The sequence below is a fragment of the Sapajus apella genome, unplaced genomic scaffold (genome assembly GCF_009761245.1).
Source record: "Sapajus apella isolate SASKATOON/1434 unplaced genomic scaffold, GSC_monkey_1.0 scaffold55, whole genome shotgun sequence".
Classification (NCBI taxonomy): Eukaryota; Metazoa; Chordata; class Mammalia; order Primates; family Cebidae; genus Sapajus; species Sapajus apella.
This window is the reverse complement of record NW_022436995.1, coordinates 13,609,668-13,681,756: the sequence shown is the minus strand read 5'-3', so window position 1 is coordinate 13,681,756 and position 72,089 is coordinate 13,609,668.

Genomic DNA, 72,089 nt, shown 5'->3' with positions numbered 1-72,089 from the left:
AATGACTCCCATGATATCTGCCAGTCAACAATATTGGGGCTGCATTACAGCTACTCTTTGATCTTTCTGCTTTTTCCTTGTCTATAAGCTCCTTCAGTTGAAAGAGCACTCAGTTTTCAGGAACATTAGTGTCAGAAGAGCTGTCTAGTGCTAAAGGTGTCATGGAAACTTGTCCAGCAGAGATAGTAGCAGAGCTATATTTGATTTCCACTCATCTTTGACATCACTGAGAAGGCTTTCTAGGCTTTGCCAACATAATAAACACTCTTGGGCTCAAAAGATCCTCCTGCCTCAGCTTCAAGAGTTTATTTTGTAGAAATGGGGTCTTGCTGTGTTGCCCAGGCTGGTCTAATACTCCTGGCCTGAAGCGATCATTGTGCCTCAGTTTCCCAAAGTACTGGGATTACAGGCATGAACCACTGTACCCAGTCTGATTACTTATTTTGTATATCTGATTACTAATAAGGCTAAACATATTTTTATATAACTATTGGTCATTTATATTCTCTTGTGAATTGCCTGTTAATGTCCTTTGCCGGTATTCATATTTCGGTGCTCACCTTTCCTTATCAATTCATAGAACTCTTAATATATTAAGGATATTAGTTCTTTATCATATGTGTTGTAAACACATATTTGTCTTTTAACTTTGATTATGGAATGCTTTCCCCTTTCTAAAAATTTTAAATTTTAATAATCTACCCTAGCAGTCTTTTATTTATGGTTTTTGTCTTTGGTGGCAAGTTTCAAAAAGAACTTCCTCATCTTTTATTCAGATATTTTTATGGTTCAAGTTTTTGCATTCTTAATTTGTAATCTCTCAGGAATTTACTTTAATATCAATGAGTACAATATGGGTCTAGCCTTTTTTTCCCCCCTGAAAATAATCATCAAGCCAGGCATAGTGGCAGCTGCCTGTAATCCCAGCTCTCTGGAAGCTGAGGCAGCAGAATCACTTGAACCTGGGAGGCAGGGCGTGCAGCGCCACTGCACTGCGCTGTCATCTGATTTCCATTAATTTGAATTCTATTCCTTTCATCTGTCTTTCTTTATGCCAGTACAATGCTATTTTTCTTTTTTTTTTTTTAAGACAAGTTCTCGCTCTTTTGCCCAGGCTCAGGTGCAGTGGTGCAATCACAGCTCACTGCAGCCTCCACCTCCTGGGTTCAAGTGATCCTCTCACCTCAGCCGCCTGAGTAGCTGGGACTACAGGCATGTGCCATCACACCCAGCTGTTTGTATTTTTTTGTAGAGACAGAGTTTCGCCATGTTGCCCAGGCTGGTCTTGAACTTCTGAGCCCAAGTGATTCCTGCCTCAGCCTCTCAAAGTGCTGGGATTACAGGCATGAGCCACCACGTCTGGCCTAATGTTTTTATTGTTTTAATGTCTATAGCTTTATAAAATGTTTTAATACCTCTTAGAATAAGTTTCTGTCATCAGCAAGATAGTATGGTTCCATTAGACAAGTGTTTTCCGACACACCCTAAGTAAAGTTTTTGTTTTCTTCACAGAAATTAAGTGTATAAATTTATTTATGTCGGCCAGGCATGGTGGCTCATGCCTGCAATCCTAGCACTTTGGGAGACCGGGGAGAGTGGACCACTTGAAGCCAGGAGTTCAAGACCAGCTTGGCCAACATGGTGAAATCCCATCTCTATTAAAAATACAAAAATTAGCCAGTGTAGTGATGTGCACCTGTAATCCCAACTACTCTGGAGGCTGAGGCAGGAGAATCGCTTGAACCGAGGAGGCAGAGGCTGCAGTGAGCCGAGATCACGCTGAGCACTCCATCTTGTGCAACAGTGACTCTGCCTCAAAAAAAATTATTTATGTCTTTTGTGAAAGAGATTGTCTTTATTGACTTATTTTATATTTTCTTCTTTTTGTATTGTCTAGCTGTTTCCTTTGTTTTCTACATTTCACTCTATATTTTGTATTGTGTTAAAATAATGTTTTATTTGCTTGAATTTTCTGTGGGAATTTAGAATTCAGAAATTCTATTTTCAGTTACTCTACTACTGCCTTTAGGCTTAGAAAATTATCTTTAAATCTTTGTTTCTTTTCTTTTCTTTTCTTTTTTTTTTTTTTGAGACAGAGTTTCAATCTTGTTACCCAGGCTGGAGTGCAATGGTGCAATCTCAGCTCACCATAACCTCTGCCTCCTGGGTTCAAGCAATTCTCCTGCCTCAGCCTCCTAAGTAGCAAGGATTACAGGCACGCGTCACCACACTCCGCTAATTTTGTATTTTTAGTAGCGATGGGGTTTCTCCACGTTGGTCAGGCTGCTCTGAAACACCAACCTCAGGTGATCTGCCCACCTCAGCCTCCCAAAGTGTTGAGATTACAGGCATGAGTGACTGCACTTGGCCTCTTTTTTTTTTTTCTTTTTGAGATGGAGTCTCACTCTGTAACCCAGGCTGGAGTGCAGTGGCATGATCTTGGCTCACTGCAACCTCTGCCTGGTTGAAGCGATTCTCCTACCTCAGCCTCCTGGGTTGCTGGGATTACAGGTGTGCATCACCATGCCCAGCTAATTTTTTCTACTTTTAGTAGAGTAGGGGTTTCACCATGTTGGCCAGGCTGGTCTCGAACTCCTGACCTCAGGTGATCCACTGTTTATTAATGCCAAGAACATAAACCTTTTTATAAACCTCACTTTAAACAAATGTTTAGTCGTCTATGAATGAAGTAAATAAATCCAGACTCAGGGTTTGCCAACAAAGTATGTGGTGCTTTCCTGGCCCTTTCAACCCCCAAAGATTGGGCAGATAAAGGAGCCCCTAGAAGGCATTTGTTGTATCTCTGCAAGCCCCGGAGATGCATTCCAATCAACCTGCAACCCATTCCAGCATGTACCTTTCCTAACCAAGAAAGTCAGATGCAGCGGGCAGTTTCCTTTAAACAATGTCTAACAGCCGAGTGCTGTCACTCACACCTGTAATCCCAGCACTTTGGGAGGCCGAGGGGAGTGGATCACCTGAGGTTGGGAGTTTGAGACCAGCCTGACCAACATGCAGAAACCCCATCTCTGCTAAAAATACAAAATTAACCGGTCGTGATGGCGTATGCCTGTAATCCCAGCTACTTGGGAGGTTGAGGCAGGAAAATCACTTGAACCCAGGAGGGGGAGGTTGCGGTGAGCCGAGAGCATGCCACTGCACTCCAGCCTGGGCAACAGGAGCAGAACTCTGTCTCAAAACAAAAAAAGAAAACAACAAACAAACAAAAAAAAACAGTGTCTGACGTGAAGCCACACACCTCCAGCACAATTCTTTCCACCCTGCTCTCCAGGGAGAGGGGACCCCCTATGCAGGCTGGGGGGCTTCGCTGCTCCTGCTGCGTCCTGTTCCATATGCTGGGAGTTAACCATCTCCAGATAAATGTGGAGCGATGCTGATGCGGTGATAGAGGGCTGAGCCCAGCCCATGCAGAACATGACTCCTGCAGTTAGGAAATGGCAATTTGTTTTTCTAGATTGTTGGGTCTGCACCTGAATTACATATAGACACTGATGGCAGAATCTAAGTAATTCCTTCCTTCTCTACGGCCATCTGCCAGGTTCTCCTTCAAAAGGTAGAGCATGTAGGAAGCAAATCAAACAGCCTGCTTCATCTTCCTTCTTCTTGGTCTGCCCCACTGCAGGCCGACAGCACTGTCTTATTTACAGTTTGCAGTGCTGTCTCCAGTTTTGCCTTTTGGTCTGTCCTCACGCATTTTAATGGGAAGGCAGGAGGAGCTGTACCAAGAACAGTCTTCTGCTGCCATGCTAACCCAGAAGCCATCTCTATATTTTTTTCAAAGTATATGATGTAACTTAAAACCTCCCCATGTCAGGAAATGCAAAATTTGCAGTTCTTGGGGGAATATTATATCACCGTCTTTGCATTCTCTTAAGGTATTTCACTTAAGAGGCAAAGTAGTAATCTAAGATACTTCCTATTTTACATGTATTAATGCAATAGCCATAGGTTAATATTTCATTAGGGTTGAATTAAGTATTTACAGATGTGCATAGGGAGGGTGAGTAACCTAACCAGTTGGGGGAGGGAACAAATCCATCCATTTCAAAATGATTCGTGCTAACCGTAATGGTGTCTCATTTTGAGAAAGTGTAGGATTGTAATTGTATGCCTCTCCTAGTTGGGCACTGGTATCTACTTTTTAAAAGACTCTTGCATAGTGCTTACAAATGTGAAGGATTTTTTTTTTCCTTTGGAGACAGAGTCTTGCTCCGTGGCCAGGCGCCAGGCTGGAGTGCAGTGGCGCGATCTCGGCTCACTGCAACCTCCGCTTCCCGGGTTCAAGCAATTCTCCTGCCACAGCCTCCCAAGTAGCTGGGACTACAGGCGCGCGCCACCACGCCCAGCTCAATTTTGTATTTTTTAGTAGAGACGGGATTTCACCATGTTGGTCAGGATGGTCTCAATCTCCTGACCTTGTCATCCGCCGGCCTCGGCCTCCCAAAGTGCTGGGATTACAGGCGTGAGCCACCGCGCCCGGCCGTGAAGGATGTTATAAAGCCGATGCAGCAGGTAAGATATTGAGATGATAAAGAGAAAACAAAAGGATTAAACAAAATCTTGGGTTTTTTCCGGGGGCTTTTTTTCTTTTTGAACTATTGTTTCTTTGCTATGGAGTGCAGTAGCTCTATGCTTTGCTATTTTAGCACTTGTTTTTAATGACGCTGACTCTACTAACTGGACGAGCCTGGGCAAGTCCCGCGTCTGAGTTCCATCAGCTGAGGCAGGGATCTGCAGGGGGAAAGGAAGTGGATTGCATGACAACGTCCATTTCCAATCTTTTCTTGGCAGGTGTAGCTAAGGGCTCAAGCTGGAAGTTTCAGAGAACCACTTGGTCTTGGGAATAGGGAGTGTGGAGCAAACGTATATTAATCTCTGTTAACAGACTCTGGCATCAGAAATCTGTGATCCAGATCCTGCTAGACTGAGTGCTAGGGGACCACAACTGGGGGATGGTGCTCACATCCACACAGCTCTTTTGTTTTTCCTTTTTGAGACAGGGTCTTGCTCTGTCTCCCTGGTTGGAGCGTAGTGGCACAATCACAGCTCACTGCAGCCTCCACGCCTCCCCCGAAGCTTAACCTCCCGAGTAGCTGGGACTACAGGCTCAGGCTACCACACGCATAGGCAGAGAAACACTACAGGAGAGAATGGAATGTGCCTGGGAAGGAGTATCCAGGTGGCAGAAATTAATAAGAGAGAAAGACACATAGACCGTGAATTGGAAAAGAAGAGACTGAGGAAGAGGCAGACTATTGTAAGATATTAAATCGGAGAAAGAAGTTACAGTTTGCCTTTATAGCTCCAGGGGGCAGGACCAGAAACCAGGTCTGGAAGCGGGAGGTGGAGGAATTGACTCAATGTAAGGAGGGATTTTCTCACAACAGAGATTGTTTAGCTATGAGAGGATGCCTGCTGAGTCGTTGCATTTCCTTAGTATAGTACTTAGTTTATGTAGGAAGTCAGAGAGACAGACAGATACAAATCAGGGTTCCTATTTGGAGGGAACAAATAATTAGAGGAGCCCTAATGTTCCTTCTAAGATTTATCTTCCAGTTTCCTATTCGTGTATGAGACTTACAACTGAAATATTATAATATTCAAATCCCTGTACTACTTTTATGTCCAATCAGACCATGCTGCAATTGAAATGGGTATCATGGAGTCATCAGAATCACACAGTAGTTCCTCAAAAGGCTTACTCTTTGCTCCAGAATTTCAGGGCTAAGGTTTTTGTTTTTGATTTTGTTTTTCCCTATCTTTTGATAGCTTAAAAAAAAATCATAGTTCTTTTTCAATGTATAACAGTATTTTCAAAATACTCTCAACTGAGGTTAATTTATTGCTAAGCCTCTCTATCCTTCCCTTACCCATCCCATTTGCTGTTCAGGCTTAGCCATGGGGCTGAGTAAAGAAGGAGGAGGAAGTGGACAGAGGAAGGGGGTAGCTCAACACCTGCGTCTTCGAGTCCAGGTTACTTACAGTAAGTCCTGGGCAGGGGGGAAAGGGAGGCAAAGGAAACACTCTGTGTTCTGGACTAGAAGCAACTATTACTAAAAGAAGGGAGAGCATGCTGATTAATTTTATGTGTCGACTTGACTGGATGGAGGGATGCCTGGATGGCTGCTGAAACATTATTTCTAGGTGTCAGGTCTGCGAAGGTGTTTCTGTTGGAAATTGGAGTGCGAGTCGGTGGACTGAATGGGGAAGAGCCACCCTCAATGTGGGCAGGCACTATCCAATCTGCTGGGGGCCCAGATAGAACAAAAAGGCAGAAGAAGGGTGAATAGTTCTCTCTCCCCAACTTCATCCCCTGCTACCCCTCTCCGTCTCCCCTTCTCCTCCTCCCCTTCTCCCCCAGCCCCTCTCATTGTGGAGTAGGATGCCCTTCTTCTCCTAACCTTGGGCGTCAGAACTCCAGGTTCTTTAGAACTTTGAACTCTGGGACTTGCACCTGGCCTTCCTGGGCTCTCAGGCCTTTGGTCTTAGATTAAGAGTTATACCAATCGGCCTCCTTGGTTCTCAGGGCTTCCAACTTGGACTGAGACATGCTCACGGTTCTCCAACTTGCAGACAGCCTATCATGGGACCTTTCGGCCTCCATAATTGTGTGAGCCAAGTCCTCTAATAAATCTCTTCTCATCTATCCATATCGATCCACCTAGCCTATTGGTTCTGTCTCTCTGGAGAACCCTGACTAATACAGAGAGGAAAGCAGGAGAATATGACAGTGTGCCCGGAGCTCTTCCTTGAGGCCTCAGCTCAGGGGCAGGGAGGAATGTTAGGCAGGTTATGGGCAGTTCTAGTGGGGGGCAGATGTTTGCTTCACATTTGGGACTCTGGAAGGAGCTCACCTTAAAGGCTGGGCTGCCCTCGCCTGTGAGGCCACATCAGAGTAGCTCCGTGGGGCAGCAGGATTTGCCAAGGGAGAACTAGAGTTGGTTGTTCTGAGTAGCTGTTGGTATTGATGTGGCATGGGTAGGACCCAGAAAACCCCACAAGCCCCTGAGTAGGTGAGTGTTCAGGAAGAAGCTGAATCAAGAGCTGATGGGCATGTGATGGGCCTGTGATGGTGAGGGGCAAAGAGTTAGACTGGTCCAGGGAGAGGGCAGAAGACAAGGCAGAGCTCAGAGGGGTCTGTGTTGCCCACAGGAGTTGAGGGGCCAGTCAGCCAGGGAGCTGTGGCTTCATCAGGCTGAGAGACCAGACCACAGACAATGGCAGAGAAGACTCACAGAGCAAATGGAGATGAGTCACATAAAAGACCATTGCCACAGAGGCCGCTGAGGACTCAGAGAGCTGCATGGGAGCACAGACAAGACCTTCTTTCCTCCAGCCAAGGTCACTGAGCCACACCCCTTCCCCATACACCTCGGCACCATCTTGCAGAGGATATCAGAGAGGCGGGCATTTTTACCTAAAGGGATTGAGTCTTTTCTTAAGGAGACTGTTTAAATGATTCTACCATACCAGGTTTTAAGTCTAGGCCAGGTGTGGTGACTTACGCCTGCAATCCCAGCACTTTGGGAGGCTGAGGCGGGCGGGGACACGAGGTCAGGAGATCAAGACCATCCTGACTAACAAGGTAAAACCCCGTCTCTACTAAAAATCCAAAAAATTAGCCAGGAGTGGTGGCACACCCCTGTAGTCCCAGCTACTCAGGAGGCTGGGGGAGGAGAATCCCTTGAACCCAGGAGGTGGAGGTTGCAGTGAACCAAGATCGTGCCACTGCACTCCAGCCTGTGCAACAAGGCGAGACTCCATCTCAAAAAAAAAAAAAAAAAAAAAAAAGAAAAAGAAAAAAAAGACTAGACTAAAATTTAGGAGTTTTTTCTGGCATCCTTTTTGGGGGGGGGTCTCATGAAGATCTGTTGTTGTGGACCACCTAAAGAAGGGACATTGTGTGTCACATCTGAGTTTGAGTATGAATAACTTTTTAAATTGCATTGCAAATGCCAATAGCATAAAAACTGTGACATTAACCTTGTGGACAGACAGTTGAATGTCCAGGGCCGAGGGTGGTGGCTAGGACAAAGAAGGTGCCAAATAATTATTTGTTAAGTTAATTAATAGCAATTTTCAGCAATAGGATAGAAGAACATTTTTACAAACTCAGATATGTTATTGTAGAAATATCAGTCACTTCCTTGGTTCGATGCAGGCTCTCTGGGGAATCTATACAATTCAGTCGCCATCTGAAATAGGACCAGCAAGATAAGGTATCTCATCAGGGAGAAATTGAAAAGATGAAATGGAGTAGGGGGGACTAGCATCGGAAAGGACCATGTAATAAAGGTCACTGAGAGGAGATGAAAGAAAAAATCAATGAAGAGCTGCAAAAGACAGAAAAAAAATTTGTAATAGCTGAAGTTAATTTAAAGCAATGATAAGTGGAGTTGGTTTGGATTATGTGTATGAGGCCTGGTATAGTTCATTTTATTTTTATGCAGTATCCTTAAAACTCCATGTCATAAAGCACTTAACATAAAACACTCAATAAGAGAATCAATTATAGACTGAAAAAGACATAATAATTTAAAATTTTTTTCACATTGCATTTTCATGCCAATTAATTTCAAAATGCGTTGCTGGTTTGTTGATTTGCATTTTTGCTATCGAGCAGAACTCCCTTTGCATCAGCACAGCCTGCTGATACATTCACGGCATACAATCAAAGCCCCTGGAAATAACGCTTTCATAGTACACGCTATGATAGAATTTCTGCAAGGCTAAAGATGTTCCACTCATCCTAAACACCCTTTTCTTTCTCATCCACCTTTTCTGATTCTTTTTATTTTACCAATGCAATATATCTCATATTTGCCCTAGCTTGAACTCTCAACACCTCTTGCCTAAAGCAGGGTTAGAAGATACAGGTACCTCCCCCAAGACCAGACGTCTCCACTGAATGCCAAGCTACCTACTCAACATCTTCACTGGACACCTAATAGGCATCTCAACCTTAGAGTTTCAAAACCCAGTTCCTCATTTGTCCCCAGACCTGTTCCTCAGGGAGCCTCCCCTGATCTCAGTAAATGGCAATTCCATTTTTTTCTGATTGTTCAAGCCAAAAACCTTGGAGTTTTCTTTGACTCTGCATTCTTTCACACTTCATGCCCATTCCTTCATCAGATTCTGAAGGCTCTACCTTCAAAACACAGCCCAAATCTGATCGCTTTGTGTCACCTCACCAGCTCCCACCCTGGGCAATGTCACCATCATCTTTCATCTGGATTATTTCAATACCAGACGACTAGTCTCTCCTGGCCTCCCTAGAACAGCCAGGAAGCGCTCTTCAGATTGTGTCACTCCTCTGCTCAGAGCCCTTCGATAGCCCTCCGTTTGCTCAGAACAGAAGCCAGAGTCCTCCCTGTGGCCCGCAAGGCCCTCTGTAATCTGGCCCTCCCTCACTTCACTCACTTGATCTCCTCCACTCTCCCCATCTCACTTTGTTCCAGACACACTGATCCCCCTGCTGCTCAGAAAAGCAGCTAGGCATGCCCTTGCCTTTGGGCCTCTGCCCTAACTGTTCCTCTGGCAGAAACATTCTTGCCCAGAGAGAAGCATATCTCTCCCCCTCACTTTCTTTGGGTTTCTGCACAGGAGGCACTTCCTCAAGGGAGGCCTTTCCTGGTCACCCTCATTAAAATAGCACTTCCCTCATTCTCCTTTCCTGCTTCCTTCCCGTCTCCCCTGACCTGCTCCGTTTTTCCGCATAACCCTTATTTCCATCTGACCTACTATGTTACTTTTTATCACTGCTTGTCTGAAATCCCTGAAGCTCCTCCTTCCCTCACAGACTGTAATGTTCATGACTTCCACCTGGGATTTGTTTGTTGCTTTATCCTCACATTCTAAAACAGTATCTAGCATAGGGTAGATGATGAATAGATATTTGTGGAATGGATCAAACAACTATGCCAGTGACTTGGCCACCCTTCGCTATCCCTTGGAACACACCTTTGTCCCAGGAAGGGTCCGTGAAGGTAAGAGACAGGTCAAGGTGGTTGGCCAAGCTGCCCTGGATGAACCTCTCTAGGAGGGACCCTGGACATTGTGGGTCCACGCCTTGTGTTCACCACTTCTATGGTTGTCTTTCTTGGCCTTTCTAGATTTCACTTTTCCTCCTTTTCTCTCCCTACCATCATCCTCACAGTGGTCAAAAAGTCTTTATGCAGGTTTTATGAAGCAGTTCCTAGTTCTAGGGCATTGTACAAGCAGCTGCAGGGCTTCAGGGCGTGGGCTGCCTGATATTTTTAGGTAAAGAGAATGTTCAGCAATGAGATCACCCACATGAATTGGAACGGAGTGGGATCGAACCACCTGCCCCTGTTACTGCCGTTTGACTGGTGCCTCCAGACCGGATCCCACGCTTGATCCAATTCATCTTTGTAATTGAAGGCCATGTGCAATTAGCTCTGGGTTAAGAGTATGGACTTTGACGGACCTGAGTTCAAGCTCCGCCACTTGGTAACTCTGGGACCTAGGGAAAGCCACCTAAATGTATCAAGGTTTCAAGCTCCTCATTCTGGAAATGGAAATAATAATAGTACTTGCTTCAGACAGCTGCTGTTGGTTATTAAATAAAAACTCAAGCCAAATGCATGGCACCATGTTTGGTCCACAGCAAGGACTTAACTAGTACTAGATGCTGTCGTTATGTGGCTATTCCCACCCAAATTGAATAACAGACCACCGTGAGAGACTCCTGAGAAGAGGAAAGCCGCTTAACTCTAATCCTGCCCTCAAATGTTTAATGTGGATCATTTGGACTCTGACATTTCAGTGACTCTGTTGTGTCCTTGAAGTTGCTGAGTGGTTAAAACTGGGGAAGAGTCCATGAGACAGAGCCTGAGGGATTAAGAAACAGAGTAAATGTTTACCTGCATTTTATGTGCTCGGTCTGTTAAATAGCTCTGTTTTCATTGACTTGGTCCAAATTGATCAGTGATTCACAGGAGACCTTAACTATGCACTTCTATATATAAAGTTGAGGTAGTTGGCTTTTTTTTTTTTTTTTTGAGGCGGAGTCTCGCTCTGTCACCTAGGCTGGAGTGCAGTGGTACAATCTCAGCCCACTGCAACCTCTGCTTCCTGGGTTCAAGCGATTCTCCTGCCTCAGCCTCCCCAGCAGCTAGGTCTACAGGCACGCACCACTACACCTAGCTAATTTTTGTATTTTTAGTAGAGATGGAGTTTCACCATTTTGGCCAGGCTGGTCTCGAATTCCTGACCTCCCGATCCCCTGCCTTGGCCTCCCAAAGTGCTGGGATTACAGGCATGAGCCACTGTGCCCAGCCTATAGCTGAGGTTTTTTAAAACCACTTTTGTATTTTTGTATGTTTAGAGTATACTCTATCATTATCAACTGAAAAGCAATGTGCTCGGCCTACATATGGATTTCCAATCATGAGGCCATTACTGAAGGAAATGTGGACCGATACGTGTTGAGAATATCATGGTCTAGCTTCTCTTTGGTTTAATGTATGTCTGTGTAGTTTTTGTAAATAAGTTAAACTGGAAACCCTTTGAGATAAAATCTGGGATATCGTGGCTGGGCGTGGTAGTGCGCACTTTGGAAAGCCAAGGTGGGCGGATCACCTGAGGTCAGGAGTTTGGGACCAGCCTGGCCAACGTGGTGAAACCCTGTCTCTACTAAAAATACAAAGGTATCCAGGCATGGTAATGAGCACCTGTAATCCCAGCTACTCGGGAGGCTGAGGCAGGAGAATCGCTTGAACCTGGGAGGCAGAGGTTGCAGTGAGCTGAGGTGGCACCACTGCACTCCAGCCTGAGTGACAGAGTGAGACTCCATCTCAAAAAAAAAAAAAATTGTTTTAGGGATGACGTCTCACTGTGGTGTCCAGGCTGGAGTGCAGTGGTTATTCACAGGTGCCATCATAATGCTTAATAGCCTCAAACTCCTGCTCTCAAGTGATCCTCCTGCCTTGGCCTCCCAAACAGCCAGGACTGCAGGTGCATGCTACCATCCTGGTGTATTTGGAATCAAATTACCTGGAATAAAATAATCTAGGTAATTTGATTCCAAACCCTATGTTCTTAATCACCATTTGATATATCTCCAGGGTTGTATGAAACAGAATAGGCAATCCAGAAATAGACTGAAATATACGTGAGTGTAATATATATCTTATAAAGGACATATCTTAAATCAGTGCAAGTAAAGATGGATTTACAAATAAATGTGTTCAGACAAGTGTACAGCCCTCTGGGAAAAGGTAAAGTTGGATCCCTACCTCATACTGTATACTAGAACAAAGTCCACATGGAACAAGTATCTGTTTTAATAGAAACATAAAATCATACAAATGCTAGATGAAAATATGGATGAACATAGCATTGGAGCAACCACTATAACACTGGAGTAGGAAAAACCTTTCTGATGACTCAAACCCCAAAAGTTCACAAATAAAAACTATGATAAATTAATTTATATAAAAAAGTCAAAAGACAAATGACAAAAATAGACCTCATCAGAAAAAGGACTAATCTTTCTTTATACAAAGAGGCCTAAAAATTGATAAAATAAAGATCAATGATTTAATAGAAAATTGGCAAAGGATGTGGGCTATTCAGAGAAGAAAATGGCAAATGATCCTTAAATATATGAAAAGATCTCATCCTAACACATAAAAGTAATGTAATGAGATGCCATTTGAAATGATGCCGAGGTATCAGTTTTTACACATCTGATTGGCAAAAGTCCAAACATTTGACAGTATACTCTGTTCGTGAGGCTACAGGAAGACAGGCATTCCCCTACACATATATGCTGGGGGGAGTCCATCATGCCACAACTCTGTGGACAGCAATTTGATAATATCTATTAAAACACAAGGCATTGCTTTCCTACCCCATCAGCCTACTTCTGGTAATTTATCCTACAGGTCTACCCACACATGTACAAAATGACAGCTGCCTAAGTTATTGCTGCACTGTTTATCTTGGCAAAGATTGAAAACAACTCAAGTGTCTGTTGTTTGGGATCTGATTGAATCAGTAAATACACACTATGGAATATTATGCATTTGTAAAATGCAAGGAAAATTACGTAAGGACCTCTCTCTGTATTTTATTTGTTAAAATATACAGGTGTATCGCTAACTAGAAAAAGCGAAGGTGCAGAACAAGGTAGATGCCTTGTTACCTTTGAGGCAAGAAAGGGAGAAAAGAGAAATATATATTTACATGGGCATAAAGAAAAGTGGAGGGAAATGTGAAATAGTAAAATAGGGATTGTGTCTTGGGGGAAAGAAATAGAGAACAAGATGGATGGTGGATGGGAGAGAAAACTTTCGCTGTAACTTTTTATATATTTTTAAAATATTTTTAACCATGAGAACACATTCTTTAATTAAAAAAAGAAAAAAAAAACTCAAAGAACTTAATTGTCTTTATGTTTGTCGGTTGCTTTTCTCAACCCCATGTGCTCATTTTAACCTTGGTTAAGAGGCTGACCTAGTTTTGGTCTATCTTCAAAACAGTGAAAAGATTCCAGAGTTACCGGCTGCACAAATTAGAACAAGGTCAGCTGTATTTGGTCCAAGAGTGTCAGCATCGGAGGCTGAGCAGGACAATTTCTTAAAGATTTTGGAAGAACCTTATGACTAAGCATATTGGGCACAAGAATGACATTAATCCAAGTTAAAACTATGAGGGGCCTGCCCCAAGAGCAATGAAGTCCTCGAGACTATTCTAGAAGGGAGATTCAGATCAAAGCCAACACGGGGTTTCACTGTCAGCTCTGCAGTGTTTGGGAGCACTCTGCATGTCTAGCCTATGTGACAATGAGGAGGGAGTAGGTCTCAGAGCTCTGAGTTCTTGGAGGCAAGAACAAGGACAAGGGGGGTTGAAACATACCTTTAGCCTCCACCATTCTTTGAAAGACAGTAGAGGGAGTTGAAATTGAGGAAAAGCGTAACTGGACAAAAAGGGTAAAAGACCTGAATCAAAAGGTTAAATAGGGGATAAAATGAAGGAGGAAGGAGCGAACGTGTTTTGAGTGCCCATTTGTCAGCATTTTACTGTTAAATTCTCCCAGCAGCCCGGTGAAGTAGGTTTTATTATTGACATTTTTAAAGACAAGGAAACTGAGGCTCAAATGGGGTAACTAAGCCAAGCACGGGAAGGTAGGAAGCAGTGAAGTCAGATCTCTCTGTGTCACGGTCTGTGCTTTCTGTACTGTAACTTTCAAGTTCAGATTTAGCAACAGGTGCTTCTAGAAGTCATCAGTCCCCCTTTTCCAAATAGCCCTGGGGTTCACCTGGTGCCCCCAGCCCCAGCTTCCACCAATAGGGGGAGACTTGCAGCCTTCCCGGAACTGTCCTTGGCTCTCCAGAGCTTCCGGTGACCCACATTATCTTGCATTTTTCCTGCTAGGCATGATCTCTCCGTGCCCTGGCCCAGGCCCCACATCTAGTTAGTGTTAAATTCTTGTAGATGCCTCTGTAAAGGACGGCCATGCTCTCTCAGGGTTTTGTTTGTTTTCAGAGCTTTTTCGCCTAAGGAACCTGCTCTAGAACTGGTTCCTTCCCAGTTCAAGTGGCACCATCTATGTCAAAATCCAAGTTGTCCTTTCCTGCCTAGCATCCCAGGTATTAGAAGTCCAGGCAACTGCATTTCCCCAACTGCTGACGTGTCTCTCGCTGACTGCTTCAGGAGACCCTGTGATGTGTCAGGAGGAAGCCTGTGCCTTCCCTGTGATCTGAGAGGCTGTATTTTGGAGGAGAGGGTCTTTCTGACATCATCTCCCTCTTTTCTGAATTACGGGTCTTTCTGCCGCCCTTGCGGCGGCAGATTGTACATCCAGATTTGCCTTCACATGCTTGGAATTGCCAAATTCAGGCAAGCCAGCAGCCGTATTTCATCTGCTTCTCGTATGTGGGTGGTGGCTAATTCAAGGATTACTCTCCACGCCCAGCACTTCCCAGTCACCCACAGAGTCAGTACATCCTTCAGACTCCTTTCTGCTTGCCCAGTCTCTTTTCATATGCTGCCTCTTCTAGAATCAATAAAATTTCAAATACACTTAATCACTTAAATACCAGTTTTGTGGTGCTCTGCATCTGATGGAGGTATGTACATACATGTATATACACGCAGAAGACACGTGGTATGCTGGTGTTTACCCAAGTCAATACGCTGCCATCCTGAGGCATTTTGCACCATTTTTTTTCCTCACCGAGTCTCTCAGTGACAGCCCAGTGACCCTTTGTCTGAAAAAAGGCCATATCTGCGAAGTTAACTTCCATGGCTGCACACATTTCAGCTTGTGAGCCATAAAGGGACATCCACAAGTCCTGACTCTTTATAGGTAAATTTAACACATACGTATGTATCATCCCTGGGTGCCTCAGATTAGGCCTTTGAAAGAACACAGTGTTCATTTATATTCTTCCCATTGCTGGAAGCCACATTAAGCAGTTACTTTTTTATTGATGAGCCTAGAGCCCTCAGGCCTGAGTTCTGTCTCCTGCTGGTCACTCCTCCGGCCAGCCTCTTCCGGGTATGAAAGCTATTTCCCAACCTGGAAGAGCTGGGAGCCCCAGGTACGAAGCATCTCAAAGAGATGCCACTGGTAGTTGCAGCCCATGCTTGAACTCTGGGAAACAAACCGCCCACTTTCCACACTGTTGCAATTTACTACAAGTCTTAGCACGAACAGTCCCTGTTTCAGCCTGGCACCCAAATGTCTGGGGTTTGGAAATTTATAATTGGAACTTGAAAGAGCCACCAGTACTGTCTTGGGAAAAAAAAAAAAAAAAGAGGTTGAAAGACTTTCTTGCAAACATTGTTACTTACACATGCCAGGTAATTTATAACATTAGTTCTCATGCCTCTGTTGCCTGGGTAAGAGTGAGTGGTGTTTCTGGGGAGGACATCTGTGCCTCTTCTCAGCCTGATGTCACAGCCAGCTTTTTCATGGCTTTGATTCTCTCTGCTCTGAAAATGGCAGAGGTGTAACTGGAGATTCAGGTGGGAATGTTCAGCAGGTACAAATGAATTCTGCCAACCACAGCTCACATTTCTGTTTGCATACAAATATCCCCTAAGATTTAAAAATGTCGAAGTGAGAAGTGTAAGTCAACCTATTTCCTACCTTCTTCATTAAGGTTTAGTGCCAGAAACTGACAGGAGAAAGCTCTCAGCTCAAGCAGATGACCCAAAGCATGTTTAATAATACGCTCATATCTTTATTTTACAATTCTAAACTTTTAATTTTAAATATTAAATAAACTTACGTTTTATATTATGAAAATGATAAGATATGGCTGTAAAATGTTTAAAAAGCCTGAAGTAAAAAGAAGAGGGAAAAATACGCATCATCCCCCCACCATCCAAAATCCAGTGTTATAATATTTTGGCGTTTTTTCTTCCAGGCTTTTTAAAGCTGTGGCGTTTAAGATTTCGCTTTTTTCTTAAAAACAAAACAAAAACCAAATCGATTCTTTTGCTGATATTTGCATCACCAAATACAAAGCAGACCGTCTAAGACCACTCAAAGGAGTGTGTCAAAGGAAAATGCATTTTTCTTCATTACCACTGGACTGTGTAGACAGGCCTGGGAGCCTCTTTCTCTCCCAGAACCCTTTTTAGAGAAAGGGCTAAGCCTCCTCACAACTCAGGAAGTCACCTTCCCCTCTCTCCTTCCAGAATCTAAAAATTAAGGTTTTAGAGAGTGAACGCTGGCTTCTCCTTATGTAATTCTCTGGTGTTTTGGCAAACAAGCTCCATCTCCCCTCCCCTGGGACATGGCTTATCAATCATTCCCCCTGGAAGTGTTAGTTACACTTCAAGGAAGGAGTTGTAGAAATGCCACCTCAAAGTACGCCACTTTGGTGTGCTGATTCCTTTGAACTGAGAGCACTTGGGGAACAGCAAACGCAGGTAGAGGCTTTCCCTGAGATCCCTTATCTACCTAAAGACGGATACACAAAAAAAAAAAAAAAAAAAAAAAAAAAAAAAAAAAAATTCTTTGTTTTAAAAATCTTCCCCCGAAAACTTTTTTTAACAAGGGAAGAATAACTCCAATCACAGGAGAGGAGACTGGACACGCACCGAGACAGATAGTCACCTCTTCTCCTGAGAACTGCTCCAGACAACTTTTTGTTTGTTTTGTTTTATTTTTTTGAGACAGAGTCTCACTGTGTTGCCCAGGCTGGAGTGCAGTGGCAACCTTGGCCAGGGAAACAAAGGGCCCATTTTCCACACTGTTGCAAGTTACTGCAAGTAAATTGCACTTGTAGTAAATTACATTGCAACCTCCACCTCCCAGGTTCAAGCAATTCTCCTGCCTCAGCCTCCCCAGTAGCTCAGATTACAGGTGTGCACCACCATACCTGGCTAATTTTTGTATTTTTAGTAGAGGTGGGGTTTCGCCATGTTGGCCAGGCTGGTCTCGAACGCCTGACCTCAAGTGACTCACCTGCCTTGGCCTCCCAAAGTGTTGGATTACAGGAGTGAGACACCATTCCCGGCTCTGATAACTTTTACTAAGGGAGAGACTTTGTATCTGCCTAACAAGAGAATGTTTATTCACCACACAATTCTTCCCTCAGCCTGCCATAACTTGGGTCACCACCACCCCCAAAAGCCCCAAGCCCCTATTTCCTTCTGTAGCTCAGGCTGCTATATAGGCTTCAGTCACCTCACCCTTCTTTGAGTCTCATATTTTGTGGGACTCCCATGTGTACACAATTAAATACAGCTCTCCTCCTGTTAATCTGTCTTACGTCAATTTAAATCATAGCTCAGCCAAGGAACCTAGAAGGGTGTGGGGGAAGTCATTTTTCACCCTTCTGCACACTCTTGGTGTGTCTTCTAAACACAATCCCTGGGAATTAGCAGCTTCCCTCCAAGGGAGACAGATTCTCCTTTAGCAGCCCCCTCCGTAGGCAGGATACCCTGAGAAAGGGGACAGGCCTGAACAGCCCACTGCCAGGAAATTTTGGGGGTCAGTTCTATTTCAGAAGAGCTGGGCCGAAACTTGACAAGATTAATGGGCATGTTAAAGAAATCTAAACATAGGCTGGAGGAGTGCCACAAAAGTCATTAGCACATGAACACACACACAATCTCCGCTCTTTCCTCTCTCGCTCTGTGCCATCAGATTCTGGATGAACTTCCATTCGTTTTTACTCGAAGTTGGATGAGAATGCCACAGAAAAATAGGTCCCGGGGTACATGCAGAAATAGCTACGTAACTTGTGGGGCCCAGTACAAAATGAAAATGCAGAATCCCTTGTTCAAAATTATTACGAATATCAAGGCGGTGACGGGAGGACATAAACCAAGCACAGGGTCCTTCTGAGCATGGGATCCTGTGCGACTGTGCACAGAGCCAACGTGCATGATTCATACGTGTATTCATGCATACGTGTATTCATGCACCAGTTCTGGTTTAGGGATCTGCTTTGCATGTAGAATACTTAACTTTCTTTTTTTTTTTTTTGAGATGGAGTCTCGCGTTTTCACCAGGCTGGATTGCAGTGGCGTGATCTCGGCTCACTGCAAACTCCGACTCCCTGGTTCAAGCGACTCTCCTGCCTCAGCCTCCCAAGTAGCTGTGATTACAGGCATGCACCATCACGCCCAGCTAATTTTTGTATTTTTAGTAGAGATGGGGTTTCACCATGTTGGCCAGGATGGTCTCCATCTTTTGACTTCGTGATCCTCCCGCCTTGACCTCCCAAAGTGCCGGGATTACAGATGTGAGCCACTGCACCTGGCCTCAACTTTCTTGAAAACAGAGCAGTAGAGATGGCCAATAGTGGAAGAAACCTAATAGTATACTCATGGACCCCTGCCTCTAATAAACTCAGCTATTAATGATCAATTCAGGGTCAAGAATTAAACTAGCAAAAGACGACAAGAAAGAAAATATTGACGACTGGTATTTGTTGGTTAAGAAAAGATGAGCAGCTTCATATCTTCCCATTATGTTCTGGTTACACTCTCTTCCCATAACTTATCATACATTTTATATAAAGAGACACTTACTCTGGGTAATCGTTGGGAGCAGGGTCTATTTAGGTTTTACTTCTAATTCCTCCAAGGTACTTCGCACCATGCTTGGCACTCAACGGATGCTGTTGAATTAAACAATTCAGAAATTGCCAGAATGTCAGGCTTGGGAGAATGAAGAGACAAATGGATACCTAATACCTCTATTTCTTAAAAATAATAATAATAATAAAGTTGAAAATACAGGAAATGTTTCTTTGCTGTGCTCAGGCAGAAAGACGCAACTGAACCACGTTTCGGTGAAGAAGGGTAAACAAGGGAGAGATTACACATAATTATCGCTAATCATGTTTCAGGGGATGAACAGCAATCAAAGGCAAGGAGGTGCCGAAGCCTGGCTCCTTTCCAGCCACAGCCCAGGAACCAGCAGGGAAAGCAGGCCCTGGGCAGGAAACACTCCCCAGAGAACTGTTTTCACTTCGTTAGGAACGGGCTGTTAGACTGTTCTGTGTTGTTGTGATTTTACTTTTTCTGCCCAGGGGTGGGGTGGGCAGTTCTGGAGTTTTTTTGGCTGTTCCTTTTGCACTTTGGAGCTGATATTTTTCCTTTGGTAGTGCCTGAGGCCAACCTCCAGCCCCCAAAACAAAACAAAACAAAAAACAACAAAAAAATCAGCTCTCCAAAGGAACACTGAAGCCAAAGCCAAATCATTTGAAATGCTTGGCTAGTACAGAGGAAAAAAAGAATTTCTGAACCAAAGTCTCTCCATTCGTTTAATACATCATAGCGTAGCACATTAAAATGTATTCTCTGCAAAAACAAACACATACTTACCCAGTTTCTGCCCGACTCAAAAAACTAAACCAATGAGATTTTGACACCTCAGACCTTAAAAACATATTTCAGGGAAAAATTATATTTGCACATTCTGTGGTCAAATTACCCAAATAATTACACCTCAATCTCTGCTGGTTATTAACCTAACCACTGAACTAGCTTTTTTTCTGCGTTTAGGCAAACTGGTGGCATTAATGCTTCAGTGGATCCTATCAAGACGGACTTGGGGATCGGGGAAGCCCAAATCTTAAACACTCTACCGGCCAGAGGGCTATGGCGTAGGCCTAGGAGGAAACAGCTCCAAGCTCTACCCAGAATCTGCTCTGCACACCCTAAGGCCCCTGAGAGTCATCAGGGTAATCTTTTCCCCTGTGCCTAAATTAAATGTGTATTTCACACATAATTATAGGGTTCTATGGGACATCCAAGATGGTATCCACCTGAATTAATCCTGTTAGGCTTCTACACAGGTAATTAACCAGGTAGAAATAGCCTGGGGCGTCGAAATAACCAAAACTGCCTCAGCGTTGGGACATTGAAATATCCTCAGAGGCCTAACAAGGCTGAGGTGCCATTAGCATCACCTGGGAAACTTGCTAAACACACACAGTCTGCCACTCCACCTTCTGAGAGTCTGATAAGGTGGCTTAGGGAGGGGTCAGCAAATCTGCACACTATAAAGCCACATGGTTTTGATGAAGGTGCTCACAGGCTCATGCTTAGAGAAGCACGCTGTCCAAACTTAAGCTAGCATTCACAGCACTGGGAGATTAAAACACAGATGCTGGGTCCCCCTCCCTGAGTTTCTGATTCAGAAGGTCTGGGATCAGTCCGGAGAACTGAAGTTTTAACAAGCACCCAAGTGACATTGCTGTTGCTGGTCCAGACAACACACTTTGAGACCCACTGTTACAGACCCTTAATATTCAAAGAACCAAACCTAGGCCAGCAGCGTTGACGTCCTGTGGAAGCTTATTAGAGATGCAGGATCTGAAGCCCCGTGCTGCATGTTATGAACCAGGATCTGCTGTTTACTGAGATCCCCAAGTGATTCACATCACATGAACTTCTGAGATGGGTTGATTTAGATAAGCAGTTTGCCACGTTGAATATACATTGAAATCACCTGGGAAGCTCTGGGCAGGGACTGATGCCTGAGACCTGGTTTCATTGCTCTGCCCAGGTATGGGAAGTTTTAAGAGCTTCCCAGATGATTTTAATATACAGCCAAGGTAGAAAACCACCACCTTAAGAGATGTTGGATAAGTACTTGTTGGGTGCCTGTTGATGGAAATTTCCAGCAATGCTGAAGCGATGGCTTCACTTCAGCTCTGGTATTCACCCTGCCAAGCGGCCTCTGCGTGTGGGGCTCTGCCACGCTGACAGCACAGGCCAGCAGAGGGGAGACGTCTCAGAATGTGAGTACTCTGAGCACACACACAAAATAATACAGACAAAAAAACTTCTAAGAAATCCTCTGATTAGTATTCTCAGTGAAATTTGAGAGGACGTGGCCGAGATAAAAAAGTGAGAAAAAAAAAAAAAAAAAAAAAAACTCATGAAAAAGAGCAGTCCAAGAACAACGAAGAGTTCTTAGAGATGAAACACACTGTTAAAATTCTCAAGAGAGCAGGAAGTAGCAGGATGGATATCACAGGACGAGGAATTACTGAGTTATAAAAGCCGCTTCCCCAAGTGCCAAACTAGCTGAATTAAAGTCACCAATCATCCAGACCACCGTATTAAAAAGAGTCTCTGGGTCCTATGGCTTGTAGAATCAGAATCCTCAGGTGGTGGCTAAGGACCCACAGCTTTAACAAATGCCTGGAGGTGATTTTGAGGGTTACCCAGATTTGGAACCCCTCAATTAGAAGACAGGCCTAAGGCATTCTCCCGACCCCCTAAGAAAGAGACAGGGAAGTTGTGAGAAAGGACAGACAATGAAGGGCTCAGAAAGAGCTGTGGTGTGAGGCAAAACTCCACTGGGGCCAGGAGTGGGGCCGGAGCGGGTTGCTGGAACATCTTTTTTACCACATGTGAATAGTGACTTCCAGGTTGGCTTTGAATGGAGGACAGATCTTGGAAATATGTTTATGTAACAAGTTCTAGAAGTAGATACAGGAGCAGGTACAGATGAAGCTATCAAATAATAGAAGATCCTCTGCAGATCAAAAGGTATATTAAATAAGAGGCTAGGTTTATTTTTTGAGCAACTTTGTTAAGATATAACTTATGTAATTCACACACGTAAACTGTAAAATTCCATGGTTTTAGTATATTCAGAGTTGTACAACTATTCCCAAGATCTAATTATAGAATACTTTCGTCATTCCAAAAAGAAACCCTATTCCTTTTTTTTTTTTTTTTGAGATGGCGTCTCACTCTGTCACCCAGGCTGGAGTGCAGTGGTGTGATTTCAGCTCACTGCAACCTCCACCTCCTGGGATCAAGCGATTCTCTTGCCTCAGCCTCCTGAGTAGCTGGGATTATAGGTGCATGCTACCAAGCCCAGCTAAATTTTGTATTTTTAGTAGAGAGGGGGTTTCGCCATCTTCGCCAGGCTGGTCTCGAATTCCTGACCCTCAAATGATCCTCCCGCCTCAGCCTTCCAAAGTGCTGGCATTACAGGTGTGAGTCACTGCACCCGACCCTCTTTTACTCATTAGAAATCATTTTCTATTCTCCACCTCCTATCCTGCCCCCGTGCCCTAGACAACCACTAATCTTTCTATCTCTATTTGCCTGTTCTGGACATTTAATACAAATGTAACAACACAATATTGGTTTTTTTGACTGGCTTCTTTCATTTAGCATAATATTTTCAAAGTTCATTCATGCTGTGCCATCTATCAGTGCTTCATTTCTGTGTGTGGCTGAATAACATTCCATTTTACAGTTACATCACATTTTCTTTATCTGTTTGATATTTGGTAGACATTTCAGTTGCTTTCACTTTTTCTGTCTATTATGAATAACGCTACTGTAAACATTTGCATACAAGTTTGGGCATATGTTTTCATATTTTTTTAGTTTTTTAAAAATTTTTATATGTTTTCATTTCTCTTGGGCATATACCTAGTTGTGGAATTGCTGGGTCATACGGTAACTCTACGTCTAGCATTGGGAGGAAGTGCAAAACTGTTTTTCAAAGTAGCTGCATCATTTTACAACCCCAACAACAATATATGAATGTTTCAATTTCTCCACATCCTCACCAACACTTGCTACTGACTGCCTTTTTATTTTAACCACCTTAATGGTTGTGAAGTGATAGCTCATGGTTTTGATTTGCATTTCCTTGATGACTAAGGATGTTCGGCCTCTTTCCGTGTGCTTATTGGCCACTCATATATCTTCTTTGGAGAAATATTTAAGTCCTTTGCCCATTTTTTAATGGAGTTGTCTTTTTCAGTTGTAAAATCTCCTTGTGTATGTATTCTGAATACTAACTAGACCCTTCTCAGATATATGATTTGCAAGTATTTTCTCCCATTCTGTAGTTGTCTTTAAACCTCCGTAATAATTGTCATTTGGAGCATAAAAGTTTTAACCTTGAAGTCCAATTTATTTAGTTTTCCTTTTGTCATCTGTGCTTTTAGAGTCATAACTAAGAAGGCTTTGTCTAACCCCTGGTCACAAAGATTTATGTTTTCTTCAAAGAGTTGTATAGTTTTAGCTCTTTTATTTAGGTCTGTTTTTCACTTAGACTAAATAATTGTGTATCTGGTGTGAGGTAGGAATCTCTAACTTTATTGTATCGTTTGTGGATACCCTACCTGCAAGTGAGTCTCAGAAATTGAATTTTTACCTGGGCACACTGATTCCCTATATAAAACTGGGGTTCTAGCAGGATACTGGGTAAGCTAATAGCAATCTCTGCCACAGATTATTAAACCTACAGAAAGTGATTCTAGAGCATCTGGTAGCCATTTCGCAGAGCATATGGGGAGAGCCTACCATGGGCTGGAGAGACAGGAGTCTGACATCCTTTGATTCCCTGTTTCAGCTGTGCCTTAGCCTCCCAGTTACTAAAGCTAATATATTTCTTTGTTTCTTTTAGTTAGTTTTAAGGTAAGTTTTTGTCATTTGCAAAAGAAAGAGTTCTAACTAATGCAAGGATCATCAGAAAAGGATTGGTTAAATTATGGTACATCTAAATAAATAAATCTAAGGTAAACCCTTAAAATGTATACAGTATTACAACTAAATGTATACATCTATGTACAGTAGTTCCCTCCCTTATCCTTAAGGCATACATTCCAAGACCCCCAGTGAATACCTGAAACCATGGATTGTACCAAACCCTATATATGTATGTGTGTGCATGTGTGAATATATACTATGCTTATTTTTGTACATACATGCGTATGAGAAAGTTTAATTTATAAATTAGCTACAGCAAGAAACTAATAAAATAGTTATACTGTGATGAAAGTTATATGAATGTGATCTGTCTCAAAATATCTTATTGCATTGTATTTACCTATTTTCAGACCATGACCATGGGCGATTGAAATTGTGGAAAGTGAAAGCACAAATGAGGGGGTGCTGCTGCAGATATATTTATTCCCATCTATATGTCTCAAACTTCCAAGATACACCAAAATGTTAATGGTGATTTCTCTCTGAGTGATGGGGCTTCCCATCACATTTACTTTTTTCTACCTTTCTGAGTGCCGCATAGTGAACATGCATTCTTTGTTTCTTTTGTCTTATTTTTTTTCTCTAAAAACACTTTAAATCTTTCTCAGCTCTCTTATTAGAAAATGTTTGGGCACAGCAGAATTTTCTACCATGCTGCCTGGGTAGAGACAATCTAAGCATGTGGAATTGTTAGGGATTGTTAGCTGCTGCTAGCTAACTGCTCCTTCCATAAAGGCTGTTGTCCTGGATCTAACAACGTTAAGAACTCTGTTGCTGGAGCTCATCAAGATAGTATAGTTGCAAAACAAAAACCCAGAAGATGTCTGATCCAACTGAGTGCATGGGTTATGTAAGGTTGACTGTTGACTGGATTAGATTCAACTTCCTTTTTTCAGAATTAAATAGTGGTAAGCTGTATCTTTAGACAGAGCATTAAATTCCCCCTCCCCCTGTCCCACACTACTGCAGCATGCTAGAGAAGACATGCATCCCTAATCATGGTTTCCATGTGTTTAGGTTAAAAAACCAAATCTTATACATTTCTCAGCAAAATAAAAGAAAGAAAAAAATGTTAAAGAAATGATGCTGGGTGGGGCGCTGTTGCTTGAGCTTGTAATCTCAGCACTTTGGGATGTGGGCAGACCACCTGAGGTCAGGAGTTTGAGACCAGCCTGGCCAACATGGCGAAACCCAATCTCTACTAAAAATACAAAAATTAGCTGGACATGGTGGCAGGTGCCTGTAATCCCAGCTACTCAGAGGCTGAGGCAGGAGAATTGCTTGAACTTGGGGCGTGGAGGTTGCAGTGAGCTGAGATCATGCCACTGCACTCCAGCCTGGGGAACAGAGTGAGACTCTGTCTCAAAAGAAAAAAACGAAAGATGCTAAGGCACAGCTTTCTGTGACACCATTCAAATTTAGGATTGCACCTGCCTGTATTCAGTTGCCAGGGCTGTCATGAAACACCACAGGCTGGGTGGTTCAAACAACAGAAATTTATTTTCTCCCAGTTCTGGAGGCTAGAGGCCAGAGGTCAAGATGTTGGCAGGCTTGTTTCTTCTCCACAGCCTCCCTCTGTCCCCGTCGTTTTTAAGGTATAATTGACAAATAAAAACAGAATATATTTAAGGTATACAACATGGTGTTTTGATATATGCGTACATTGTGGAGTGATTAAATCAAGCTAATTAACATGTCCATTACCCCACATGCTTCTATTTTGTGGTGAGAGCACTTAAGAGCTACTCCATTAGCAATATTCAAGTATAAACTACATTGTTATTAACTACAGCCACCATGCTGTACAATAGTTCTCTAGAACTCATCCTGTCTGACCGAAACTTTGTACCTTTCACCAATGTCTCCTTACTTCTCTGCCACCCCCCCGCCCCGCCCCAGTCCCTGGCAACCATCATTCTTCTCTCAGCTTCTATGAGTTCAACTTCTTTAGATTCCATGTGTAAGTCAGATCACGCAAGGTTTGTTTTTTTGTGCCTGACTTGTTTCACTTATAATATTCTCCAGATTTATCCAGGTTGTCCCAAAGGACAGGATATCCTCCTTTTTAAAGGCTAAGTAGTATTTTATGATGCGTGTATACATACCACATTTTCTTTATCCATTCATCTGTCAATGAACAATTAGATGTATTCCATGTCTTAGGTATTGTAAAAAATGCTGCAATGAACATGGGAATGCAAATATATCTTCAACATAATGATTTTGTTTCCTTTGGATATGTACCCAGAAGAGGAATTGTTGAATTATATATTAGTTTTGTTTTTAATTTTTTGAGGTACCTTCATAATGTTTTCCATGATGGCTGTCCCAATTTACCTTCCATCACCAGTATACAAGATTCCCGTTCTCCACATCCTCACCAATGCTTGTCATCCGTTGTCTTTTTTGGTAACAGTCATCCTAACAGGTGTGAGATAGCTCATTGTTTAAATTTACATATCTCTGACGGTCGGTGATATTGAGCATTTTGCCATGTACCTATTGGCCACTGCCATCTTCTTCTGAGAATGTTTATTCAGGTCCTTTGCTTATTTAATCAGATTATTCATTTTATTGTTATTGAGTTATTTGAGTTCCTTATATATTTTGGATATCAACCCCTTATCAGATGTAGGGCTGGCCAATATTTCCCCCATTCCATTGGTTGTCTCTTCACTCTGTTTATTGTTCCTTTTGCTGTGTAGAAGCTTCTCAGTTTGTGGCAATTCCATTTGTCTATTTTTGTTTTTGTTGCCTGTGCTTTTAGAGTCATATCCAAAAGATTATTGCTTAGAGCATTGTCAAGAAGGTTTTCCACTATGCAGTCTTCTAGTAGTCTTACAGGTTTAGTTCTTATGCTTAAGTCCTTACAAAAAAATTTTTTTATTATATTCTAAGGTCTGGGGTACATGTGCAGAACGTGCAGGTTTGTTAAATAGGTATACACATGCCGTGGTGGTTTGCTGCACCCATCAACCCATCATCTACATTAGGTATTTCTCCTAATGCTATCCCTCCCCTAATCCCCCACCCTCTGACAGGCCCGGGTGTGTGATGTTCTTGTCCCTGTGTCTATGTGTTCTCATTGTTCAACTCCCACTTATGAGTGAGAACATGCGGTGTTTGGTTTTCTGTTCTTGTGTTACTTTGCTGAGAATGATGGTTTCCAGCTTCATCCATGTCCCTACAAAGGACATGAACTCATCCTTTTTTATGGCTGCATAGTATCTCATGGTGTCTATCTGCCATATTTTCTTTATCCAGTTGTCTTTGATGGGCATCTGGATTGCTTCCAAGTCTTTGCTATTGTGAAGAGTGCTGCAGTAAACATACATGTGCATGTGTCTTTATACGAGAACGATTTATAATCCTTTGGATATATACCCAGTAATGGGATTGCTGGGTCATATGGTATTTCTAGTTCTAGATCTTTGAGAAATCACCACACTGTCTTACACAATGATTCAACTAATTTACACTCTCACCAACAGTGTAAAAGCATTCCTATTTCTTCATATCCTCTCCAGCATCATTTCCTGACTTTTTAATAACCACCATTAGATACCATCTAAGTGAGATGGTATCTCACTCTAGTTTTTGATTTGCATTTCTCTAATAACCTCTTTAATCCACTTTGAGTTGATTTTTGTATATGGTGTGAGTTCAGGGTCTACCTTCCACCATGATGGTAAGCTTCCTGAGGCCTTCCCAGCCATCCTGAACGGTGAGTCAACTAAACCACTTTCTTTTATAAATTACCTAGTGTTGGGCAGTTCTTTGTAGCAGTATGAAAATGGACTAATACAAGCGTGTATTTGTATTTGCATAGAATAAAGTCCAAAAGGATGTTCACAGAGGTTAGCAGTAGTATCTCTGGGTGGTAGGTCTCCTGACAGTTTTTATTTTATTATTTTATATTTCTAGATTGTCTGACTTTTAACCATCTATTTGCTCTGTGTAATGGAAAGTTTTATCTGTCAACTTGCCTAGGCTATAGTTCCCAGTTATCCAATCAACCACGAATCTGGGTGTTGCTGTGAAGGTGTTTTGTATATGTGATTAGTATCTATAATCATTTGTCTTTTAAGTGAAAGAGATTATTCTTGATAGTTTGGGTGGGCCTGATTCAATCAGTTAAAAGGCCTTAAAGGGAAAACTGAGGGTTCCCTAATGAAGAATAAATTCTACCTGTAGACTGAAGCTTCAGCTTGTGCACAAGAATTCCAGACTGCCCTTCCTGATGGCCTGCCCTGTGGATTTCAGACTTGCCTAGTCAGTTCCCACAATTACGTAAGCTATTTCCTTGCACTAAATGTGTGTGTGTGTATGTGCGTGTGCGTGTGTGTGTGTGTGTGTGTGTGTGTGCATGCATGTGTTTTACTGGTTATATGTCTCTGGTGCGTCCCTGACTGATTCACAATTTGGTACCTAGAAATGCGGTGCTGCTGTAACAAATATTTAAAAATATGAAAGTGGCATTGCAATTGGATACTGGTTAGAGTCTGATAGAATTTGAGGCACATGATAGAAAAAAAACTGAGATTGCCTTGAACAGGCTGCGAGTTGAAATATGGCTGTTAAAGACCGTCAGTGAGGGTTGAAGAGGAAGTGAGAAGCATGGTGTAGAGAACGCCTGTATCGTCTTATAGTATACACATATCATAAATAGAATGTTGGTAGAAATATGAATGTTAAAGGTGCTACTGGCAAGGGCTCAGAGGGAAATGAGGAACATGTTGTTGAAAACCGGAGGAAAGGAGATCCTTGTTATATAGTGGCAGAAAGCCCAGCTGAATTATTTCTACACTTGGTAGAAGGCAGAACTTATGAGCAATAAACTTGGCTAGTTAACTGAGGAGATTTCCAAGCAAAGTGTTGAAGGTACTGCCTGGTTTCTTACTGCTTGTGTAAATCTTAGAGGAAAGACACAAATTAAGGAAAGAACTGTTAAGCAAAAAGGAACTAGAACTTAACTTGGAAAATTCTCAGTTATACACAATGCAAAAAAAATGCTAACATTAAGAGATTCAGTATTAGGAAACTATGCCCTGGAAAGAGGGTCAAGGGTGTGGTTGGACCACCTTTTGCTAGAACTGAAGAGGTTAAAGTTATGACTCATGGACCCACTCAATCATCTCAACAGAAAGTAGGAATTGATGTGGTGTTATCCAAGAATATCTTGGAGGCGACTTTTGTCTAATGGGTTTTATCTCTGTGAAATATGTGGGAGACCAACAAGGTTTTTGAGGCTGCTAGTCCAACAGAAACACTGGCAATTTGTACTGAAAGGGACAGAGAGAAGATAAAATGAAGGGAAGCTTTCAGGCTTCCAAAATTCTACAGGTAGGGAGGAGGCTAATAAAGCATCTCAGTTGCAAACATGCATTGTCTTTTATGAAAAAGGAAAGATAGTTCAGAGGGCAGAGCCTTGAGCCTAACGGGTGGAGCTGTGGAAGCAGAGGCAGAAGCCAGAGCTGTAGGCTCGGAGAGTAGAATCTTAACCCACAAAGGAACTTGAAATATAATGAGATTTGCACTGCTAGATTTTAAAATCTCTTAGAATCAGTGACCCCTTTATTCCTTCCATTTTTCTCCCATTTGGAATGGGATTGTCTATAACTATTGTACTATGCCTGTTTCATCAATGTATTTTGGGAACAGATGACTTGTTTTCCAGTTTCATAGGTGCGTGGATAGAGAGGAATTTTGCCCCGACATGGATTATACACAGAGTCCCACTCACACGTGATTTAGAGGATGAGACTTTGGATTTTTGAGCTGATGAGATTTTGGACTTGAGTTGTTGTTGTAATAAGTTGAAACTTTGGGGATGTTGGGAAGGAATGAATGTATTTTTCAGGTTAGATGAACGTGAATATTTGGGGATTAAAGGGTAGACTATGGTAGACTGAAAAATATATCCCCCAAAAGATATTCATATCCTAATAAGTTATGTTACTTTATATGGCAAAACATATTTGTAAATGTGATTGAATTAGTGATCTTGAGATGGGTAGATTATTTCAGATTATTCAGTTGGACCCGAAATGCAATCACATGTGTCCTTACGCAAGAGAAGCAAAGGGAGGGAGATTTATCACAAAGAGAAAAGGCAATGTGATGACCTCAGTAAAGAGAGTTATTTGAAGATGTCTTTGGCTTTGAAGATGGAGAAAAGGGGCCATGAGCCAAGGAATACAGATGGAAAGTAGGAGCTAAAAAAGGCAAGGAATGCAGTTGTAGAAATTGGAAAAGGCGGGGAAATATACTCTCCCTTAGAGTCTTCAGAAGTGTATCGCTACTGACACCTTGGTTTTTTTCCCCAGTATAACTAATTTTATTTCTGGCCCCCCAAACTGTAAGATAAAAAACATTTGTATGTTTTTAAGCTACCAAGTTCGTGGTAGTTGGTTATAGCAGAAATAGAAAACTAATACACTACATAATCAGAAGCATAATAAAGCAATATTAATTTGATACATATAAATATACCAATAGTTGAGTTCTAATATTTTATTTGGAAAGTTCATGTCTGTATTTCTAAGAGGGTTAGTCTGTACTTTCTTTTTTATACTATCTTTGTTGAGTTTTGCTGTCAGGAATGTGCTAGTTTTCCAAAAAGAAATAAGATGCTTTTCTTCTTTGTCTGGATTCTAAAGAAGCTTAAATAGCAACGGAAGCAGTAAAATTGTTTACTTCCCATGTTCTGATGAGGGATAGCTCTTTGATCACATGCCTTATTGCTTCCGTGGTCTTTAAAGATTTTAAAATTCACACTAGTTCATCAGAAAAGCTGTTTACATGTATCTATTTAAATCCCCACAATATTTCTATGAGGTAGTTTTTTTTTTCTTGTTTGTGCCATTTTACAGGTAAGGAAACTTGCCTGTAAATGAGGGTGAAAGAAGTTAATTAGTTTGATAAGATTACACAGTTACCAAGAGGAAGAGCTCATACCTGAACTAAATGAGGAGTGTCTGGTACAAAAATCCATACTTTATTTTTATTTTTTAGATGGCATCTTGCTCTGTTTCCCAGGCTGGAGTGCAGTGGCACTATCGCAGCTCACTGCAGTCTTGAACACTGGGCTCAAGCGATCCTCCCACCTCAGCCTCCCAAGTAGCTGGGACCACAGGCACATGCTACCATGCCTGTATAATTTTTTTTTTCATTGTTTGTAGAGATGTGGTCTCACTATGTTGCTCAGCTGGTCTCAAACTCCTGGGCTCAAGTAATTCTTCTGCGTGGGTCTCCCAAACTGTTGGGATTACAAGTGTGAGCCACTACGTCCGGCCAAAAATCCATACTTTTAACCTCTGCTTAAATAATGTCTCCTGACTTTATACTTTTTGTATACTTTTAGTAATTTATATTTTCTTAGAAAGTTCCTCATTTAATCTAGATTATCCAATGTATATGCATAATATAAAAAATATTAATTTATAATTCTTCAAAATGTGTGTATGTAGCTGCATCTCCTTTCTTTTCTAAATTTTACATAGTTATGCTCTTTCTTCTTGAATTGACTACTTAGCAGATAATCTATTTTATTATTGCCCCCCCTTCCTATTCAACTGTCTTAATTTTTTTTGTTTTCAAACTTAGCAACATTTTAAAATATTTTTCTTTATTCTATTTTCCTTAAATTTGTTTTATTGTCTTTCTCTAGTTGCTTTACTCACTAAATGTTTATTGATTGCTTAATGCGTGCCAGACAGATTCAATTGATTACTCAATTCATTGCTCATTTTCATCTTTTCTTATTTGATAATTGAGGTGTTTAAGTCTATACACTTCCTTCCAAGTACAACTTTGGCTCCATCTTATAATTCTCAAATGTAGTATTCACAGTATTGAAATTCACTGAACATTCTGTAATTGCAGTTTTTAATTCCAAGCAGTTATAAGTTTTTGGTTACCCTCCCATTCTCTATTTATAGTAGAATTGAATTCTAATCAGAGAATGTAATTTATTCTATTTGTACATTTTAGAATATCTCATAGACTAAAATATCATTTTTTGTAAATAGTCCATAGACATGAAAAGAATGCATTCTCTAGGTACTGGATATAGAAATCAATATATTAATATTAAGCAATCATCTTTATTTTTAAAATTATTTGGCTCCTTTGGATTTCTCTATATTTTTGCTTATTTAACTGTTGGTGACTGAAAAAAGATATGCTAAATACAGATGAATTTTCATTCAATAGGACGCATTGTATACATGTCAGTTTAACAGTGATGGCATAGGCTGTCAGCCAGGATATAAAAAGGGTTCAGCAGTATCATGATACTGGCATACCCTGCTGAATGTCTCTTTGGTTTGCTTTTTCCTGGTAGAATCCCTCTGGGTTTTAATACCCAAGCTTTATTAAACGTACGTATTTGTCAATATATTTTTGGCTGATGTGTTTACATAGGAAAAAATGATATTTACATACCCCAACCTCAGTTCAACATTTTGACAAAACAACATGCAGAAAAGTCTTCACTTCCTTTCTAAATCCAAATGCTAGAATGTCAGAATCACATGTGGATGTTTTCAAAAGCTTGCTGAGCCTCCTCAAGGGTCAAGAGCTGCACAGGCTGTGACACCAAAGCAGCCGGTTTTGTTTGTTTTGTAGCTGTTGCTTATGAAGATGTAATTTAAATTCAGTAAAGTTTGCCCTTTAAAATAAAGCATAAAGTTTTGACGACCATGTAATCGCCACACCATGGTCAAGATGTAGATGATTTCTGCCACTTTAAAAATTCCTGTGTCCCTCTGTAGTCATCTCTTCCCCATACTCTCACCCCCCGCCGGCTGTTTCTGTTTTGTGTTTTGATTTTTTTTCTGCCCCTATAGTTTTACTTTTTCAGGATGATACACCCATGGAAACAGATAGTAGGAAGCCTTTTTGGATCTGGGTTCTTTCACTCAGCACAACACACTTGACAATCATTCATGTTGATTTGTCTCTCATAGTTTGTCCCTTTTTATAGCCTATAACATTCTAATATACAGATAGGCCACGGTCTGTTTATCCATTCCCCAGCTTAGGAACATTTGAGTTTATTCCAGACTTTGATTCTTATGAATAAAGCCACTATAAATATTTATATACAGGTTTTTCTGTGAACATAAATTTTCACTCCTTTTGGATAACTAGGAGAGAATTGCTGGATCATGTGATTATTGTCTGTTTAATGAGACCGCCAAACTGCCTTCCAAAGTGGCTGTGCCGTTTTACATTCCCACAGGCAATGAACGAGAATTCCTGTTGCTCCGTATCCCCATCAGCACTTGGTATTATCAGCTTAAAAAAAAGTTAGCTATTCTAATCCATGTAAAGGGCATCTCCCCGGTGACTAACGATGATGACGATGACCGTCTTTTTATACGCTTATTTGTCATGCATATGTCTTCTTTGATCAAGTCTGTTTAACTCTTTTGCCTATTTTCATTGGATTTTTTTTAATATTGAATTTTGAAAGTTCTCTGTATACTGCTGATTCATGTCCTTTATCAGATATGTAATTTGCAAATATTTTCTTCCAGTTTATGGTTTTTCATTCTCTTGACAGTATCTTTGGAAGAGATGAAGTTTTAATTTTTTTTTTTTTTTTTTTTTTTTTTTTTTTGAGGCAGAGTCTTGCTCTGTCTCCAGGTTGGAGTGCAGTGGCGCATTCTTGGCTCACTGCAACCTCCGACTCCCAGGTTTAAGCAATTCTCCTGCCTCAGCCTCCGAAGTAGCTGGGACTACAGAGGCATGGCACCCCGCCCAGGTAATTTTTGTATTTTTAGTAGAGACGGGGTTTCACCACGTTGGCCAAAATAGTCTCGATCTCTTGACCTCGTGATCTACACACCTCAAATTCCAAAGTGCTGGGATTGCAGGCATTAGCCATCACGCCCTGCCCAAGTTTTAAATTTTGATGAAATCCAATTTAGCAATTTTTTTCTTTTATAGTTTGAATTTTTTGGGTATTATCTCTAAGAAATTGTTCCTTAAGCCAAAGTCACAATTATTTTTTTCTGTGTTTTCTTCTAGAAGTTTTATAAGTTTAAACTTTTCATTTACATGTTAGATCCATTTTGCTTTAAACTTTCTCTGATTAAAGAGTACTTTAAGCATTTCATATGGGAACCAGATAGTTGATACATATATAGGCGTTTTGCTATGTTTCAATTATGTTTTGGAAAATTATCTTAGAGTTTTGGGTCATTGTGAAATGCATCGTTCCCCCTTAAAGTAATAATCAGTGTTTAGGGGTGGAACTTCCGTTTTTCAGGAACAAATTATGGACGTTAGGTAAAATATGTTTATTTTTGTTAAAATGGGATTTTACCTCTTATCAAATTTGTTTGTTTGTTTTTTTTTTCCAGACAGGGTCTCACTCCATCTCTTAGGCTGGAGTGCAGTGACATGATCTTAGCTCACTGCAGATTGGACCTCCCAGGCTCAGGTGATCCTCCTACCTCAGTCTCCCAGGTAGACAGGACTACAGGCGTGCGCTACCATGCCTGGCTAATTTTTGCATTTTCTGTAGAGACGGGGTGTTGCCATGTTGCCCAGGCTGGTCTCAAACTCCTGAACTGAAATGACCTGCCCACCTTGACCTCCTAAAGTGCTGGGTCTACAAGTGTGAGCCACCACGCCTGGCCCCAAAATACTGTTTAATGGTAGCACAAACTGTAACTCTTTTCATAGTTAATATTCAGTGGCAGAGCTGGAATAAATATGAATGAATCAAACTATATTTGAGTCACAAAGATATGAGATTGTATGCTTCATTCTAGTCCACTGAACATCCTTGCTTACAAAATCATGCAACTTTTCTAACAAATGAGTGAAATTTGAATAAGCTGGAGGAAGCAGGTGCCCAGGGGAGGACAGATCTGTTGCACTGTCAGAAACCTCCCTCTGCAAGCACACACACAAAGAAAACATGCACGGCAGAAGGAATCAAAAGAATCAGCCAACTAAGGAGAATCATACAGATTGTGTCTGCACCTGACAAAGCTGTGAGTGGGCAAAGCACTATGTATTTTTTTTGTATCGCTTGCTATTTTCTTTGAATTTTTTGCTGTATCTAACTCAGTTTGGTGCATTTCTTGCTGGAGATTTTCAACAAATCATCCAGAGCCACATACATTATCAGATAATTCCTCATGGCATTCATTCATTCATTCATTCTTCTATTTACCTGATATTTACTGGTGTCTACTATGTGCTTGACCTGGAATAAGGAAGACACACAGTGCATTGGTTCAAGAACTCTAACGATTTGAGAGTGATGGGCAATGGACAGAAGATTCAAACATGGAGGATAATGAAGAATCTCTACCACAATCACTCCAGGAATCGGGCTAGTGGTAGGCCACATTGTCAGGGTGCCGTTGTTGAGGGTTCTAGGGGCTCTACTAAGCACATGTTGTGCTCTGGCAAGTTTGGTTGATGGTCACATGGTCTCCTGAAAACCTTCAGTAACAGGGTCAGGTTTTCTCTTGTGTGTCAGTTTCCTATTGTTGCTGTAACAATTTACTAGAAATTTAAAAGCTTAGAAACAACACAGATCATTATCTTACAGTTCTGGAGGTCAGACGTCTGAAATGGGTCTCACTGGGCTGAAACCTAGGCGTTGGCAGGGCTGTGTTTTTTTTTTTTGTTTTGTTTTTTTTTTGAGAGCTCTAAGGGAGAATCTGTTTCCTTGGCTTTTCCAGTTTCTAGAAGCCACCTGCATTCCTTGGCACATAGCCCCTTTTCTCCATCTTCAAAGCCAGCAGCATAGCATTTTTCAACTCTTTTCTCTGACTCTGACATTCCGGCTTCCCTCTTTCACCCAAATCCAGGATAATCTCCCCATCTTAAGAGTCTTATTCACATCTGTAAAGACCTTGCTGCCACATCTGGTAACACATTCACAGATCCTGGGGATCAGGACATGGACGTCTTTGGTGGGAAGGAGGGCATTATTTTGCCTACCATACCTTGGGCTTCCTAGAGCTGTCATTGACCGTGGTTCATGCTCTAAGGGCATGAAGGGCATCATGAAGGGTGCAAGGCTTCAGAAGTATCTGGAGATCTATGGATGTGTCGTTAAAGTGGATAATTGCTCCAGATCCAAGAGATCATACAGGAGCTTATGTCAGACCCTGGAACTTCAAGAAGGCCATATAGTTTCAAGGTCATCCTAAACAGCTCCTTTGCCCCAAGCATGTCTGATATGCTGTACCAGTTAGTTTGGCTGGGTTATGTTGTGGTAGCAAATGATCCCCAGATCCTGGTAGCTTATAACAAACTAGGTTTATCTGATAATGCTACTCATCCAGCAGGGTCAGCAGGGCTCAGCTCTGTGCTCTTTACTCTGAGACCCAGGCTGACAGAGCAGCAGCCATTTCAAACATTACCAGTTGTCATGTCAATGGGACAGAGAGAGATCATGATCAGCAGAGGAGTGTCTTGCCTAGTAATTAAATACTTGGGCTTAGGAAAATCACATCTGTCACTTCTACTCACAATTCATTGGTCAAAGCTAGCAGATGGCTCCACCCAAACCCAATGGGATCAGGAAAAGCAATTTTACCATCAGCCTGGAGAACCAAGAGTATTTAGTGAATAGCACTGAAACTCACTGCACTTACTCTTTTCTACTAATTCCTGAAATGAATGAGGCTGTGTGCCCACCAGGGCCACTTTTGTGTATCTAGGAATGATCTGAGCTGATCCAAATGCCAGTGTCAGTTAGAAGCACATGGCAGCCCTGCATCATCACCACGTTGGCCCATGACAGGCCTGGTTCATCCTGAGCTGCTCACTGCAAAAAAAAAAGTCCCCAGAAAATGGCAAGGATCTGATATGTCTTTGAGCTCCTGCAAACCTGGGTATGAGCCTCTGGAAGTCAGTCTTATACTTGGCAAGATCTGTTCCAGCACAGCTCAAAGGTTGCAAATTTGCTTGGTTCCTATCCAGGTGGGCTATTGAGGGTATTTGCATGGTCTGTTGATACCAAGACACTGAAGTGAAGCTGGCAGGGCCATGGGACTCATGCCAGCTACATCTAATTATCAGCAGGAAATAAAAACATGAACATAAGGTGAGCAACAATACCAAGCTCTCATGTGTGCCTCCCTTCCAACCGTTGCCACCCGCCTCAAACTCCACAGGTAAGACACCAATCATCCTATAGGTGAAAGGTTCCACCAGCACTTCCCATTACCCTGCTGCTGTTGTGGGTGCTTGGCAGATACAACCACTTGGACTAAAATCAGTTTGGAGCAGGTGGTTTATGGACCTATTGAACCATAGTCTGTCTCACAAATTTGGAACAGGATGGATTTTAACCCAAATCTCCTTGCATTTTGGTGAGAGCCCAGAAACACTCTCTAGCTCAGAGAGGAAATTGAGGTGGTAGGCAAAAGGGTCTAGTAGAGCTGGTTAATTCCTCTGTGTTTCATATAGGTGGACACAAGGCCCACCTGATTGGGTCCCCATGAGCCATGTTTCATGATGGCATTCAAAGGTGGGTTGTACCCATCTCTATACCCCTCCTTGCATTCTCTCTGCAGCTGCCTGCTTGGGTTGAAAAGCAAAGAAGCAGCTATACTCCTGCCACTGCTTCTCCACATGCCCCTGGTGAGGCAACCCTGGTCCCAGCTGGGGCAAGATAGCAGATACAGCCAATAGCCAGCAATGCTTTTGCGCATGTGGCTGCAGTACAGGTCAGTTTACTGTGGCTCACTCGTCAGATCCTTTCGGTGCAAGTGGCTGACCTGTCCCTGTCCCAGTGCCCTAGGTGCTTGATATTACCTGCTTGGGTGGGTCTCCCTCATTCCTGACAACTCTTGAGTAACTACTGACAGCTCGTATGAAAAGACCCACCTCTGTACTCCCCCATCGGGAGTGGGCAAGCAAGTTGTAAAACCACCCGGCTTGTAGCCTACAATTCTCCACAGTTGCAAGGAAGCCTGGGTAGCAGGACTGTCATTCCAGGGCACGTGTGAGTAGCAGGGACGCTGTGACTAGAGCCATCAGGTCAGTGGGCAAGGCTGGTGGCACAAGGTGAGCAGCTGCTCTGGCCTCACCGCTGTCCTTAGCTGGTGAAGACCTTTCTGCATGGAGGATTCTCTGCTTTCTTCCTCCTCAGGATCAAGACTGAGTACCTTCAAAAGTGAGGATAGATCTTCCTTATCATGCAGCCAATAGGACAGCCCTGGAAGTGTGGGTTTCTACCTACATGGCTTGGGCATCATGTAGACAGGCCACACTGCACCCGGTGTGAGGTGCAGATCTGACCTTTGCAGGGGTGGCTTCTAAAACAACTGAATGGAAATGTTTTCTGAGTTCTTCCAATTTATCTAGATTTCCCTTTGGTAAATGCTAAACCTATATTGCATTGAAGCAGGGCCAATATCTTGGCTGGCAAATAGATTTAAAATATCTTTGAAGAAATGAACTCTGGGAGTGTTGAGGGGAAATTCCTCCTGTGGAATCTACCTTGAGGTCTGAGGGACACCAGCCACAAAGCCCTTTCATATTCTGACTGTGTGGCCTAAGATTTCCTGGGAATAAGTGACGTAAGAGTGACCAATTGATCAATGGAGGAACTTTCTCTTTATAGAAGCAGTCTAGCCAATAAATGATAGAATGTCACTATTTTACAACACTTAATGATATACATGAAACAGATTCAGATAATGACACTCAGAGACTGGTGATATCACACACATAAAAATAAACATTATATGCCCTCTGATGGAAGAACACACTGCCACCTATGAAACATTATTGCCAAAAAAAAAAAAAATCAAACCTGAATTCAACAAAGCTCTCATCTACCAATCAAAAAATAGGGACAAATTAATGTGTTTAAAAAAGTGCCACAGGAACTGGTGATCAACAAAATTCAGGCTGTGGGAAACTCTAGTTCAATAACTTAGTTTCTTTAATAAATTTTGAAAGAGAGAGAAAACCTATATGAAAAAAAGACTTAAAACCACATAAACTGATTATAATGTATGGACCTTATTTGGATCCTTATTTGAACTAATGTAAAAATAAATGGAGACACTGAGGACATTTTAACACTGGTCAGATATTTGGAGACATTAGGAATTATTTTTATTGTTAGGTATAATAATGGAATTGTTATATCCAAAAGAGTTCTTATCTTTTGGAGATATGTGCTAAACTAATTAATTACAGATTACATGATATCTGAAATTTGCTTCAAGATCATCCAGATAGAGCGAGAGATAAGGGGCAAAGGTAAAAGTGTCAGTGCATATAGTTGAAATAGTATGTTTGGGAGGCTGAGGTGGGTGGATTACCTGAGGTCATGAGTTCGAGACCAGCCTGGCCAACATGGTGAAACCCATCTCTACAAAAATACAAAAAGTAGCCGGGCACGGTGGCAGGCACCTATAATCCCAGCTACTCGGGAGGCTGAGGCAATCATTTGAACCGGGGAGATGGAGGTTGCAGTTTGCTGAGATCGCACCACTGCACTCCAGCCTGTATGACGTAGTGAGACTCTGTCTAAAAAAAAAAAAAAAAAAAAAAAAAAAAGTCTGGCCTTGAGTTGACCATTGTTGGTGATGGGTAGAGGGGGCATCATGTTATTATTCTCTCTATTTTTATATACGCTTGAAATTTTCTAGATGAAGAGGAGGAAGTGGGTGGAGAGAGAGAGAATATAAATCAGATGGTAAGGCAGGAGGTCAGGCAGAGGAGGCTGGCAGCAGGGGTGGAGTAGAGGGCTGTGATTTGATGAGAAGATCAAGGGGTCAGACTCCAGGGGTCAGTGTCTGGGGCCTTCCATGCATGAGACCCACCTGATTGGAAGTTCTCCTCCTACTACCTCCTGGATGGCACCCCAATACCAATATGTCTCAGAGTCTGAACAGTAAGAGGCTGCCACCAGCAGTTCTGATTCAAAATAAGAATAACGAATTACCTGTCCCTCTCAAAATCACCAGCATGCTTCTCCTTCTCAGGTGAAGAATGTCTGGTTCTTCCTTTGACCAAGGGCAGTATTCCTACTACTGTGTTCCCAGAAGAATTGGTCACAGACAGGGCATGGTGTCTCATGCTTTAATCCCAGCACTTTGGGAGGCTCAGGTGGGTGGATCACCTGAGGCCAGGAGTTTGCCTGACCAACATGGCAAAACCCCGTCTCTACTAAAAATACAAAAATTAGCCTGTGTGGTAATGTGCACCTGTAATCCCAGCTACTTGGGAGGCTGAGGCAGGATAATTGTTTGAACCCAGGAGATGGGGGTTGCAGTGAGCCGAGATCATGCCACTGCACTCCAGCCTGGGGAACAGAGCGCGACTCTGTCTCAAAAAAAAAAAAAAAAAATCGGCCGTACAACCAGAAAGATTCTCAGTAGGACTGAGGGCAGCTCAGGCTCCTTAATAAAAACTATTTGAAATGCCGGGAATTGCAAGAAGGAAAATCAAAGCCTGAGACTGAACCAGCAATTAGATCAGGTCCTGGAATATATTTAAGTCAAATCAATCCATGAGGGAATTTCCATCACAGCTCACTTTCTCTGTCCCACAGCCCATGGCTGGAATGATAGCCTTTCAATCAGAGCTCACCAGAAATACAGCAATATCCATCTTCTAAAATGCTTCATGACAGTTTCGCAAAGTCCCAGTACATCCCCCCCGCTCTTGTGGATTTATTTACATATTGATTTATTTATTCCTCTCTCTACTGCAGGCTAGCCTCGAGATTATACCATTTTATTTACAAAGCCGCTGGGGTCATACATCTGGACAATGAAGTCAGGGGGAAGGCTGTCCTTGGATGTGCCGAGTCACACAGATCAGACTTGTCAAAAACAAGTGTGGGAAGGGGATGCAAAGAGGCAGCCTCAGGCTTGGGACTCCCGTGGTCATCTTACCACCAACGGAGAGGGCTAGATTACACTGGAGGGAAGAAAACAGCATGGCAGGTGATAGAAAAAGCAGCAAGGGAGCCCTGGTGTGACCTCTATGAATCCCACGAGTTGAGGAGTAGGGTCTCCCTACTGCAATCCCAAATGGTGCAGTGCCCCTATCAGCAGGCAGTTGGCTTCATTTCTTTCCAGGGCCGGCAATAGTACAGACCCCTCCGGCTCCCCACAGATTACTGCTCAGCCGGAGAAGGCTCAGCTAAGAGAGAAGAGCAAAGAAGAAAGAAAAAAGAATGCACAGGAAAAAGGTCTGGAAGAAACAGTTGAGGGAGAGAAATCTGTTCCCTGGCAAAGGCTCCAGGCTGCAAGAAAAGCCTTCCAACACTTTTTTTTTTTTATAGATGACTCTTTTTTGCTAGCAAAGCCAAAAGCTGGAAAACTCCATTCTGATTAGCATTCTTATCACTCTGTGTTTTCGCCTCTTCTCCCAGTCTCCTGAGTGCTTTTCTTTTTAAGGGAAGGATTAGCTGAGACACAGAGATGACATCTTCCAAGGGATCATAAAGGAATTCTCCCTGGCATTGTGTCGGGCACACCCGGGGAGCCCAGGGAGGCGCCGCTTTTTACCAGGTTACTGGTCAGACTACAGAAGGCGAGGGTGCCCAGAGCTTGACTTTCAACTTCCTTTTCAGGGAGGAGGCTCTGAGCCTTCAATGTTTAAGAGGATATGTTTGTGTTTGCGTGGGCTGGGTATGTGGATGACAGGCTGGTAGGAGAAAGTTAACAGCGAGGCTGGGCAGCTTTCTGGGCAGGACGTGTGTGTTCATCTTGTGGCTTGAACTTCCAACTGAGGTTTGGAGTTGGAACCAGAGTCTGTCCACTTCTTAAAGGGGCAGTACCCGGAGGGAGAGTATGATTAACTCAACTGTCCTGGCTGACAGCTCCTAGACCAAAAGCTTCCCCCGGAAGACACTCATTCTTGAACCTGCCACTTCAGGGGTCTGAAGAAAAAGTAGCAGAACTCGCTTCATCCGGGAAAAGTTCAAGCTACGATGTCTTGGCAAACATAATGAAAAACACAGACAGTCGCTTTAAGAGAGGGACCCAGAAAGAGGTCAAGTTCTGCTGAGAGAGGCAGAGCAGCAATTAGATGGGAGCTTATGTTGCAGCATGGAAGCAGAGGGGTCAAAGAGAGGGTAGGATACTCTGCATCTGATTTCAGGAAGGGAGCACCACACTGCAGCCGTGCTGAGCTCAGTTATTGGGGAGGAAATGTAGAGGTACGAGGAATCCGAGGGCAGTGAGAGGAGCTGGATTTATGAGGACACATTAAAGAGCTCAGAGCAGTGTGTACTGCTTGGCTGGGCGGAGGGTTGAGGTTTTACGTTAGCAGCGGGCCCAGCCACGTGTAAACGGTGTAGTCGGTGGGAAGAAGGGGGGTTATTTACTCTGATTTGAGGTTTCAGAATTAAGAGTTCTCATTGGAATGCTTAAAATTTGCAGCCAAAGAGAAAAATAAGTGACACTGAATGCCATCCGTTTGTGGAATCAATACTCTTCCTAGGGAAGCACTGGAAAAGTCATGTTGTGAGATACTTCCAACGACAGGAAAGATTAGCATCAAATTTATAAATCGTATAACCAGGATCTGCTGAGAAATAATACCTTTTAATCTTGGACTTAGGATCAGCTAATTTGAGAAGGAATCTGAATCGTAGAGGGGGTGAAATGGGAGGTGTGATTTCTACTAAGCAGAATGGGCAGTAATCTCATGCTCTGGCCCCCAGACCCTTTCCCAGGCTCATGCTAAAACAATTATTGGAGCCAGAGGGGAGAGAAAAATGCTTTTACCCCAGAATTTAAACTATGCTATTTGCAAATAACTTATTTTGAAAATGGGTTATGCAGGTTATAAAGACAGGTTATGAGTGCATAACCTGTCCTTTTACTAGGAGCTACATATTTCAGGGTAACTAAATACCCAGTTGATGAAGGAAAACGCTTTTACGGAAGAGTGCATGCTAATAAGTGAAGAAGGAATAATAGGATTGGAAAATCACCATTTTGCAGCCCCTGTGGGGTGATTGATTCAGGCAAAGGCCATCAGTGGATGTAAAATCAGCCAGTGAGAGATTGATGGTGAGCTACATATTTGCAAGGTATCAACTACCACCTCAGAGTTTATTTGCTAGTTCCAAGAGGAGAAAACCCTTAACTTTGCAATAAAGGGATCAGGTAAGCCATTACCATTTTAACCCTGTGATCAGGCCTAGTGTCACTGATAATAGGCCAACTTGACATGACATCTCTCCTTGTGTGATACAGTGCTAAGTACATAGCATCATCTGTGAGGTTTTCTGGATAAAAAGGTTTTACCTGAATCACATCAAGACTGTAGAGTTAATTTCCATCTCATGGGAAATACAGGGGAGACAGGAATTTGTTAGGCATCACCTCAGTGGTGAATCAATCAGGCAGATCCAAAAAGTGAGACATTCTACAGTATGGTCGGTTTTCTGTGTCTGTGGATTCCACCAACTCTGGATCAGAAATATTAAAAATCAAAACAATAATGCAAATTAAAAAGGAATACAATATAACCGATTTATACAGCATTTACATTGTAATATAAGTACTATAAGTAATCTAGAAATTATTTAAAGTACATATATGGGATGATATGTGTGGGATATATGGAAATACAACATCATTTGATATAAGGGACTTGAGCATCCTCGGATTTTGGTATCCTCAGGCATCCGGGAACCAGTCACCCATGGATACTGATGGACAGCTGTATCTTCAATAAGTCAGTGTCACAGAAAACAAAAAGGAGTGGAGGTGATATTTTTAGATCAAAGAAGACTTAAAAGACCTAATCACTGAATGTAATTTTGATCTTTTATTCGGTCAAGGAATAAAGCTGGTAGAAGGAAATGAGCTGTAATAGGCTATTTTGGGGAATTGTTGAAGAACTCTGAATATAGCCTAGGTATTATATGATATTTACAAATTATTAACTTTGGACATGATATTGTTATGAAGAAAAATGTCCTTATTTTTTAGAGACACATAGTAAAATATTTAAGGATGAAATGTAGTGATGTCTGTAATTATAAACCAGTTGAGCAAAAAATGACAGAGATAGATGCAGCAAAACGCTTTGCCACTGACCAGAGGAAAAAAATGAGAACAAGCAGACTGTCCCCTACAAATATTTGTTAAATCCCTGCCACATGCCAGGTTTCCTACTGTTGGGTATACAGTAGCCAATGAGATGAGCACATGGGTCCCACCCTCCTGAAACTTAGAGGAAAAGGTTAGAACCCATTTCTAATAATGATAACCATAATTAGCATTTCTTATGTGCCAGTGTGAGAGTGCTTAAGTGCATGATCTTATTTCATCCTCCCAATGGCTTAATGGAATGGGTACTCTTATGCTTCGGGGACGAAAGCTCCGGGAAGAATGTTTCTGGTCCCAAGTCACAGAGCTGGTGAGTGGCCCAACCGTGTCCTAAATCTTAGATTTGTGTGGCGGTCCTGGCTGGGCTGTTCCCTGGGTGTGTTGACAGGAGGATCGGGTGACTCCATACTGTTTTAGCATGGATTAACACGGCTTCATTCTCATTTCTCCTCTTTTCCCTTGTAATCATTGTAAAATGACGCCCAACTTGGCTGCCAGCCAAAAGGAAGTGCTGTTTATATAAAGGACATGAGAAGTAAAATAACATAGTGTCACTCATCTTTAAACTCCTTGAAACTGCCTAGATTCTGCCTTAGTCTTTCCTGCAGTCTACATTCTCATCTTCCTCTAGTTAAACCTGCTTTCTTCTCCATAAACACATTTAGATAAATAGAGTTAAGACTAACTATTCGATGATTTAATCCTGTGGATGGTATTAAACACAACTGCTTCCCATACTGAAAAACATGCAGCTTGCAGCATGTTTTTGGTTCAAATGCATGAACATTTGGTTCAAATGCATCTAAGGACTAAAACTAGACCTTGGCCTCCACTTGGCCATCACTGGTCATCAAATATTTATTGAGTGTCTACTATGTGCCATGTCTGTACCACATTTAAACATGGTTTCTCTGGTGTTTTCAGTTCCTCATGATGCTTTGCAAACAAGATTTAGGATTTGACTCATTTGCAAACTTGGAAAGGCCTGAATCCTGACCATATATTCCCTTAGGGTGGGCATTTAGTGTCCACGGGGAAGTCAGGTTTTATGAGCCTGTCACCATTCCTGATGCATGGCCCAGGGCAGATAGCTTTATGGCGTTGTGGTAACCAGTTCCTGCAATAGAGGCTTGTCCTATCAGAGGAGCAATGGTGGGCCCCAGACAGCTCTATTTGCCTGCAGAAAGCGCAGCTGTTCCCTGGGTGCCTACAGCCATGTTACAATAAGAGGAGTATGAAACAAGACCCTGGTCAGACCCTGGGCCAAGGGTCTTGGCAGTTCCGTTGGAGACAGCTGTGTAGCATCCCCGTTGCACCGGCCTGGGCTTCTATCTAAAGCCATCTGATTTGTAGTGTTTATTTTCTTCCACTTTTGCCCTTAGGCGCCCTATTGATGTTAGTGGATTTCCATATCAGAGAGGGACTTGAGGAGCTCAGAGGTTAATAAACTTGTTCCTTGTTATCAGGGAAGTCTGGGGTGGAACCAGAAAGACACAACTTAGCACTCCTGCCGCCCATTAGGATCTGTCTTAGTTACAGCCAGAGAACGTACAAGATCCCATGTGTCATTAACGGAAATACACCGTGGGACCTGCACAGGCTTTGACATGTGTGGAATTTCACACCTCACAGATAGCACTCTGTCTGTGTCCAGGCTGCTTTCTTGCATGTTAGGTTTTTTTTGAAAGTGTGAGTTATTCTATACCAAGACCTTCATCATAAATTACTTAATCTTTTTCCAGAAAAACATTCCCTCATTTTGTTAATCACCTAACTAGTCACAGAAGCAACTCCTGGAGTCTTTTCAAAAAATACATTTTTCTCCTTGGTTACAAAAGTATGACATGTTTATTATATATATACACACGCACACACATATATATATATAAAAGCAGAAAAGCATAGGGAAAAAAATTGAAACGTCCTATAATTCTATCACTCTGACATAAGTACTGTTAACATTTTGTGGCAATATGCTTTTAGTCTTTTCTCGATACATATATAATTTTTAAACAAAATTGGGATCATACCACTTCCTGTAATTTGCGCAGTCTGTACTCTGTTTTATTTACAGAGAACATCAATTTGTGAATTGTACTAACAAAGAGTTAGTACTTTGTGCCAACTCTTTGTGCGCTTGTACTAACAGAGTTTTCAAAAATGTTAGTTTTTAATGGCTGCATAATGTTTCAGCAAGCGAATTAACCATAATCTATTTAACCAAGCTCTATTTGAACATTTAGCTGCTTCCAGCATTTTGCTATCGTAACATACACTTTGTTGAGCATCCTCGATATGAATTTTTACCGTACCCAGGATTATTTTCTTAGAATAAATTTCTAGTGGTGGAATTCCTGAATGAAAGGGAACGAACTCTTAACAGTTCTTTACCTTCCAGAAGGCTTGGCCAAGTCCCCCGTCTGTCAGAAATGTCTGAACGTTCATTTAATGGCATTGGGCCATTTTACAAATATTTTTAAAAGCTCTCCCAATTTGATAGGCAAAAAATGGTATCTTAGACTTATTTTGAGATTATTTAATCATTGATAAATTTGACTGTGGTATGCCTTATTATACCATAAGTTTGGGATGGGAAAAAAATCCTTGCAAATTTGGTTCTGTTCTATGGTTAGGATTTCTTCTAACGCTTAACTATTCAGAAGTTCCCTGTTATGAAAATAAGAAACTTGTTCAGTAGCTAATGCTTACAAAACATTAATTGTGGAGGGTTTTTGGTTGTTGCTAATTATCATAGATATGGTTAGTTTTATTCAGCAACAGTTTTCATAGGTAGGGAAAATGCCCACAATATTGTTGCCAAGACGATCACGATTTGGTTTTGAAAAGACTTCCCTCGAAGTCTCCATGGCCTGTTTCATTTCCTGTGTCTCAAATACACCTTTCAGTCTGTATTCAGATTGCATTCAGTCTTCCCCTCCTACTTTTGGAATTAAATTTAAATCAACAATCTAGATCGAACTGCTACTTTGTGCTCCACCAAAACAGAGCAAGACCTGGGTCTTGACTTATAGAAGCTTACAGTTGAGTAGATAGCTACATGTATATCCAGATGAAGATGCCTGTCATGCTAAACATTGTCATAGCGTATAAAATGCTGGAAGGCTACTGAAGGGTGGGAGTTATACCAAGCATGAGGATTTGGGATGGTTTCTTGTACTAGAGTTTTGGAAGAGAAGACAGGTTTTCCCAGAATGACTAAAAAATATTTCCAGTCCCGCATGCCCTTGTAGAAACTCTCCATCCACCCATCAAAAGGTAGAGCCTATATCCCCACCCCTTGAACCTGAGTGAGCTTTCATGATTGCCTCTCTGATGAGTAGAATGTGGCAGAAGTAATGCTGGTTGAGAGGCTAGGTCATAAAAGCAGATATAGCTTCCTCCTTGCTGTAGCCCCCTTGAGACATGTGTTTGGAGCCACCATGTGAGAAGTCTGGCTACCCTGCCTACCTGAGCCACCATGCTGGAGCAACAGGAGAGAGGAAGAGAGATTGAGATTATTTCAACCTTAAGAACTTGGCTGATTATAGCGATTTGAGACATTCTGAGCAAGAACCACTCTACTAAGCCCAGTCAACCCTCAAAACCGTGAAAGTTCACAATAAAATGGTTGTTGTTTGAAGCCACTAAGTTTTCGGATTGTCACCCGACAATGCATACCTGGAGCAGCAGATACGAGAAGAAAGAGCGTTCTAGGCAGAGGGACAGCCTGAGAATTTTTCCCTTGCAGCTTTCATTCTGTTTCATGTTTAAGTGTCCTCTTTGTGTAGATGATGTCCGTAGCTGTAACTGCGATCCTGACCCTCTCAAATTGATGTCCAGTATTCCTCTTTGCTTCCTAGAGCACGATGTCTGGAAATGCTACTCAAACTCAATGGATTACAAAATGAGCTCAAAATGATCCCCTAGGCTGGGCGCGGTGGCTCAGCACTGTAATCTCAGCACTTTGGGAGGCCTAGGTGGGTGGATCACCTGAGGTCAGGAGTTCGAGACCAGCCTGGCCAACATGGCGAAACCCCCTCTCTACTAAAAATACAAAAAAATCAGCCAGGCGTGGTGGTGGCCACCTGTAATCCCAGCTACGAGGGAGGCTGAGGCAGGAGAATTGCTTGAACTTGGGAGGCAGAGGTTGCAGTGAGCTGAGATTGCACCATTGCCCTCCAGCCTAAGCAACAAGAGTGAAACTCTGTCTCAAAAAAAAAAAAAAATCCCCTAGAAGCTTGTATTACTTGTGTTCAGTGTTTTGTTAATGGCACTACCACAGTCCTGATTGTCCAGGCTGTAAATCTTGGTGTTTTCACAGATTCTTCCCTCTATACAAATTTCACATCCAATCCCTCTTACCTCTATCAGTTTTCCTTGCACAATATTTTGCACCTGTTGTATCATCAACATCCCCATGTTGTCATGTCCTACTTCTATTCAAGTTTAGATCCCTCCCTTGACTTAGAAGAGCAACCTCAAACTGATCTCCAGCTTCCTCCATCCTCACATAGTTTTACCACAGAGCAACTCTGATCATGTCATCTTTTGCTTGAAAGCCTTCAGGAGCCAACCCTCCTCAGCCAATTTCTTACCAAAGTTACGGGTAAAATAAGATGAAAAAAAACAAACAAGGAGGCCATATGACTTCCAAACTGAGCAGGTGAGGAAATTATATTCAGGTGGAGAACAGGGAAGGTGGATTACAAAGCAGAAGGCCTTCTGTGTTTTCTGTGAGTCTCCACTACTGCAGCATTGTGTCTATAAGTGTCCCACAGTCCTGGGATTCATTACCTGCCTAGTCACCCAGCTGATCCCTTTTCCATTTATGTGGCGCAAAGCAGCGTAGAACTGGAGCATCTCAAATTGTTGCCCAGAGAGCCAGCCTTGAATGGGTCTGAAAGCCAGGGACTGGGGAATGGTTAGCTGTGTGTCCCCATGGGCCTGGCCCAGTTCTTGGAATGTCAGTTTTAAGGAGGTAGGCTGGGAGATGGCGTGGGCAGGGAGTCAATGAGATTTCATGAAGTAATGAGGTTGAATAAGACTTTTTGCCTAGTGGGTCAAGCTTGGCAGGGAATCTTTAAAAGCTCTTCCCCTTCTTTTATGAAGTGGACTCTACAAAGCACCTGATTTCATTCTTATTCTTTATTGGATGAAAGGACCAAGTGGTTGGCATCAGTGGAGCAGACACAGGTCAAGACAAGAGGAAGGGCAGCAAAGTGCCAGGAGGAGATCTGACTGGCAGGGTGGCTGAGTGTTCCAACCTCTAAGATCAATCATTAGTCCCACAGTTCTGGTGTCTTCAACCATGTGATGAAATACAAAAGATCTGCCTGCCTAGGTTGAGTAGGTTCTAGGGAGTTCCAATATAAAAGCTCAATGTGACTGGATCAGATAGTGTGAGTCAGGGAGAGCTTGCAAAAGACCCTCTGTCAGACCACGACAAAGGCTGTCCTAAAAAGCCTGGGGAGCCTGAGGTTGGCAAGGCCCACCCAGATGGTGATGAAGGCTTCCCAAAGACCTTTTGACTGTGACAGCTACTGGCCCCCTCCAGCGGCTCTTGTGCCTGCATTGTCAGCCGGGTTCAGCTGCAGGAGAAACACGCTCTGGGAGCTGAGGCCACAGTGGAACAAGCAGCCATGGTGTTCGTGTACAAATGCCAGCCTGTGCCAGGAATCTAGCCTGGGACTGCGTGGGGTAGGATAGCTATTTCAATCATTTAGCGTCCACCAGCAGCCACTAGCCAAGTCCCTACTATGTGACATCCTACACTAGGCTAGGGAAAAAAAATGGAGCCAGTCCCTGGCTTCAAGGAATTCACAGTTTGTTAGGGGAGACAGACCAGCAAAAGGCGATTTCAGTGCAGTTTGGGGCAGGCAGGAAAGCACGAGGTAGGACGTTGAACTGTGACCTGGGCATCAGTGAAAACTTCCTGGGGAGAATCTTGATAATTCATTGAACATGGGAAACCATCTGCATTCCCCAAATCCAAGCCAGAAAGATCTCAACACAGAAATTTGGTGCAAAACAGCCTACGCGGTCTTTTGAATCACAGGAGTTTAGGATGTCTTTGACATTTCGGGAGCAGTCACCCCAGTATTACAGACCAGAAGGTCTCAGAGCAGCTATACCATTGCATGTCTCTGGTTAAAATGGCCCTCTCTGGGTGATATATTCCCCCACTGGAGGACACAGTCAGCTACAACTCACAGCCACTGGGCATCTGATTACCGAGGTGCCTGACTCACAAGTGTGTGGGTCAACATTACTCTCACAGTCCATCCCCTGAAACCTAGGGACAGCCGCTGGGTTGAGACCAGAAGCAGGGCCTAGTGAAACCCCTCACTGTCCACTCTGCACACAGCAGCACGGCCTCTTTCTAACTCCTCCTCAGCTCCCCTCCCTGCCCAAAGGAAGAACAGGTGCTCATCTGGCAGGTTACAGTCCAGAATATTCACTGGGCCACATTTTACTGGTAAACTACCAGGTCAACGTACTTTAAAGGCAATACCTTTTCTCCACTCACTTTGGTCCTAGGAAGGCCTCAGTCTTTGGGGCCTCCTGCTTCCTTCTTGTATGTGGTGAGCAGACCCAGGTCATGCTGCCACCTCAGCGTGGGCCTGGCCATGCCTCTCTGTCCCTGGATGTGTAGTCAGTGAGTAAGTTCAGTTGGGGCTTCCTCTCTCCTTGGCGTGTGTACTTGTGTGTGCTGCCACCAGATTTAGATTCAAGAGGAGGGAAGTGGGGAACGAGCTGCCTGATACAGTTACCCTTTCTCCAGCTCCTGCATTGAAGTGTCAGCTGCCAATAAGGCTAGCAAAAAAAAAAAAAAAAAAGAAAAGACATTTTAACTTCACATCCTGTTATTCCTCCTTATATGAGATGCCAAGTGGTGCTGAATGATTGGCAGGACAGTATTTTAGCCTTCCTGGGTCCCTGGCAGTAATGCCATTATAATATTTATAATTCCACTGAAACCCTAACCCCGGCCTCTAACTGTCTCCTGTAAAGGGGAAGCACAGCTTTCTGCTTATGGACATATTGGACTGAAGCCCAAAATCCTTGGGATCCTCCTAGGCATATTGGCTGAGCTTCAGGAAACAGCAGTGAGCAGACAGGCCACTCAGGGCTTGGGGTGAAAGTACCAGCCTTGTCCCAGCTCTCCAGAGGGAGGTGTCTGTGCCAGGTGCTCAGCCTCGCCTTGATAGTGATGCATTGTGGCATGAGTCTGGTGAAGTATTCAGCTGGGAGGTCTGGCCAACTGGTTCCTGGGGATGGGTGTGTTGGGGGAGGGGGATGGAGGAGAGGAAATCATGTGGGTCTTCCTTGGAATTATCTCTGAGGGGCTGACTCCTGGATGAATCTTGGCCAAAAGGGTCATGATAGGCTGAATAATGGTCCCCAAAGATGTCCTTGCCTCATCCCTGGAATCTGTGAATATATTAAATTTGCATGGCAAGAGGGACTTTACAGATGCAATTAAGGTTATAGACCTTCAGATGGGCCAGGCACGGTGGCCTACGCCTGTAATCCCAGCACTTTGGGAGGCCTAGGCAGGTGGATTACTTGTGGCCAGGCGTTCAAGGCCAGCCTGGCCAATATGGCAAAACCCTATCTCTACTAAAAATATAAAAATTAGTGGGACATGGTTGTGGGCACCTGTAATCTCAGCTACTCGAGAAGCTGAGGCATGAGAATTGCTTGAACCCGGGAGGCAGAGGTTGCAGTGAGTCAAGATCACGCTGCTACACTCCAGCCTGGGTGACAGAGTGAGACTCTGTTTTTTTCTTTTTTTAAAAAAAGGGAAGATTATTCTGGATTAGCCAGGTAGGCTCAGTGTAATCACATGAACCCTTAAAAGTAGAAGAATCAGCCAGGCATGGTGGCTTACATTTGTAATCCCAGCACTTTGGGAGTCCAAGGCAGGTGGATTACTTGAGGCCAGGAGTTCAAGACCAGCCTGGCCAATATGGCAAAACCCCACCTCTACTAAAAATATAAAAATTAGCGGGCCATGGTTGTGGGAGTCTATTATCCCAGCTACTTGGGAGACTGAGGCAGGAGAATCACTTGAACCTGGGGCGGAGGTTGTGGTGAGCCCAGATCACACCATTGCACTCCAGCCTGAGCAACACAGCGAGACTCCATCTCAAAAAAAAAAGTGGAAGAATCTTCCCTAGTTGAAGAGTGAGAGATACAGTGGAAGAGAAGACAGGAAAGGTAAGGCATGAGAAGGACTTGACCCTCTCTTGCTATCTTCGATGATGAGGGGAGATATGAAGAAATGTGAATGGCTTCTAAAAGCTGAGAATGACCGCTGGCCAGCAGCCACCAAGGAAATAAGGACCCCAGTCCGACAACCACATACAACTGGACTCTGCCAGCAACCTGCATGAACCTGGAAGTGACCCTCCTCCGGTGAGGAACACAAGCCCGCTGACACCTTGTAGTCTGGTGAGACCCATGTCAAACTCCAGACCTGGAAACTGTGAAATAATAAATGGTGGGTTTTTTTAAGCCCTCACATTTGTAGTAATTTTTCATGGCAGCGATAACAAATTCACACAGAGGTGGAAGACCAAGAGATATTACTGAATCAGCCCATGACCTTGGTCCTGGCGTGTACTTGGCCGTCTGTATTTTCTTAAAGGGCTGGTAGGTGAGATTCCTCAAACAAACTGTGACTCTCGCAGGAATGTCCTGCCAGTCTCTTGGGGCTCTGGTTCTGAACAGGGAACTAACTCTGCCGTTTGCCCACCTACTGTGGTCACGGGTGATATCCTCTGGCAATCCTAGTCCCATTACCTATAGATGGCTTTCTCAGGAGACCCCACAGTTGCCCTGAGGCCTTCTGAGAAGAAAGAGTAGCCCATGGGCAGGGGATAACTATATCTGATTCAGTCAGGGATGGCATGCTTTGTGTTCCAAAGGAGAGGATTGTGGCAATCAAGGGTACCATCTCATCTTTGAGGGTGTGGTTCTAGAAGTTAGGACAGGGCTATTAGCTGAGAAGTCTTTAAGTCTTCCTGGAGACTGGGTCAGATAGAATTATGTCAACTCTAAGCTGTGGGGTTAGCCAAGGACAGGCCTAACCCTTCCTGAGGGGCCAGCTGGGGACACTGCTTGGGAACTAGCTATCTAGAAGATGACCCTTCTCAGATAGGATCCAATTAGCCAGGAGGGTGTTGGTGCAGCTGGGTTTTTGTCTGTGTTTGTCTCGATTAGCTCACTCTCTTTTTAAAAGAGAAGCAGATTCATTTGATGAACCACCTGGCATCGCTCATGCGCCTCTCATCACCTCTCATCAGCCTACCCAGAAGAGGGGAAACAAGGCAAAACCCAGACTTCCCCAACTCGACCAAGTTGTCCAGGTGGCAGAATGGTAACAATTTAGGAGAGAAACCAAGGCTCTATGAATTCACCAAGTCTTTCTGGCAAATAAAAAAATTAACAGGGGAAAATCATGATTACATTCTAGCCTTTCAACTTAAATGCTAAGTAAAGATTCAAATAGTGACCAAACCAACAGGAAAAGGAGTCAAGGAGATTTCATTCATACCTTTTTCAAGCAAATGGTAAATTCTAAGAGAACTGCTTGCTCTCCATGAAAGATAGGCAGGAAAAACCTCAGCAGGAAACCTATGCAAAAAAGCATCTTCAAAAAAGAATGTAGTAGACAAAAGATGGATGAAGATAATCCTTCTGAAGTTTTTGCTCTAGGAAACAGAAGAATGACAAAATCTCGGACTGGTGAGGGGCGGGAGCCTGGCCCTTTTATACTCTGCTGGTGGTGACATAAATTGGTCTAGCCTTTCTGCAGTCCACTGGGCTGGTAGCAATGAACATTTTAAATGAGTGTGCCTTTGACCCAATGATCTCGCTTTTTGTAATTTACCCCCGGACAATCATTGCCAAAGCAGATGGAGATCTAAAGACAGAATCTTTCCATCTCAGCCTTGTTTATAACAGTGAAAAGTAGATGGTTATCAATAAGGTTAAATCATTGGTTTAAAAAATATAAAGAAATTATGGCACTTCCATATAGACAATATATAAAGAGGGTGCAGATCTTCTTTTGATGACATGAACATTTGCCTATGACATATATAATTGAGTGCAAAAAAGGGATAACAGAACAGCACGATCCCATTTGTATGATATTTTAATAGGTGCACACGGAGGGATGTCTGGAAGGATATGCACCCTAACAGTGGAATTTTACTGTATTTTTTGTACATTTCTGTATGATCTCAATATTTATAATAAGCCTAAATCTTTAAAAGAATAAAGCTGTTTTCAAAATACGAAGGATGTAGTAAAAGTCTGCTCAATCTGCCAGTTGTGATAGGATCTGTAGTTGACAAGTTGGAAATTCCCAGTTACCGCGGGATATTATAAAGAATGACATAAGCCTGTGTTAAATATTTTAACTTAAAATATATAAATGAACCCCCATTCACTATCTTTTGATATAGGAATAAGACATTTTCTTTTTATGGTTCATAAACCTAATCTGAATGCAGAACCCTTCTAGATGTTTTGCCCATAGTACCTGCCAATATTTAATCCAATACTGATTATTTTTAACTAAAAAAATTTCTTTAGAGATGAGGCCTTACTCTGTCACCCAGGCTGGTATGCTCAGGTGCAATCATAGCTCATTGCAGCCTTAAACTTCTGGGCTCAAGGATCCTCCTGCCTTGGCCTCCCAAATTGCTGGGATCATAGGCATGAACCACCACGCCAGGCCTAATCTGATACTGACTTTTAAATCACCTTTATCAAGTCAATACTCAGTCCGAATACTCCCTCCTCCTTGCTTGCTTCTAGATTAAGAATGGAAAAGGTGAAAGCTTGCTTTTCCAACCCTCTCTTTAGCGGGAATGGCCAGGTAGTAAAACTCTTAACAAGGCATTAGCCATCTTCTAAGGGGTTCTGGGGTACGTTTAGCTTGCAGCTTTCCGTTCAGCCATCCAGTCAGCTACTAACATTGTGTTCCTTCCCTCCTATTCTGTTTTCTCTATTCCTGTCCTTCTGACATTGAACCTGCCTTCCCACTGAGCACTGTGGCCTTTGCTGGACATCCCTGCCGATCTGTGGGACTCTTCCACTCCTCTGCATTAATTAGAAGCTGTCACTGCATCTGCTGTAGCTCCTATGCATGAATGCTGCTACTCCTGGATGCTGCCACCTCTGCCATGCCTTGTTGTCACCATCATCCTCACTATCCCAGGCCCCATAGCGTCAGAGCTGTATAGTGGTCTATAACAAAATGAGCAAGGGGTGCAGTATCTGTACTCCTTGAAATGCTATGTTCTGTTGCAAGAGCCCCAAGTGAGAGCTGTGTAGACCCCTTTGTGTCTCTGAGTTTTCAGTGAAAGAGCCCTTTCCTCCATTTTAATTCATGCTCTGTTGCTATGCCCTGAGCCACAGGAGACTGGCTGGAGCAGGTCTGAGCGATGGACACTCAGCTATATATGGAATTACATCTCACTTGAAAACCAAGGTTCTAACAGTGGGCCAGCTTGGTATCTGGACTCTTGTGCTGAGTGAGTTTTCTACTAGCAGACTCCTACCCACTCATGCCAACAGATCCCTCCAACTTCTCTAAACATGGTTACTTCTTTTTTTTTTAAGATGGAGTCTCGCTCTGTAGCTCAGGCTGGAGTGCAGTGGCACGATCTTGGCTCACTGCAACCTCCGCTTCCCAGGTTCAAGCAATTCTCCTGCCTCAGCCTCCCAAGCAGCTGGGATCACAGGCACCTGCTACCATGCCCAACTAATTTTTTGTATTTTTAGTTGAGACAGGGTTTCACCATGTTAGCCAGGATGGTCTCAATCTCCTGACCTCTTGATCCACCCCCCTCGGCCTCCCAAAGTGCTGGGATTACAGGGGTGAGCCACTGTGCCCGGCCAACATGGTTACATTTTATTGGTGAACACACACGGACTCAAACTGGGTCTTCCATTGCAGACTTTTTGGGAAAGGAGAAAGAGGCAAGGAAAGATTCTTAAATATGTTGACTTTTAAACAAGTCTTATCTTATGATTGTAAAAGTAATACATACTTTTTATGAAAAATATGTAAATAGAGAGAAAAAGACACACAGTAAAGAAAACAAAACTCACTTGCAATCCTGCTACTTAGAAATAATCACAAATGGACTGGGCATGGTGGCTCATGCCTATAATCTTAGCACTTTGAGGGGCTGAGGTGGGCAGATCGCTTGAGGCCAGGTGTTCAAGACTAGCCTGGCCAACATGGCAAAACCCCGTCTCTAGTAAAAATGCAAAAATAAGCCAGGTATGGTGTCATGTGCCTATAACCCCAACTATTCGGGAGGCTGAGGAATGAGAATTGTTTGAGCCTGGGAGGCAGAGGTGTCAGTCAGCAGAGATTGCACCACTGCACTCCAGCCTGGGTAAAGAGCAAGACCCTGTCTCAAAAAAGAAACAAATAATCACAAATAATGTTTTGATGGGTTTTGACTCCTCCACTATTTTATAGTATTAAGATTACACTTAATATAATTTTTAGCTTGCTTTTTAATGACTTATCATGATGTCAGAAGCCATCTTCCTTGATACTAAAAATTATTTATTTACAAGCAAATTTTGATTTTATTTAGATAGGGTCTCATTCCATCACTCAGGCTGCAGTGAAGTGGTATCACAGCTCACTGCAGCCTCAACCTTCCTGACTCAAGTGATCCTCCCACCTCGGCTTCCTGAGTAGCTGGGACTAAGGTATGTGCCACCACACTTGGCTAATTTTTACAATTTTCTGTAGAGACAGGGTCTCAGGTTTGAACTCCTGGGCTCAGGCAGTTCTCCAATCTCGGCCTCCCAAAGTGCTGGTTTATAGGTATGAGCCACCATACTTGGGCCTGTAAGTAAACTTTTAATGATTATATAATACCCAGTGTTATGTATATTAGGAGTCTTTTGGTAGAAAATCACAAAAATCTACTCAAGTGAGTGTAAACTTTTTTTAAATGGAGGAAATGTGTTATGGGATCAGGGATGTTTCCTGGAAACCAAAGGCAGAGACACAGCCAGACCTCAGGTTTAGATTATGAATAGGGACTGGAAGAGGGGGTAGGGAGCCCACAGCACCCCTTCCCTCCAACTTGCATCTTTTTCCTTCTGTGCTTCTCTGTTTTTGTACATGGTCTTTTGCAGAAAACATGGCCATTGACCACTCTTGAGTTTACGTGTCCAGGAGCTCCAGGGAGAAGCTGATCTCTTTTAGTTCTAGTTTCAAATATTTGGGAAGATGTCTTAATTGATTGACCCAGTTTTGATCAGGTGCTGACTCGGATCCATCCAACAGTGGGGAAGATGACCACAGTCATTCAGTAGGAACTTGTCTGCTCCTACTGAAATGTGACCAGTGGCGGTATGAGGGGTTAAAGGAGAAGGAGCTCCCAGAACACTGGGAATTAGTGGAGTATGGTCAGGAAACCTATGTGCTATCCCAGAGTTTACCAAACGATTTCCTGATCATTTTGACCAGCACCTGCAAGTAGATACTGGGATGGGGTGAGAGTTGATATGTTGCCTCAGCCCGCTACCCATGAGCGTACAGGTCCCAGCTTCTACCCAGCCAAGGTACCAAGATGTACTTACAAATGTGTATGACAGATAACTCTTCTGGGTTATCACAGACTGTTGCTGGACATCTCTAGACCTGAGCAGGGAACTTTCCATACGCAGCTTTCCCTCAGAAAAAGCTTGAACTTTTTTATAACCTCTCATTCAGTCGAGTTAATGACTGGCAGATTTTAACAAAGGAAAGGAAATACTCCTTTCTATTCTGAATAACCCAGTCTGTGGCAGGGGGTAATTTGTGTAGGAAATAAGGCTTGGATTTCCGAAGGAGTTGGATGGTTTTATGATCGTTAATAACATTCGCAGTTATGCATGCGTGGATTTCATATTTCATGGCATGAGCTGATTGCCTGGAGGGGTCAGGAAGGCATATTTTCCAGAATTATATGAATGGGTAGGTCCATTATCAGAGACTGTTATCTTCCCCTAAAGCATTAATTGTTGGTCATTGACTCGATGAAACTATCAGAAATGAAACAAGACCAAGCCTTGTGTATTTATGAGCTTCTAGGGCTTGTTTCTGAGGTCTCACTGGCTTACAATGAGCCTTGGGGGATGCTGTGGTTCAGTGGTCCTAGCTCAAGGCTGGGAGGAGGCAGGAACTGGTATTGGTTCCATACTGATTTGCATAGATTGAGATGTAGGTGAGTTTCCTGCCTCACACAGGAAGGAATCTTTCCCAGACACCCCCCATCAGAACTCCCTTCAGGCTCCAGTGCAAGGAGTGGATCATGCGTCCCTGTCCTTGTACATGGGAGGCTGGCAAATGCAGCTTTCAGGTCCCCTCCTCGACGTCCTCCTGTAGAAGAGGCTGGATTGGTCAGCAAGAAAGCCTTGCTGTTGGGTGGGCAGCCATGAGTGTCTCCTGCCCTACTGATGCCCCCTGGTGCTAGGCATTGTCGTGGGACACAAAACAAGTATAAGTCATAGTTTCCACCCTGAAGGAGCTCAGTATCTTTAAGTACAACCAAAATAATGGTACTGACGGAGTCAGGAAAGAAACAAAGGGATAAAGAGAACAGTATGTGCTGGAATAGTCTGAACAGACTTTTGGCAGAGGTAGGGACAGGGCAGAAGCCTTGAATGGATGATGGAATTTTTATTTATTTATTTTTAATTTAATTTAATTTTTTTTTTTTTTAGACAGAGTTTCGCTCTTGTCACCCAGGCTGGAGTGCAATGGTACAATCTTGGCTCACTGCAACCTCTACCTCCTGGGTTCAAGTGATTCTCCTGCCTCAGCCACCTGAGTAGCTGGGACTATTGGCATGTGCCACCATGCCCAACTAATTTTTGTATTTTTAGCAGAAATAGGGTTTTGCCATGTTGACCAGGCTTGTCTCAAACTCCTGACTTCAGGTGATCTGCCTGCCTCAGCCTCCCAAAGTGCTAAGATTATAGGCATGAGTCATAGCACCTAGCCAGATAATGGAATTTTTAAAATAGAGGGAGAGAGTGGAGGACATTCCAAGCTGGGGAAGCACACACAGGCTAAAACAATGAAGCAGATAGACAAGACTGCTGCACCACCGCGGGGCAGAGGACACCTGGGTGCACAGAAGGGGCTCCTTAAACCAGGATGCCCTAGACCTCTGGGCTTTGAATAGTTGGCAGAGAATTTGAACTGAGTGCAGAGGTCTTCATGTTTCATTGAAGGTTTTTGAGCAAAAGGACCAGCTGGCCCAAGGCAGGACTGTTTTAGGAAGATGAATCTGTTAATAATATAGCATCAGAGGTAGAAGAAAGAGAGCCTTAAGGAAGCAGGTTAGGAGGCTGTTGAAGTGACCCAGATACGAGAGAGACAAGAAAGGCCTGTGTTATGTCCAGGGTTCCAAATGAGAAAAGTTTTCTGGTTAGGGAAAAGGGTAGGCAGCTCAGTGAAGAACTGATAGGGCTGGTTATTCAGGAGGCCTGAGCCTGGGAGGATCCACCTTTGGGAGGAGTCAAGCAGAATGTGCATCCCTAATCTGCATGTTCAGACTTTTGACAGTCCTGTGGGTCCAGAGAAATCCGTAGCTCAGCAGAGCTGCCCTGAGATCATGGACCTTGGGGACAGCCTTAGACCAACAAGAGAGGGTGACGCCTGTGCTGCTCAGAACCCAGAGTTCTTGAGGAAGATTCCACAGGACATCTCCCTGGAGTGTGAGTGATGAGGCCATTTAAATCCTGCAGGACCTGAGGTGAGGCTGAGCTTCCTGGAGGAAGGATCACCAGGGGCTCAGATGAAGGAAGTGAATCAGGACTGGATGACCATCAGACAGGCAGTGGCCTTGGAATCTGAAAGGAATGGACAGGCCCAGGAGGCAACTTGAAATTCCACCTTCCAAAAAGATACTAGGGCAGAGCACAGATGTGCTGCTTCTCCAGGGGAAATCATTTATCAGGAATCATGCAGATCCTGCAACAGCATCCAGAAGAGACCCTAAGGGTTAGCTGGTTTGACTCCATTATATAGAAGGGAAACTGAGGCCCAGAGAGTAGGAGGGACTTGCCAAAGATCAAAGAGTGAGTACTACTACGCACCCTAGTGTTTTCTTAGCAAGGAAATTCTTGGCAAAGCACCCAGAAAGCAGTAAGTCTCCCTACTGTCTTTCCAGTTCTCAGTCTCGAGTATACATTCTGGAAAACTAAGCCTGTATTTATCAGCTCAGAACTCCCTTTGCCAAGAGACTTGTTGGTCCTAGTAGGATAAGCAATTGACCTCTCATCTGCAGATGAATCTCATGTTGCTCTGGGTAGCACTTCCCCCTCTCCCTCAGGGGATACCACCTCCTCCTCCCACTTGGCATCTGCCAGGGCTTTATCCTGGGGCAGTTGGCATCAGGCTTGTCTGGGCCCACAGAGGGCTACAGCTGTCCTGAAAGGATAGTGACCAGGTCCCTGACCTATGAGCCCTCTGGAATATCTTACCTTGGCTCCCCTTAAAAAACCAAGACAGGTTCTTGGCACTGAGGGGAACTGTGACTCTATAGAGACTGCCCTTGGAGGAACAGGTGGCCTGTCCTTGCTGATCATTGGAGACCTGGGGCTCAGACACAGCCCTTGGATACCATAGCTCACAATGGTACCCAGAGCTGCTGTGTTGGACCTTAGCATAACATGCGTATTCATAAACCATGAGTTGTAATAATAAAGACCAGGAAATTGGAGCACTGGCTTTCAAACCTGGCTGCATGTTATGAGTTACCTAAATTTTTAAAATTTTTTATTTATTTTTATTAATAGATAATATTTTTACATATTTATTTTAAATATTTTATATTTACCTGTGATATTTTGTTACATCCCTAGAATGCGTAATGATCAAGTCAGGGTATTAAGGATATCCATCACTTCAACCATTTATCATTTCTATGTGTTGGGAACATTTCAAGTCTTTGCTTCCAGCTATTTTGAAATATATAATACATTGTTGTTTACTACAGTCACCCTATTCTATAAAAAATTAGAACTTATTCCTTCCTTTTTTTCTCTTAATAAATTCACAGTCTAAGAACTTATTCCTTTTTTTTTTCAATTTTACGTTAAGTTCTGGGGTACATGTGCCAATCTTGCAGGATTGTTACAGAGGTATGCACATGCCATGGTGGTTTGCTGCCTCCATCCCTTCGTCACCTACATTAGGTATTTCTCCTAATATTATCCCTCCCCAATTTCCCCACACCCACTATCCCTCCCCTAGCTCCTTACCCCCCAATAGACCCCAGTGTGTGATGTTCCCCTCCCTCTGTCCATGTGTTCCTATTGTTCAACACTCACTTATAAGTGAGAATATGCGGTGTTTGATTTTCTGTTCTTGTGTCAGTTTGCTGAGAATGATGGTTTCCAGATTCATCCATGTCCCTGCAAAGGACATGAACTCATCCTTTTTTATGGCTGCATAGTATTCCATGGTGTATATGTGCTACATTTTCCCTGTCCAGTCTATGGTTGATGGGCATTTGGGTTGGTTCCAAGTCTTTGCCATTGTAAACAGTGCTGCAATGAATATCCATGTGCATGTGTCTTTATAATAGAATGATTTATAATCCTTTGAGTATACACCCAGTAATGAGATTGCTGGGTCAAATGGTGCTTCTATACTAGATCCTTGAGGAATCGCCACACTGTCTTCCACAATGGTTGAAGTAATTTACACTCCCACCAACAGTGTAAAAGCATTCCTATTTCTCCACATCCTCTCCAGCATCTGCTGCCTCCAGATTTTTTAATGATCACCATTCTAACTGGCATGAGATGGTATCTCAATGTGATTTTGATTTGCGTTTCTCTAATGACCAGTAATGATGAGCATTTTTTCATATGTTTGTTGGCCACATAAATATCTTCTTTTGAAAAGTGTCTGTTCACATCCTTTGCCCACTTTTTGATGGGTTTGTTTGTTTGTTTCTTGTATATTTGTTTAAGTTCTTCGTAGATTCTGGATATTAGTCCTTTGTCAGATGGGTAGATTGCAAAAATTTTTTCCCATTCTCTTGGTTGCCAGTTCACTCTAATGATTGTTTCTTTTGCTGTGCAGAAGCTCTTAAGTTTAATTAGATCCCATCTGTCTATTCTGGCTTTTGCTGCCATTGCTTTTGGTGTTTTAGTCAAGAAGTCCTTGCCTATGCCTATGGTATTGCCTAGGTTTTTTTCTAGGGTTTTTATGATGTTAGGTCTTACATTTAAATCTTTAATCCATCTGGAGTTAATTTTTGTATAAGGTGTAAGGAATGGGCCCAGTTTCAGCTTTCTGCACATGGCTAGCCAGTTTCCCCAACACCATTTATTAAACAGGGAATCCTTTCCCCACTGCTTGCTTTGGTCAGGTTTGTCAAAGAACTTATTCCTTCTATCTATCTGTGCATTTGTATCTATTAAGAAACCTCTCTTGATCTCCCACACCTACATCATTCCCAGCCTCTGGCATCTATCATTCTCTCTACTGCCATAAGACCAACCTTTTTATTCTCTTTCTCACATACGAGCAATTACATGTGATATTTGTCTTATTGTGACAAATATCACTTAACATAATGATTTCCCGTTCCATCCATGTTGCTGCAACTGACATGACTTCATTCTTTTTTATGGCCAAATAGTATTTGATTGCAGATCTTCTTGTATCAGATCCAAATTCTTAGAGGAAGGGCTTTTGGCTTTTTCCCATTCAGCATGATGTTAGCTGTGGGTTTGTCGTATATGGCCTTTATTGTATTGAGGTATGTTCCTTCTATGCCTAATTTGTTGAGTGTTTTTATCATGAACAGATGTTGAATTTCATCAAACATTTTTTCTGCATCCATTTGAGAAGACCATATGGAGTAGGATTATTGTAGGATTGTATCTTTGCCTTTTATTCTGCTGATGTGATGTATCACATTTATTGATTCGTGTATGTTGAACCATTCTTTTATCCCTGGGATAAATCTCACTTGATCATGGTGTATTACCTTTTCCTGTGCTGTTGGATTTGTTTTGCCAGTATTTTCTTGAGAACTTTTGTATCTATGTTCATCAGGAATATTGGTCTCTAGTTTTCTTTTTTTGATGTGTCATTATCTGGTTTTGGTATCAGGGTAATGCAGGCCTTATTAAATGAGTTAGAATTTTCTCCTCAGTTTTGGAAAATAGTTCAAGGAGATTGGTGTTAATTCTTTCAATTTGGTAGAATTTGGCAATGAAACCATTACGTCCTGGGCTTTTCTTTGTTGGGAGACTTTTTATTACTGGTTCAATGTTGTTACTCATTATTGGTCTCTTCATATTTTCTATTTCTTCCTTATTCGATCTTGGTATGTTGTATGTATCCAGGGATTTATCCATTTCCTCTAGGTTTTTCAGTTTGTTAGCATACAGTTGTTCATAATAGTCTCTGATGATCATCTATATTACTGTGGTATCAGTTGTGATGGCTCCCCTTTCATTTTCGATTTTGTTTATTTGCGTCTTTATTGTTTTTCTTGGTTAGTTTAGCTAGCAGTTTATCAATTTTATCTTTTTAAAAAAACAACTTTTTGGTTTTTTGACCCTTTTTTTTTTTTTTCAGTCTTTCTGTAGTTGTGCTCTGATCTTTGTCATTTCCTTCCTTCTACAAATTTTGGGTTTGATTTATCCTTGCTTTTCTAGTTCTTTGTGCTGCATCTTTTGGTTATTTGAAATCTCTCTCCTTTTTGGATATAGCCGTTTATTGCTAGAAACTTCCCTCATGGCACTGCTTTTGTTGTATCTCATTAGTTTTGGTGTGTTGTGTTTCAATTTTCATTTGTTTCTAGATATTTTTAAATTTCCTTCTTAATTTCTTCATTGACTCAGCTGCCATTCAGGAGCATGTTGTTTAATTTCCACTTATTTGTACAGTTTCCTAAATTCCACTTGTTATTGATTTCTAGTTTTAGTCCAGTATGGACTGAGAATACTTGATATAATTTCAATTTTTAAAAATGTATTGGCACTTGTTTTGTGACCTAATATATGATCTATCCTGGAGAATGTTCCATATGCTACTGATAAGAATGTATATTCTGTAGCTGTTGAATGAAATGTTCCGCAAAGGTCCGTTAGGTCTATTTTGTTTAAAGTGCAATTTGAATCCAATGTTGCTTTGTTGCTTTTCTGTCTAGATAATCTATTTACTGCTAAGAGTAGGGTGTTGAAGTCCCCATCTATGATTGTATTGGAGTCTTTCCCTTTAGATTGAATAATATTTGCTTTATATAGTTGGATGCCCTGCATTGGACACATATACATTTAGAATTGTTATATCCTCTTGCTGAATTGATCCCTTTATCATTATATAATAACCTTCTTTGTCTTCTTTTTTAACAACTGTTTTTAACTTAAAGTCTGTTTTATCTGGTATAAGTACAGCTATTCCTTCTTGCTTTCGTCTTCTGTTTGCATGAAACTTTTTCCCCCATACATTTACTTTCAGCCTATATGTATATTTACAGGCAAAGTGAGTTTCTTGTAGGCAGCATATAGTAGGATTATGTTTTTAAATCCATTCAGCCAATGAAAAATTAGTCCATTTACATTCAAGGTTATTATTGGTATGTGAGGGCTTATTCTTATCATTATGTTAATTGTTTCCTTGTTGTTTTATATATCCTTTTCTTTATTTTTCTTCTTTTATTACTTATCATTGCTTTGGTGGTTTTCTACAGTGGTTACGTTTGAGTCTTTTCTCTTTCTCACTTTGCTCTACTAGTAAGTTTCATACTTCTGTGTGATTTTATGATAAATATTGTGGTTTCACTTTCAGGTGTAGGACTCCCTTAAGCATTTTTTGTAGGACTGATTTTGTGGTGATAAATTCCCTCAGTTTTTGCTTGCTGGGTGTGTCTCAATTTCTCCTTTATTTATGAAGGATAACTATTGGGAATAGTATTTTGGCTAATAGTTTTTTCTTTTTTTTCAGTATTTTGAATATATCATCCCATTCTTTCATGGACTATAAAGTTTCTGCTGGGAAATTCACTGTTGGTTTGATGAAGGTCTCTTATATGCCACTACTTTCTTTTCTCTTGCTGCTTTTAGAATTCTCTTTGTCTTTGACTTTTTTTTTTAAAGATAGGGTCTCACTCTGTCACCCAGCCTGGAGTACAATGGCATGGTCACCACTCACTGCAACCTCAACCTCCCTTGGCTCAAGTGATCCTCCAGCCTCAGCTTCCTGAGTAACTGGGACTGCAGGCATGTGCCACCATACCTGGTTAATTATTCATATATTTTGTAGAGACAGGGTTTTGTCATGTTGCTCAGGCTGGTCTCAAACCCCTGGGTTCAAGCAATCTGCTCATCTTGAATTCCCAAAATGCTACAATTACAGACATGAGTACTGCACTTAGCCTGTGTTTTACTTTTGACAAACTGTAGTGTGCCTACAAGACTTTTTTGGGTTGTTAACTATTTGGGGATAGCTGAACTTCCTGTATCTGGATGTCTAAATCTCTTACTACACTTGGGATGTTTTCAGCTATTATTTTGTTAAATAGATTTTCTATGGTATTAAACTTCTCTTCACCATTTGTAACACCCCAAACTGGAAATATTTGGTCATTTTATGATATTCTATGTGTCATGTAGATGGTCTTACATTTATTTATTTATTTATTTATTTCTTGTATGGCTGACGTATTTCAAAAGATGTCTGCAAGTTGTGAAATTCTTCTGCTTGATCCTAATCTATTGTTGAAGCTCTTGATTGTGTTTTTTATTTCATTTATTGAATTCTCCAGTTCCAGGATTTGTCTTGGTTCTTTTTTATATCTCTCTTTTCAGTGAATTTCTCATTCATACCCTGACTTGTTTTTCTTATATTTTATATTGTATATCTGTGCTGTCTTATATCTCACTGAACTTCTTTAATATCATTACCTTGAATTATTTTCCAGGCATTTCTAAATTTCTTTACATTGGAATCTGTTGCTTAAGAATTACTATACTCCTTTGAAAATGTCATATTTCCTTTTTCTTATTTCTTTATGTCCTTTCATTGATATCTGCACATGTGGTATAATAGTCACTTCTTCTAATTTTTTGAACTGGTTTTCTTTTCTCTTTCTTCCTTCCTTCCTTCCGTCCTTCTGTCTGCCCGTCCATCCGTCCATCCATCTGTCCATCCGTCCGTCTCACTCTGTTGCCCAGGCTGGAGTGCAGTGGCACAATCTCAGCTCACCGCAATCTCTACCTCCTGGGTTCAAGTGATTCTCCAGCCTCAGCCTCCCAAGTAGCTGAGACTACAGGCAAATGCCACCATGTCCAGCTGATTTTTGTATATTTAGTAGTGATAAGATTTCACCATGTTGGCCAGGCTGATCTTGAACTCCTGACCTCAGGTGATCCACCCACCTCAGCCTCCCAAACTGCTGAGATTATAGGCGTGAGTCTTGGATTGGTTTTTTTAGAGGAAGACTTTTTAACAGGAAAAAGTCCTCCTCTATGGTATTAGTTGAGTAATGCACTTTGGCTTTGATTCTGAGTAAAGTAGTGTACATTTACTTCATAAAGTAGTGTAGTCTGTATATTATTTCTTTGGTTACAAACATTATCAGTGGTATCTGTGATTTTCTTAGTGGCTTAGGCTATGGCTGCTAGTGGAGGCTCAGGTGAAGCTTTGCTGGAGACAGAACACCAGATGGACCCGTCCTCAGGCTCTAATGGTGGCAGCAGTGCCCTGAGAAGGTCCGTCTTTGGGTCGCCAGGTGGCATACATGAGCATTGGTGTTAGCAGGTCCAGGCAGGCTCATTCTTGGACCTCCAGGAGGTTTGCTTGGGTGCTGGTAGTGTTAGTGATGGACTGGGTAGGTGGGAGAGTCTTTGAACCCCTGTGCCACATGCATGGTGTGGGCAATGATAGTAGTGGTGGTAGAATAGCCCTTGGGCTCCCAGTTGTCATTCACTGGTGTTAATGGTGGCTGGAAGGGCCAGTCTCCAGCCTCCCGGGTGGCGTGTGGGTGGGTGTTCGTTCTGGTGGTGAAGCAAGCTGGGTGGGCCCATCTTCAAGGCCCCCAGGAGGAGTGTCCCAATGCCAGTAGTGATGGACCAAATGGCATGCTTGGTTGCTGATGGCAAGTTTTCTGGGCCTGTTGTTAGGCCCCCTGGTGGTACGCATGTGCTCCGAGAGCAATTGACAGGGTGGGGCAATACTGTGGCTCCTGGGCAGCATGCTCAGGAACTGGGGGAGCAGTGCTAGGCAGGGCACACCTGTTCCCAGGTCCCCTCAATGGTGTGCATGGGCAAAGGCTTTGGTGAGCAGGACAGGGTGATCCCCGGGCCCTGGGCAGTGTGCTCAGGTGGTAATGGGAGCAGCTGCAATGGGCAGGAAAAGCCTGTCCTCAGGGCACACGCAAGTCCTTGGGGCCCCTGCTTCTGGGAAGGGGAGACAGAATTGCTGTCTGTGGTAGCTACCCCAGGCAGGTGGCTCTCAGGCTCTGGGGAGTGTCTGCTTTGGTCCCTGCCCTATGGTGGGTGGCTGAGAGAGGCTATACTCAGGGCACATGCAAGTCTGCTGTTGTTCAGCTGTTGGTGGGGGTAAGGTTGCAGTCAGTGACAGTGGCCCCGGGCAGACAGGTTTCAAGCTCTGGGGCATGCACACTCCAGCTCCCTTTTTCCAGGGAACAGCCTCATCAGGGCACTGCACTGCCCTTTTCCCAGCATACAGGACAGAGTAGGCTAGAGTGCTGGGAACGCTGCTGTTCCACTGAGTCCACCTGCATCATGCCACTGTAGCCCTCTGGGTAGATGTAGGGGGATGTCAGTGGGGCTCCAAGGATGTAGAGAGGCAGAGGCTTTTGGGCCCTGGGGAAGGGGATACAGTCTGGTAGGAGCTGCGCTCTCAAAACGGTGCCATTCTGCAACTGCTTGGGTCTTAGGGGGTGATATGGTTTGGCTCTGTGTCCCTACCTAAGACTCATCTTGAATTGTGATACCATGTGTTGAGGGAGAGACCTATAATCCCCACGTGTCAAAAAAAGGAGTGATTAGATTATGGCGTGGTTACGCCCTTGCTGTTCTTGTGATAGTGAATTCTCACGAGATCTGATAGTTTTACAAATGGTAGTCTTTCCTGCACTCACACGCACACTCTCTCCTGCCACTTTGTGAAGAATTGCTTGGACCTGCTTGAACCTGTTTCTCCTTCTGCCATGATTGTAAGTTTCCTGAGGCTTCCCCACCCATGTAGAACTATGAGTCAATTAAACCTCTTTTCTTTATGAATTTCCCAGTTTGAGGTAGTATTTTTATAGTAGTGTGAGAACAGACAACTACAGGCATGTGGGACCCACTGTGCATTTCCTACCTGTAGCAATGTTGTCATGAGGACTCCAGAGAGCTCCCTGTCCCAGTCTCAGGGCCCACAGGTTGAAGAACTATCCCATGGCGAGGACTGCAGGAGTCCACAGTAGGAATGTGGACCACTGGAGATCTCTCATGTACCCTTTTTCCACATTGAAGAATGTCTCCAGGCTCCTGGCTGATCCAGCCCATCTGCCTCATTTCCTTTTCCTTAGGTACCTCTGGTGTTACCTGTCACTTCTATATTGAATTCCAGAGTTCTCTCTTAGATGTTCTGTTCAAAGTGTTATTATCTAGTCACTGTTTTGTTGATTCTTTGTGGAGTAAAAGGAATGTTCAGTGCCTCTAGTCAGGCATCCTGAAGCTCCTCCTCACCTAATTGTGTGTGTGTGTGTGTGTGTGTGTGTGTGTGTGTGTGTGTGTGTGTGTGTATGTGTATGTGATGTAGTCTTGCTCCACCCCTAGGCTGGAGCGCAGTGGCATGATCTTGGCTCACTGCAACCTCTTCCTCCCAGGCTCAAGTGATCCTCCTGCCTGAGCCTCCCAAGTAGCTGGGACTATTGGCGCACACCACCACCCCCAGATAATTTTTGTATTTTTAGGAGAGATGGGGTTCCACCATGTTGGCCAGGATGGTCTCGATCTCTTGACCTCATGATCCGCCTGCCTCAGCCTCCCAAAGTGCTGGGATTACAGGTGTGAGCCAGCGCACCGGCCAAAATTTTTTAAAATTTTGATCCTAGACCCTACTCCCAGAGATTCTGGTTTCCTGGGTCTGGGATGTGGCCTAAGTCAGGATTTTTAAGACTGATGAGCAGCCAAAAGCAAGAATCCCTGAATTAGAGAAATCAAGATAAGTTCATTTTGTATCACAGGTTATCAAAATACGTCCTGTCATCATTTCATTTTGTATAGGTGCATCCAGGATTCATCTGATGATTTTGATTTGCTTTCTGATTCCTTTTGTCAGGGGCATCCTTCCCATTTCTATTCACTCTCTCCCAATTCCCCCTAGATTCTGGGGGTAAGTACGTGGCCCATATGAATGCAGCAAGGCTCAATGGACCAATGAGTTGTGAAAAGAAATTGTTTTTGATACTTGTTAAAGATGATAAGACAGACTTCAGTCAGGACCGTTATGATAGGTGTAGGGGCCACTGCAATAGGATTTTGCAATGGAGAGAGATTGGGCTCAACTCTGAACACAAGGGAATGTGGGAATGTATGGCCAAGGAGCAAGGTGGGGATCAGTGGATAGAAAATTACTTAGAGGCCTGGCGTGGTGGCTCCCGCCTGTAATCCCAGCACTTTGGGAGGCCGAGGCAGGCGGATCACGAGGTCAGGAGTATGAGACCAGTCTGGCCAATATGGTGAAACCCCATCTCTACTTGAAATACAAAAAATTAGCATGGTGTTATGGTGGTGCGCGACTGTAGTCCCAGCTACTCAGGAGGCTGAGGCAGGAGAATCGCTTGAACCCAGGAGGCGGAGGTTGCAGTGAGCAGAGATGGTGCCACTGCACTCCAGCCTGGGTGACAGAGGGAAACTCCATCTCAAAAAAAAAAAAAAAAAAAAGAGAAAGAAAGAAAGTTACTTAGCAGAAACATCAGAGGTAAAGAGAATCTGGCTAAACTGACCTAACAGAATTCATGCTGAAGGCAATCATGGTGATCATACATAACTGAGGGGGGGATGGTAGAGGATGAAGAACCTCTTTAGATATGATTAGATTAGGGAAACTGACTAGCAGGATTCTTACTAAAATTGGGCAATGCAGAGGTGAACATAGAAGCCCAAATGTCAGAGCTCAGTTGAGAAGACACTTCAGGGGAGCCTGCATAGAGTTTGTTCAAGGAGGGAATCTTTGTTGGAGTCTTAATCCTTGGATTTTCTCTGAACCTACAGGGAGAGAGAAGCCCTCTTCCTTCTGAATTGGAAGCTGGTAGCCTGTGGCACTGGAGTTTCCATGACCACTGTGGAGAGAGGGTGAGCTTGAAAATGAAGCCACCATAGGGAGAGCCGAGAGAAAGAAGAAAAGGGACAACACTGAGGACATCACCTGAGCATCTGGGCCCTGGCATACATGAAACCAGGTACTCCTGGATTTTACTATTATTGAGCCAAAAAGTTGCAGGTTTTGTTTAATCCGTTTGACTCTGAGTTTGTTGGTTGTATCTCTAAGAGTCGTATCGATGATAAGAATGTTTCTCAAAACCTTACAGATAAGCTCTTAGGTATGTAAAGTTTTCTTCTTTCCCTTGTGTTAGTTCTGCCTACGTAGGTTGGTGCGAGCAATTTAATGACCAGAACCAGGCAATGTTTTAGATGTAAATAGAGCTGGCTCTATGATACCAATCTCACAGGTTTGCTGTGAGGATCACATGAGATAAAATTTATAGTAGGTGCTCCAACAGGCTTTTGTACAAAAATTTTGTCTTGCCGTTGTTACATTTTGTTGGTTGATTGGTTTTAGAATAGCTAACAACAGCATCTCTGGGCTGGGGCAGAGGCTACCTCATGGTATCCTTGCTATACAAATTGTCAGGCCAATAGGCTACCCGCTTCTGGGGAAAAGGAAAGGTGTAATAGGACTTTCATTTAATATGGCAAAGACAGATAATCCCTTACGTGTCCAGAACTTTAGACAATGGGAGAATCCATTTGTAGAAAGCACCCAGAGACCCTCCTAGGAGGAAAGAACTGAGAGCCCAACTCTTCTTCTCTGAGACCTGGGGCCGGTACCTGTGACCAAGGCCCAGTGCCAGAGAAGAATCTTGAAACAAAGGTATCATGAGAACAGAGACAGACCAGCAGGCTGCTCAGTACAGAGGAATAAAGGGTAAATGGGAGAGAATAGTTCTAGGTTTAGGACACACGGCATGCTTGAGCCTGCTATAACCACGCCTTGTAGTGAAGACCTTCACCTTGCACAAGCAACCATATGGGAAAGAACTGGTCACTCTCTCCCCTAGCAGCAACCAGATAACTGCAGTAGTAGTAGCAGTAGCAGTAGTGGTGCTGCTGGTGCTGCTGGTGCTGCTGGTGCTGCTGGTGCTGCTGGTGCCGGTGCTGCCGGTGCTGCCGGTGCTGCCGGTGCTGCCGGTGCTGGTGCTGGTGGTGCTGCCGGTGCTGCCGGTGCTGCCGGTGCTGGTGGTGCTGGTGCTGCCGGTGCTGCCAGTGCTGCCGGTGCTGGTGGTGCTGCCGGTGCTGCTGGTGCTGGTGCTGGTGGTGCTGCCGGTGCTGGTGGTGCTGCCGGTGCTGCCGGTGCTGGTGGTGCTGGTGCTGCCGGTGCTGGTGCCTGTGGTGCTGCCGGTGCTGGTGCCGCCGGTGCTGCCGGTGCTGGTGGTGCTGCCGGTGCTGCCGGTGCTGGTGCTGGTGGTGCTGCCGGTGCTGCCGGTGCTGCCGGTGCTGGTGGTGCTGGTGCTGCCGGTGCTGCCAGTGCTGCCGGTGCTGGTGGTGCTGCCGGTGCTGCTGGTGCTGGTGCTGGTGGTGCTGCCGGTGCTGGTGGTGCTGCCGGTGCTGCCGGTGCTGGTGGTGCTGGTGCTGCCGGTGCTGGTGCCTGTGGTGCTGCCGGTGCTGGTGCCGCCGGTGCTGCCGGTGCTGGTGGTGCTGCCGGTGCTGCCGGTGCTGGTGCTGGTGGTG